General features: G+C 42.2%; 1 long non-coding RNA gene across 2 annotated transcripts; it reads right to left on the reverse strand.

Moving 5' to 3' along the window:
• Nucleotides 1-26,476: 26,476 nt before the first annotated feature.
• On the reverse strand, nt 26,477-60,725 carry LOC118366093 (uncharacterized). 2 transcript variants are annotated; one of them, XR_004821876.2, is made up of 5 exons: nt 60,035-60,725; nt 58,929-59,027; nt 34,918-35,045; nt 30,729-30,783; nt 26,477-27,595 (listed from the first exon to the last, which is right to left on the reverse strand). It is a non-coding gene; the product is annotated as an uncharacterized LOC118366093 (long non-coding RNA). The 2 variants fall into 2 exon arrangements; XR_008088952.1 differs by having other exon boundaries at nt 26,477-30,783; nt 60,035-60,723.
• Between the last annotated feature and the right edge of the window lie 6,014 nt (nt 60,726-66,739).

The raw sequence follows: 66,739 nt of genomic DNA on the forward strand, positions 1-66,739 counted from the left end.
GAGACGTGGGACTGGAGACGGGCCAAAGTCCGAGCGGGCAGAACTGTAGCGGAGAGGAAACAGCGTCAGGCAAGGGAAACCAGGATCTGGCAGCATGGAAGTGGCAGGACTGAGTATTTGTAGAGGTCTTGATTATGGAACAGGTTGCAGCTGGTGGGGATCAGCTCTGCCTCCAGCACACCTGTCTCCGCCCACACAATCACACACACAGAGAGGAAGAGGGAGAAAGCACTGAGGGAGTGGCGGCAGGTTAGGGAGATACAGGATGAGAAGTAGAGGGCGTGTCAGGAGCAGATGTAACAGACGGTCCACAAATTAACTTTTAACAAGGCACACCTGTTAATTGAAATGTATTCCAGGTGACTACCTCATGGTTGAGAGAATGCCAAGAGTGTGCAAAGCTGTCGTCAAGGCAAAGAGTTGCTACTTTGAGGAATCTGAAATATAAATTATATTTTGATTTGTTTAACACTTTTTTGGTTACTACGGGATTCTTCCATATGTGTTATTTCATAGTTTCGATGTCTTCACTATTATTCTACAAAGTAGAAAATGGTACAAATAAAGAAAAACCCTGGAATGAGTAGGTGTGTCCAAACTTTTGACTAGTACTGTACACATGCCATTGAGTTTGCCATTGTAGAAAAAGAAAGCAACTGCTGCACTTGTCTGTGACTGGTCTATAACAGCCCCACGTTGAGAAGTGGCTTTGACCTCATTGAATCCCCGACCCCTACAGAGCTATTGTAGATAACTCACTGTGTGTGTCTGTGTGTCAGATCAAATCAAATCAAATTTTATTTGTCACATACACATGGTTAGCAGATGTTAATGCGAGTGTAGCGAAATGCTTGTGCTTCTAGTTCTGACAATGCAGTAATAACCAACAAGTAATCTAGCTAACAATTCCAAAACCACTACCTTATAGACACAAGTGTAAGGGGATAAGAATATGTACATATATATGAGTGCAGTATATACATATGAGATGAGTATGTAAACAAAGTGGCATAGTTAAAGTGGCTAGTGATACATGTATTACATAAAGATGCAGTAGATGATATAGAGTACAGTATATACATATACATATGAGATTAATAATGTAGGGTATGTAAACATTATATTAGGTAGCATTTTTAAAGTGGCTAGTGATATATTTTACATAATTTCCCATCAATTCCCATTGTTAAAGTGGCTGGAGTTGAGTCAGTGTGTTGGCAGCAGCCACTCAATGTTAGTGGTGGCTGTTTAACAGTCTGATGGCCTTGAGATAGAAGCTGTTTTTCAGTCTCTCGGTCCCAGGTTTGATGCTGCTGTACTGACCTCGCCTTTTGGATGATAGCGTGGTGAACAGGCAGTGGCTCGGTGGTTGTTGTCCTTGATGATCTGTATGGCCTTCCTGTGACATCGGGTGGTGTAGGTGTCCTGGAGGGCAGGTAGTTTGCCCCCGGTGATGCGTTGTGCAGACCTCACTACCCTCTAGAGAGCCTTACGGTTGTGGGCGGAGCAGTTGCCGCACCAGGCGGTGATACAGCCCAACAGGATGCTCTCGATTGTGCAGAAGTTTGTGAGTGTTTTTGGTGACAAGCCAAATTTCTTCAGCCTCCTGAGGTTGAAGAGGCGCTGCTGCGCCTTCTTCACGATGCTGTCTGTGTGGGTGGACCAATTCAGTTTGTATGTGATGTGTACGCCGAGGAACTTAAAACTTACTACCCTCTCCACTACTGTCCCATCAATGTGGATAGGGGTGTTCCCTCTGCTGTTTCCTGAAGTCCACAATCATCTCCTTAGTTTTGTTGACGTTGAGTGTGATGTTATTTCCCTGACACCACACTCCGAGGGCCCTCACCTCCTCCCTGTAGGCCGTCTCGTCGTTGTTGGTAATCAAGCCTACCACTGTTGTGTCGTCCGCAAACTTGATGATTGAGTTGGAGGCGTGCGTGGCCACGCAGTCGTGGGTGAACAGGGAGTACAGAGCTTCTTGTTTTAGTTTCTGTCTGTAGGCAGGGATCAACAAAATGGAGTCGTGGTCAGCTTTTCCGACAGGAGGGCGGGGCAGTGTCACGGTCTGACCATCGTTCGTATGTGTTTTCCTTGTTTTAGTGTTGGTCAGGACGTGAGCTGGGTGGGCATTCTATGTTGTGTGTCTGGTTTGTCTATTTCTATGTTTGGCCTGATATGGTTCTCAATCAGAGGCATGTGTTAGTCATTGTCTCTGATTGGGAACCATATTTAGGTAGCCTGTTTTGTGTTGGGTTTTGTGGGTGATTGTCCTTAGTGTCTTTGTTCATGTCGCTGTGTTAGTTGACAAGTATTGGCTGTTTCGGTTTTCGTTACGTTTATTGTTTTGTAGTGTTTGTGTTAATTCGTGTTTACGTTTGTTGATTAAACATGGATCGCAATCTACACGCTGCGTTTTGGTCCGGCTCTCCTTCACACCTAGAAAACCGTTACAGAATCACCCACCCTAAATGGACCAAGCAGCGTGTCTACAGGCAGGAGCCACAGGAGAAGCAACAAAGGCAGCAACAGCGGCGCAATGAGGTTTGGACATGGGACGATATATTGGATAGCAAGGGTTGCTACACATGGGAGGAGATCCTGGCGGGAAGGGATCGCTTTCCATGGGAACAGGTGGAGGCACTTAGGAGAGCAGAGGCAGCCGGAGAGAGGAGCCGGCGATACGAGATTTCTTGGGGGGGGGGGCTCACAGGGAGTATGGCTACGCCAGGTAGGAGGCCTGCCTGTGCTTACCGGGGGGCTAGAGAGACCGGGCAGGCACCGTGTTATGCAGTGGTGCGCACGGTGTCCCCAGTGCGGGTGCATAGCCCGGTGCGGTATATTCCAGCTCCTCGTATCGGCCGGGCTAGAGTGGGCATCGAGCCAGGTAAGGTTGGGCAGGCTCGGTGCTCAAGAGCTCCAGTGCGCCTGCACGGTCCGGTCTATTCAGTACCACCTCCACACCCCAGCCCTCCGGTGGCAGCTCCCCGCACCAGGCTTCCTGTGCGTGTCCTCGGTCCAGTACCACCAGTACCAGCACCACGCATCAGGCCAACAGTGCGCCTCGCCTCTCCAGCGCTGTCGGAGCCTTTCTCCTCTCCTGCGCTGCCGGAGTCTCCCGCCTGTTCAGCGCAGCCAGAGCCTTCCTCCTCTACAATGCTGCCGGAGTCTCCCGCCTGTTCAGCGCAGCCAGAGCTGCCAGCCTGCATGGAGCAGCCAGAGCTGCCAGCCTGCATGGAGCAGCCAGAGCTGTCAGTCTGCATGAAGCTGCCAGTCTGCATGAAGCAGCCAGAGCTGTCAGTCTGCATGGAGCAGCCAGAGATGTCAGTCTGCAAGGAGCTGTCAGTCTGCAAGGACCTGTCAGTCTACATGGAGCAGCCAGAGCTGTCAGTCTGCAAGGAGCTGCCAGTCTGCAAGGAGCTGCCAGTCTGCAAGGAGCTGCCAGTCTGCAAGGAGCTGTCAGTCTGCAAGGAGCTGTCAGTCTGCAAGGAGCTGCCAGTCTGCACAGAGCCGCCAGAGCTGCCAGTCTGTAAGAAGCCGCCAGAGCTGTCAGCCTACATGGAGCAGCCAGAGCCGCCAGTCAGCGTGGAGCAGCCAGAGCCGCCAGTCAGCATGGAGCAGCCAGATCTTTCAGTCTGCCAGGATCCGCCAGTCAGCCAGACTCTTCTAGATCTGCCAGTCTGCCAGACTCTTCCAGATCCGCCAGTCAGCCAGACTCTTCCAGATCTGCCAGTCAACCAGACTCTTCCAGATCCGCCAGTCAGCCGGGATCTGCCAGAACTGCCAGTCGGCCAGGATCCGCCAGTCGGCCAGGATCCGCCAGTCGGCCAGGATCTGCCAGTCGGCCAGGATCCGCCAGATCCGCCAGTCAGCCAGGATCCGCCAGTCAGCCAGGATCTGCCGAAACCACCAGCCAGCCAGGATCTGGTAGATCCATAAACCTGTCTGAGCTTCCTCTCACTCCTGAGCTTCCTCTCACTCCTGAGCTTCCTCTAACTCCTGAGATTCCCCTCACTCCTGAGCTTCCCCTCAGTCCCGAGCTACCCCTGAGTCCCGAGCTACCCCTGAGTCCCGAGCAACCCCTCAGTCCCGAGCTACCCCTCAGTCCTGAGCTACCTCAGTCCGGAGCTGCCCCTCAGTCCAGTGGGGCCTGTTGTTAGGTTTCCTAGGCCAAGGTTAGCGGCGAGGGTCGCCACTCAAGGGATGCTAAGGAGGTGGACTAAGACAACTATGGAGTGGGGTCCACGTCCAGCGCCAGAGCCGCCACCGCGGCCAGATGCCCACCCAGACCCTCCCCTATAGGTTTAGGTTGTGCGTTCGGAGTCCGCACCTTGGGGGATTTGTTGATTAAACATGGATGGCAATCTACACGCTGCGTTTTGGTCCGACTCTCCTTCACACCTAGAAAACCGTTACAGGCAGGGCCTTATATGCGTCGCGGAAGTTAGAATAGCAGTGATCCAAGGTTTTTCCAGCCCTGGTTGCACAATCGATATGCTGATAAAATTTAGGGAGTCTTGTTTTCAGATTAGCCTTGTTAAAATTCCCAGTTTACAATGAATGCAGCCTCCGGATAAATGGATTCCAGTTTGCAAAGAGTCAAATAAAGTTTGTTCAGAGCCATCGATGTGTCCGCTTGGGGGGGGAATATATACGGCTGTGATTATAATCGATGAGAATTCCCTTGGAAGATAATGCGGTCGACATTTGATTGTGAGGAATTCTAAATCAGGTGAACAGAAGGACTTGAGTACCTGTAGGTTGTTATGATCACACCACGTCACGTTAACCATGAAGCATACGCCCCCGCCTCTCTTCTTACCAAAAATATGTTTGTTTCTGTTGGCGCGATGCGTGGAGAAACCCGCTGGCTGCACCGATTCCGATAGCGTCTCTCCAGTGAGGCATGTTTCCGTGAAGCAAAGAACGTTACAGTCTCTGATGTCCCTCTGGAATGCTACCCTTGCTCGGATTTCATCAACCTTGTTGTCAATAGACTGGACATTGGCGAGAAGAATGCTAGGGGGTGGTGCACAATGTGCCCGTCTCCGGAGTCTGACCAGAAGACCGCTCCCGCTTTTACGAAGTGGTTTTTTTGGGTCGCTGGCTGGGATCCATTCCGTGGTCCTGGGTGAAAGGCAGTACACAGGATCCGCTTCGCGAAAGTCATATTCTTGGTCGTACTGATGGTGAATTGACGCTGCTCTTATGTTCAGTAGTTCTTCTCGACTGTATGTAATGAAACCTAAGATGACCTGGGGTACTAATGTAAGAAATAACACGTAAAAAAAAACAAAAAACTGCATAGTTTCCTAGGAACGCGAAGCGAAGCGGCCATCTCTGTCGGCGCCGGAAGTAAATGTGTGTGTGTGTGTGCGTGCGTGCGTGTGTGTGTGCGAGCGCATGTGAGTGTGTGGTGGTCCTGTGCTATCTCCATGTCCACAAGGTCATACAGTACGTTTACAAAACAGTAGAAAAAAATGGTTGAGTAATTGTAAACCCATATATACGACCAGCTCTGGAGTCAATAACATCTCCCTCTCCCTGAGACAAAGATGTATTGACATCGAGATAGCTTTTATAGTTATATCATATATCATATATCATGCATTCTTGAGATAAGAAGAGGGGATATGAGACTGTTTTACAGTTGAACTAGTTCCCTTGTTATTGTCTGTGTCCCAAATGGCACCCTATTTCCTGTCTAGGGCATTACTTTTGAACAGGGTACAAAGGGAAAAGGGTGGTTTGTTTCCACTGTGTAGCGTTGACATATATTTTATCACAAGGACTGAAAATAATACATCCTATTTTCGAAATACTGTGGTGAAGCTGTGGGACAGCTAAGGGAGGATGTCACTAAAGTATGAAGTAATTGCTCGCAACTGTGCCTGCTTGCAAGACTCTGCGGGGCTTTGAGAAACTGAAATAAGGTGGAGCGGAGAGTGCACATTTTTCCATGATATCAAGCAAAGGGGCACTGAGTTTGAAGGTAGGCCTTGAAATACATCCACAGGTACACCTCAAATTGACTCAAATGATGTCAATTAGCCTATCAAAAGCTTCTAAAGCCATGACATAATTCTCTGGAATTTTCCAAGCTGTTTAAATGCACAGTCAACTGGGTGTATGTAAACTTCTGACCCACTGGAATTGTTATACAGTGAATTATAAGTGATATAATCTGTTTGTTAACAATTCGTTGTGTCATGCACAGTGTTAACTGACTTGCCAAAACTATAGTTTGTTAACAAGAAATTTGTGGAGTGGTTGAAAAATGAGATTTAATGACTCCAACCTAAGTGTATGTAAACTTCTGACTTTAACTGTATATGCCTGTTTACAAATGCTAGCTACCTTAGTATTCTTTGTTTTCTTTATTATTTTGGTTAGGTCAGGGTGTGACAAGGGGTGGTTTATGGTGTTGTTTACTAGTCTAGGTGTTTTGAATGTCTATGGTTGCCTAGATTGGTTCTCAATTAGAGGCAGCTGTTTATCGTTGTCTCTGATTGGGAACCATATTTAGGCAGCCATATTCCTTGGGTAATTTGTGGGTGATTGTCTATGTCTAGTTGCATGTGTCTGCACTTGTTTATACAGTGCCTTGCGAAAGTATTCGGCCCCCTTGAATTTTGCGACCTTTTGCCACATTTCAGGCTTCAAACATAAAGATATTAAACTGTATTTTTTTGTGAAGAATCAACAACAAGTGGGACACAATCATGAAGTGGAACGACATTTATTGGATATTTCAAACTTTTTTAACAAATCAAAAACTGAAAAAATGGGCGTGCAAAATTATTCAGCCCCTTTACTTTCAGTGCAGCAAACTCTCTCCAGAAGTTCAGTGAGGATCTCTGAATGATCCAATGTTGACCTAAATGACTAATGATGATAAATACAATCCACCTGTGTGTAATCAAGTCTCCGTATAAATGCACCTGCACTGTGATAGTCTCAGAGGTCCGTTAAAAGTGCAGAGAGCATCATGAAGAACAAGGAACACACCAGGCAGGTCCGAGATACTGTTGTGAAGAAGTTTAAAGCTGGATTTGGATACAAAAAGATTTCCCAAGCAAACATCCCAAGGAGCACTGTGCAAGCGATAATATTGAAATGGAAGGAGTATCAGACCACTGCAAATCTACCAAGACCTGGCCGTCCCTCTAAACGTTCAGCTCATACAAGGAGAAGACTGATCAGAGATGCAGCCAAGAGGCACATGATCACTCTGGATGAACTGCAGAGATCTACAGCTGAGGTGGGAGACTCTGTCCATAGGACAACAATCAGTCGTATATTGCACAAATCTGGCCTTTATGGAAGAGTGGCAAGAAGAAAGCCATTTCTTAAAGCTATCCATAAAAAGTGTTGTTTAAAGTTTGCCACAAGCCACCTGGGAGACACACCAAACATGTGAAAGAAGGTGCTCTGGTCAGATGAAACCAAAATTGAACTTTTTGTCAACAATGCAAAACGTTATGTTTGGCGTAAAAGCAACACAGCTCATCACCCTGAACACACCGTCCCCACTGTCAAACATGGTGGTGCCAGCATCATGGTTTGGGCCTGCTTTTCTTCAGCAGGGACAGGGAAGATGGTTAAAATTGATGGGAAGATGGATGGAGCCAAACACAGGACCATTCTGGAAGAAAACCTGATGGAGTCTGCAAAAGACCTGAGACTGGGACGGAGATTTGTCTTCCAACAAGACAATGATCCAAAACATAAAGCAAAATCCACAATGGAATGGTTCAAAAATAAACATATCCAGGTGTTAGAATGGCCAAGTCAAAGTCCAGACCTGAATCCAATCGAGTATCTGTGGAAAGAACTGAAAACTGCTGTTCACAAATGCTCTACATCCAACCTCACTGAGCTCGAGCTGTTTTGCAAGGAGGAATGGGAAAACATTTCAGTCTCTCGATGTGCAAAACTGATAGAGACATACCCCAAGCGTCTTACAGCTGTAATCGCAGCAAAATGTGGCGCTACAAAGTATTAACTTAAGGGGGCTGAATAATTTTGCACGCCCAATTTTTCAGTTTGTGATTTGTTAAAAAAGTTTGAAATATCCAATAAATGTCGTTCCACTTCATGATTGGGTCTCACTTGTTGTTGATTCTTCACAAAAAAATACAGTTTTATATCTTTATGTTTGAAGCCTGAAATGTGGCAAAAGGTTGCAAAGTTCAAGGGGGCCGAATACTTTCGCAAGGCACTGTATATAGTTGCACAGTCGTTTTTGTTGTTTTGTATAGTTTGTTTAGTGTTTCTTCATTAATAAATAGAATAATGTATTCACATCACACTGAGCCTTGGTCTCCTCCATTAAAAAAGAGGAAAGAGGAACAGCGATTAATGGGGAAATGGACCTGGGAGGAAATACTGGATGGAGCAGGACCCTGGACACAGCCGGGGGAGTATCACCGAGGAGAAGTACCGAGGGGAAAGGACTCTGCAATGGAAGCAGGTGGAGAAAGCACAGTAGGAACGGCGACGTTATGAGGGTACACGGCTAGCGCAGAAGCCCGAGAGGCAGCCCCAATATTTTTGGGGGGGGAGGCACACGAGGAGATTGGCTGAGTCAGGTAGGAGACCTAAGCCAACTCCTTGTGCTTACCGTGGGGAGCGTGTAACTGGTCAGGCACCATGTTATGCAGAGATGCGCAAGGTGTCTCCAGTGTGCTATTCTAGCCCGGTGCGCACTATTCCAGCTCCTCGGATCTGCGAGGTGCCGGCACCACGCACCAGGTCAGTGAAAATTGTCCAACCTATGTGAAGCGTTAACAAGGAGAGACATGTTCAATACTTTCGGATGTTGGATGCCAGATATGACGACTTGCTTCAGTGGCTTTCCCCTAACATCTCGCACGAGAGAACTCACAGCTTGCCCATAAGTGCTGCAGAAAGTCTGTGTGATCCTTTGGTTTTTGGCGAGTGGCTGTACACAGCCAAGTCTTGCTGCGAGTTATCATTTATATGCTAGGAATCTCAACAGTATGTGCAATCGTCAAGGAAGTGTGCCAAGCCACCTGGCGTGTCCTGAAGGAGGGTTTTGTTGCTTATCCCTCCGTGGCAAAATGGGCAGAAATCGCCAGAGATTCTGGGGATCGTTGGAATTATCCATTCGGATCAGAGATTTGGCAGACGAATACTACACCTACAAGGGCTTTTTCTCAAATGGTCCTGATGGCAGTCTGCGATGCAAGGTACCAACCCACCATACGCTATATACATATAATGTGAATATAATACCGCTACAGACGTTGTAATGACATGCCTCCCATAAAAGTGATTTGGCATCCCAATAACGGGATGGGGGCCTATGTCTAAAGCATTGGCTACACAGTTGTTGCAGTATACATTTGATAGCCTTCATGTTCCTGTTCAATATTAATGGAAACACTTGTTTTTTTGGCCATCTTGACACCATGAAGATCTACAACTGACGCCACTCAAGAGCCAGAAGAATTTTCAGACAACTGCTTTGGGATCCTTGCTGCAAGATGGAGGATCCTGGGACGAGCCCCTGAGGTTGACCCAGAGAAAGCTGAGACCATTGTGCATGCCTATGCGGCCTTCCACAACTACCTTTGCACCACAGACATTAACAATACAGATTCATCAACACGGTACATCCATGTACATGTATGTACCCACGTTTATTGACCACTCCACACCCACCTGCTTTCAGGAGAGTGGAGACAGGTGGTACAAGGGGACACGAGCATTCTGGACCCAAGAAACATGTAGTCAGAGTTGCCATAGACGTTGCAGAACAACCTCAAGGACTACTTCCTTACACCAGCAGGTCAAGTGGCTTTCCAGGATGCTGCTATCACGCGTGGCACCCTACTGTAAATGTTGGAGTGTGGTTTGGAAAATGTGTGCACAAATACGCTCTCTTCTCCTGGTGGATGACTGATTCTGTCATGTTGTGAGCTACACACTTGGTTTTGCTCTTTTTCTTATTCACATTTTACAAATTACAATAAAGAGTACTATAATGACAATTACAACATCCTTTGTTTTTCATATTTTTCGGGAGGCTGGACCCTCAAGACATTTAACTAACCTTGTGTTGTGTAGTGGCCTTTCAATGAGAACTTTCTTGCCTTGCTATAGCAAAAAGAAAAGTATCTGTCCAGCTGTAGACAATAAGGCTAGAACCTCAAGACATTAATCTCATCTACAATGAGGTAGAATGATCTACAATCATGTACAAAGCAGTAGAAGTTTACTGAGTGACTGATTTCAAAACAGTAATATTTTCTGCCACAAGTGCAATGTTAAACAATGTAGTACACAGGTGAAAAGTGTGATGAAAGGGGAAATACGAGAAATAACGAAGTAAACACCAGTAACATGACAATGAGGAAATAAGTATTAAAAAACATGCATAAAAACACCCAGTAATTTACCCACCACCCTAAAACGTTTTTAAAGCGCACAAGAGTTTTTGGGGGTGAGATAAACGGGAGACGTTGATCAGCAGGAATAGACACCATCCATGGTATCATGACATTGTAGATGGCCTTTGCTGGACACTGATGCTGTTTCTGTAACTCCTGCTGCCCTTTAAGTCATCCACCCGCTGTGTAATGTCAGTGTCCAAAGGATCCTCAGCTGTCTTCCTCTTCCAGCCATTGGAGCTGGGTCGGGGAGATGGGGTGGAGGTTGATGGAGATGCAGGGCAGAGAGACAGTGGGTTGGGTGTCGGTGAGAGTGGCCGGGGCAGCTCAATCTCTGGACTGTCCAACCCTTCCCCCCGACAAGCAGATGGCAAATACATTAGAATACAATGCAAGCAATCTATGAATATCTCCATGGGCTCCTTTGAGTTCAAATGTTTACCCAAAATAACTGATTTCATAAACTTCTCAATCTAATTAACACACACACACACAGCACACTGTCTGTTTTCTGATGTTTGAACTAGCCCTGCTATCATTATGTTAACCCAGGCACTGAATATTTCCCACTCACAAACTCTCCTATCCAGAAAACAGCTGACTTCAATTAATCTAACTAGGTCTGCTAAACATAAGGCCACAAACACACTAGCTGTACAAAAGGACTCCGCTGCATGTCGGTGTCTGCTGACAATGTTTTACATGAACACGAAGCCAATCGGTGAGACACACACCAGTGGCAGCTCCACACCTCTTCTGCTTCACCCTTTTCAGATTGTGAACATACCTGTCCCGAATCTTTCTCCATGTTTCTTTGATATCAGTATCGGTGTTCAAATTCTGTGATATCTCCCTCCAGCTGTTGACATTTGCTTGATTGTCCAAATACAACCGCATCGAAGGGTTGTAAAGGTTCTCGAATTGTCTCACCAGCTCGCACAGACACTCCTCCAAACTGGACATAGACATAATTGCGTTTAGCAAATCTCAAAATAAAAAGTGGAAGAAGGGTAGCTTACAAGTAGTTAGAGGGGAAGGATCTGAACGTCCATTCCTTCAGTGTTTATAACAGAAGGGATGCCGGAAAATATGTGATGTAGACACAGGTGCGGGACAGACGTTGCGAAACTCACTCAATACTGCTACTTCCCTGGAAAACACTGCGTCGCTTGATGGAGCATATTACAAGGAGCTGCCCCATTTGTGATGAAAAACGACATTGCAGCACTGCAATACTCTATTTATCTCTGTGTGGTTCCACTGCGTGGGACTAGATCTGACTAACTAAAACACACACAGCTGCCTCTCTTCTTACTCTGTGGTTGGAAACATCTGCCGGAGACATTCTAGCACTGTGGGTGAATATCCCCCCTCTGTAGCTAACACTTCGTCCTGCAATGACCCTTGAAGGTCTGGACATACAATAGACTGTCTAGGGTTCTTTGGTTCATCGTTATTGATCAGCTGTCAGATGTTGATCACAAGAGGCAGTTGTATCTAAGTTTTGTTATTATTTAGCTATAGACACTTTAGATAAAGCTACTGCTACGGCATCCACTTTTTTGCTACCACCAATTATTGTAGATCACAGTATGAATAATGATCTCTCCAAACACGGATTGATACAGACATACACAGAGGTTCCCAGCAACAGCACATATCTAAATAAATCTACCGAGACGCTCAATCCCAGACTCTTTACCGATTTCGTCTGAGCTCCGTCCAAAACTGAGACTGAAGTCAATTAACCAGCTGTTCACATCTGTCCTCTTAGAAAACATCTACCAGAGAATGGTTTTAAAGGTATTAGAAATACATCAAAACACAATAATGTTGAAGTTAAGACCCTTGCCAACTAATATAAACATTTATATTTCATTTCAATGAAATGACGTTGAACCAACTTGGAATAAACGTGGTATTGACGTCTGTGGCCAGTGGGCAGCGTCCTCAACATTTGAGCACTGACCGAAAACATGTGCTCCATGGACGTTAACAAGTAGTTGAAATTTGGTCAGTCCAAATCTGAACCAATCATAGCCGTTTATGTTTCAAAAGTCTGGACAGCACATTACAGAACAGTACAGTAGAGCACATTAGAGTACAGTATAATGTACGTTATTGTATTGTACTGTAATCTACTAAACTACACAGAGTGTACAAAACATTAGGAACACCTTCCTAATATTGAGCCGCACCCCTTTTTGCCCTCAGAACAGCCTCAATTCGTTGGGTGCATGGACTCTTCAAGGTCTTTAAAACGTTCCACAGGGATGCTGGCCCATGTTGACTCCAGTGCTTCCCACAGTTGTGTCAAGTTGGCTGGATGTCCTTTGGCTGGTGTAGCAATCATGATACACACAGGAAACTGTTGAGTGTGAAAACCGATTGAAGTGGATTTAACAAGTGAAATCAATAAGGGATCATAGCTTTCACCTGGTCGGTCTATGTCATGGAAAGAGCAGGTGTTCCTAATGTTTTGTACACTCAGTGTATACTGTACTGAATTAAAACTACTCTGCTGTGCTGTTCTGTATTGTACTTTGCATAATAATGCATTTCTGTATAGTACAGATCAGGGAGACATGATGTTATTCTGTTACCAGTTGTTAATCCATTTCACTTACTGTAGTTCAATTAACAAACTCAAGGTGTCATATCATAGCTGACACCCCATTCTTTCTGCAGACATTTTTTGAGTTTTTGAAAAACTTTGTCACATAAAAACTGAGGGAGATTTTTACATAATTCTCTTAGGAAAGTCTTTCTCTCCGCTGTTTTTGTCAAATGTTCTGTGGAAATGGTTAAAAGTAGTCCTTGTGCATAGAGTTGTATGGAATGTTTAACTTTGTAATCACTGGTTTTTATTTGGCATACATTTTAAGGGTGAAAAATCGGTTTCATTCTGTTACCATGGAATTGCCTCTGACGCAAATCCCTCATAGTCTTTGCCAGGTAAATGGCTCACTACTTCCAGGAAAGAGGCCAACAATCACCGCATTGTTGCAGAGACAGAAGCATGCAAGTTCCTGTTTACCTCAATTACAATTACACCCATCATCTCACTCAAGTCCTGACAGTAAACGATCTCTTCAGTTTAAATATGATGTTTGTTTTTCATCACATGCTACTAGATCAAGGTATCCGGCCCGCCGGGCTGGACACAGCCTGGGACCAAACCCGGGTCTGTAGTGACGCCTCAAGCACTGTAAAGCAGTGCCTTAGACCACTGCGCCACTCAGGAGGCCCCTGCAAAATTATTTGAACAAACAATTAGTCCCCCACAAAATGCGACCCTCCGTTGAATTTCAAAATCCCGATGTGGCCCTCGAGTTTCCCCACCCCTGTACTGAATCCATGTGTGAGTGTGTGTGTGCGCGTGTATGTGTGTGTTCGGCTACATATTTGGGAGTAATCACAGACAGACCTGATGCACTTCTCATTGTTTTCAGCAGTATAAGACAGCTGTAGCCAGCTACTCTGTTGAACCATCTTCCACCCAATCATATACCACCCTCCCACTCCCGATAACTGCCAGTCAGGCCTACGTGGTGCGGCCTGAGAGACACAGAGAGGATCAGACATGACATGAGACATGGGAGAACCTATAATCACCAGTCTATTGTATGCTTCACTGTGGGGATGGTATTCTCGGGGTGATGGGAAGTGTTAGGTTTGCGACAGACATAGCATTTTCCTTGATGGCCAAAAAGCAACATTTTAGTCTCATCTGACCAGAGTACCTCCTTCCATATGTTTGGGGAGTCTCCCACATGCCTTTTAGTGAACACCAAACGTGTTTGCTTATTCTTTTCATTTTTTTCTGGCCACTCTTCTGTAAAGCCCAGCTCTGTGGAGAGTGCAGCTTAACGTGGCCCTATGGACAGATACTCCAATCTCCGCTGTGGAGCTTTGCAGCTCCTTTAGGTTTATCTTTAGTCTCTTTGTTGCCTCTCTGATTAATGCCCTCCTTGCCTGGTCTATGAGTTTTGTTGGGTGGCCCTCTCTTGGCAAGTTTGTTGTGGAGCCATATTCTTTCCTTTTTTTAATAATGGATTTAATGGTGCTCTGTGGGATGTTTAATGTTTCTGATATTTTTTTATAACCCAACCCTGATCTGTACATCTCCACAACTTTGTCTCTGACCTGGGAGAGCTCCTTGATCTTCATGGTGCCACTTGCTTGGTGGTGCCCCTTGCCAATGGTGTTGCAGACTCTGGGGGTCTTTCGGAACAGGTGTATATATACTGAGATCATGTGACACTTAGATTGCACACAGATGGACTTTATTTAACTAATTATGTGACTTCTGAAGGTAATTGGTTACATCAGATCTTATTTAGGGGCTTCATAGCAAAGGGGCGAATACATACACAGGCACCACTTTTCCGTTTGTTCTTTTTTAGATTTTTCTGAAACAAATTCTTTTTTTTCACTTCACCAATTTGGACTATTTTGTGTATGTCCATTACATGAAATCCATATAAAAATCCAAGTAAATTACAGGTTGTAATGCAGCAGTGTGGGAAGAACGCCAAGAGGGATGAATACTTTAGCAAGGCACTGTATTGCACTTTGTGACATCGGATGATGTAAAAAGGGCTTTATAAATACATTTTATTATATATTATTTTATTATTTTATTATCTCCCAATCACTTCAGAGGTCATTGTGCCTTCAGTTAGGCTATTCCCTAGGGGTCCATAATCCAGACTCCCTGGAGGTATATTTTTGGATCGCAGTAGGTAAACAAACATCTCTGAGCCAAGCACAACAAGTCAAAGCAACAAATGCTAACCGATAATATACCTCTATAAACTAGACAATTTGGAACGACAACAACATTGATTACCAAAGTTGATTGAGATCATAAGGTGAAATCAATAAAACAGACCATGTCAAAGGATAGCTTAAAGTCCAACATGGCAAATAACAGCAAGCATGGCACGTAAAGTAGTATTGCTAACAAGCAGATATTGACAAGAAGTTGACTTGGTCTACTATATATCTCTAACAATCAATATTTATCACTTACAGCTACAGGCAAAAATAACTACAGTCAGGTCAAAAATGATAGACATCCTTGATAAAGTAGCAAAAAAGTTTAAGAAATAAATAAAACAAACACATTGTATGCTCCAAAAATGTTGGAAATTATTTTATATTACTTGTGTTAGGTTCTAATTTTTCAGAGTAAATAACTCACGGACACTAGAGAAGCTTAACCAAGTTTTATTCTTCCCAAAGGGTCGTTACAGCTGTAATTCAGACAGAGACATAGAGTATATAGCCAGGTCGCAATTATAAATGAGAATTTTTTCTCAACTTGCCTACCTGGTTAAATAAAGGTGAAATAAATAAATAAAAATATGTACGGCACCCCTCCTTCTCTCCAATCCTTACATCTTATGGTTTGACAGGAAGAGGGTAACAGGATAATAAACCATTATTTCTCCCTTCAGGTGATCTGACCTGACCTCCTGACCTTCTGACCTCAACTCCTCCTTCACCTAATCCACAGATGTCCTCTCATATCACCTATGGCACTCCCATGACTCCCTCCCATCCACCCAGCACATTCCACTGCCACTCTGTCTTTCTACAGAGAACCATTAACTTCTCACTCCTTTATATGGAATGACATCAATGATGTCGCTCTTGCTGCTGGTGATTCTCTGGTCCACCTCTAGGCAGACGACACCATTCTGTATACTTCTGGCCCTTCTTTGGACACTGTGTTAACTAACCTCCAGCTTCAATGCCATACAACTCTCATTCCCTGGCCTCCAACTGCTCTTAAATGCAAGTAAAACTAAATGCATGCTCTTCAACCAAGCTGCCCACACCTGTCCGCCCATCCTGTCCCTCTGTGCCAGTTCGTCTTGTATGTTTTCCAAGTCAACCAGTGTTTTTCCCGTTCTCCTACTTTTTGCTATTCTCCTTTTTCTAGTCCTCCCGGTTTTGACCCTTGTCTGTTTCTGGACTCTGTACCCGCTTGCCTGACCCTTCTCAGCAATGCTACTAAAGTAACCCCTGCTACTACTAACATGGCCCATGACCATAGTCTCACAATAGCCCACATTTGCTCAGTAATCCAATTCCATATAGCATAATTGCTCAGTAATCCAATTCCAATATAGCATACTTCGCTAGTAATACCGCTCCTTCAGTTACTGTCCCTACCGCGATTGCCGTGAGAATAACTCCTACATGTAATCTGTCAAATGTTAGAAATTGGCTGTTAGAAATTTGGAAAAAGATGAATGATTTGGGAAAAATTTCCAACCTAACAAAACTCTGAGTCACAGGTTTCCTGCAAGTCTACCATAGTGTCTGAAATGCCATCACTATCTCTTCTACTCTCACCATGATTTGGGTATGTGTAATGTTCAGTTAAATCCCCATATTGTATACAGTTAGCTTTTAGCTGTCCTCTCTCTCCTAAGAGCTATCTCCTATAACAATATACAGTCTCTGGGAATGATACTCCTCTATCATCACACCTAACCCATAACAAACTAGTCACTACTCCTAATGCTTTTCCACAGTTATAAACATACTAAAACATTCTCAAATCAATTAGTCAATATACATCAGTCCCTCCTCTGGAACAATGAACACTCTTATGTTCCACGAAACCTAAAAACATATTGACTTGAAAGAGAAAGAGTACATGTTTAATAACTTAGCATCACCCATTGATGCGATTTAACATACACATTCTGAGTACATGGTAAAACAAAAGAGAACGAACAACTTTAATGGTTGTCCCATGCTATCATCCAGTGATTACCCTAACAAACCACCTCCCTTTAGGATGACACTTAGAGATAAGGTTTCTGGAGACTCTCTCGGCCAAATAAATGTTAGCAGCACCCCCACCACTCACCATTCTGTAGCAACTCTCTCTCTCGCTATATCCAAATCATAACTAAAACATTTTTATAAATTATCCAACCCAAATTTAGAATGACAGTCCTTAGTGCTTACGTTGAGTCCAGGATTCGAATTCCAGTTCCTCAATTTAGCACACATCATCCCTGTTAGGCCATACACTTAGGGAGGGTTTTGAGATTCACACATACTGTCCGTGGTCAAATCATTCCTGCCATGCATTAAGACACGATCTGACGGCACCTTCCATGATAACCTCAAAAAAGCACAGATCACAACAACAGTTTGGCTCAATTCATTTCTGTTTCAGGAAATCCAGACAAGTATTGATTATATGATGAATTACTACATGAACCTTTTCTTAATATATGGCATTTAGCAGACGCTTTTATCCAAAGCGACTTACAGTCATGTGTGCATACATTCTACGTATGGGTGGTCCCGGGAATCGAACCCACTACCCTGGCGTTACAAGCGCCATGCTCTACCAACTGAGCTACAGAAGGACCACTTCTTAATAACATTATCTCTACGACAAATGTCAAAGAGCATACCAGCATACTGTTACCGTTGAAACCATTTTCAAAATGGATCCATACTCCATTATGTAACTGGCAACCTCTTGGAAGAGTTACCAGATCATGAAGTTAGCACCCTAACCCCTCGCAGAATCTCACACTCCAGTATCCCAATCTGGTGAATTTTGTATCGAAACTAAAACATCAAATCAAAAATACACATCACAATCCATTTGAAATAACTGTCATACCTTATTAACATATATTTTCCCTTCTATATGCAGACTAAACACAGTACTTCTGTATATTTACCCAAAGACCAGGAAGTCAGGAAACGGGTCATTTACCCCGTCGAACACGTGATTCAAAAACAACAATGTTAAATCAAAAATAAACAAATTCGAATAACTAATCAACTTAGAATTACAACTCTTTATAACTCCCTACGCAAATAATAATAATAAGCTCTTAAAGTAATGGCACAATTTGACTAGAGACTGGTGTTTCTCATTCATTTTATAATTAACCCCCCCTGTTCCGATAATTTCTAGGGAGATTGATCAGGCCTCACGAGAAAAAGTCAGTATACAGGGAATACGTCCCCATTAAAATGTTTCCTCTCCATTTTCTTTCCCTGTCCTTCAGGAACCGTTTAAATACCTTTTCAAAACATTTCCATCCTTCTGTATACTCAGTTTAACTGAAATGACCCCATATCCAACACCCCTTTTACCCCAAATTCAACACTTGTTATTTATTTGAGCAATTGTATTAGTATAAAATCATGTCATTTACATTTCTTTGGAGCCCAATAATGTTTGTACCAGGTTTTGTGCTGCTACCATGCTGAGTTGCCATGTGTTGCTGCCTTACTATGTTGTTGTCTTAGGCCTGTTCTTTTGTAATGTTGTGTTGTCTCTCTTGTCGTGATGTGTGTTTTGTCCTATATTTATATATTATTAACATTTAAAATAAATAATCATTCATCCCAGCCCCAGTCCCCGCAGGAGGTCTTTTGCCTTTTTGTAGGCCGTCATTGTAAATAAGAATTTGTTCGTAACTGACTTGCCTAGTTAAATAAAGGTTCGATAAAGATAAATAAATAAATACAATACGCAGTGCCTTCGGAAAGTATTTCTTCCCCATTTTGTTATGTTACAGCCTCCTCTAAAATGTATTCAATTCTATGTTTTCCTCATCAATCTACATTTACATTTACATTTAAGTCATTTAGCAGACGCTCTTATCCAGAGCGACTTCACACAATACCCTATAATGACAAACATTTTTGCAAATGTATAAAAAAAAAAAAAAATGGAAATACCTTGCTCACGTAAGTATTCAGATATTTTGCTATGAGACTTGTTTCCATTGGTCGTCCTTGAGATGTTTTTCCAACTTGATTGGAGTCCACCTGTGGTAAATACAATTGATTGGAAATGATTTGGAAAGGGACACACCTGTCTACATAAGGTCCCACAGTTGACAGTGCATTTCAGAGCAAAAACCAAGCCATGAGGTCAAAGGAATTGTCCATAGAGCTCCGAGACAGGATTATGTCGAGGCACAGATTTGGGGAAGGGTACCAAAACATTTCTGCAGCATTGAATGTCCCCAAGAATACTATGACCTCCATTACTCTTAAATGGAAGAAGTTTGGAACAACCAAGACTCTTCCTAGAGCTGTCCGCCAAGGCCAAACTGAGCAAACGGGGGAGAAGGGCCTTGGTCAGGAAGGTAACCAAGAACCCAATGCTCACTCTGACAGATCTCCAGAGTTCCTCTGTGGAGATGGGGGAACCATCCAGAAAGACAACCATCTCTGCAGCACTCCACCAATCAGGCATTTATGGTAGAGTGGCCCGACGGAAGCCACTCTTCAGTAAAAGGCACATGACAGCCCGCTTGGAGTTTGCCAAAAGACACCTGAAGGACTCTCAGACCATGAGAAACAAGATTATCTGGTCTGATGTAACCAGGGTTGAACTCTTTGGCCTGAATGCCAAGTGTCGGGATGAAACCTGGCACCAACCCTACGGTGAAGCATGGTGGTGGTAACATCATGCTGTGGGGATGTTTTTCAGTGGCAGGGACTGGGAGACTAGTCAGGATCGAGGGAAAGATGAACAGAGCAAAATACAGAGAGATCCTTGATAAAAGCCTGCTCCAAAGAGCTCAGACTGGGGCGAACGTACAGCCAAGACAATGCAGGAGTGGTTTCATGACAAGTCTCTAAAGGTCATTGAATGGAGAGACCTGAAAATACCTGTGCAGCGATGCTCCCCATCCAACCTGACAGAGCTTGAGAGGATCTGCAGAGAGGAATGGGAGATACTCCCCAAATACAGGTGTGCCGAGCTTGTAGAGTCATACCCAAGAAAACTCGAGGCTGCAATCACTGCCAAAGGTACTTCAACAAAGTACAGAGTAAAGGGTCTGAATACTTATGTAAATGTGATATTTCCGCTAATTTATAAAAACCTGTTTTTGCATTGTCATAATGGGGTTTGTGTGTCGATTGATGAGGGGAGAAACGATTTTAATCCATCTTAGAATTAGGCTGTAACGTAACAAAATGTTGGAAAATTCAAGGGATCTGAATTCTTTCCGAATGCACTGTAGCTCGGTATTTGTATTATTTACTTCATACAGTCGTTTTTGCACATCTTTATCAAGGGGGCCAATGTTGGACCTGACTTCTACATTCTACTGTTAGGTACAAAACACATCCTGTCAACAAACAAAATGCTCAGTTAAGTTTATTCTTCAATAACACAAACTCCAAAGCAAATCAGGGGGAGAAAAATAGGTTTATTCAGAGAGGACAAATCAAGATATTATGCTGGAAGTCAGATGTTCAGTCCCCATGTCCTTCAGCTTTTCCCCCAGAACTAAGGACAGGATGCCACTGATAACCCCCCACCCTAGCCTAGGATTGACCAATTAGAAGTCTTTGCAGTACGACTTGGACAATGGCCAGATAACAAGTATCCCACCCCGGACTCATTGTACAGGCCAATGAAAACGTGGCCCACGTAGAACTCATCGCTCTTGAGTTCAGGGGTGACATTCCACGGATTCTGAACAGATAATAATCTGAAAGCCAACTGCTATTTACAATTCACTATTGACCATTAGTACTCTAATTTTTAGTCCTCTCAAACTCTGCGTTGTGTATTTATCTTCAAAATATTCTTGCAGCTACATCATAGACTGATGATATCAAACAGATAACATCATGGTACTATACAGTATAGCTGGCTATCAGAGATATTGTCAAGATGTCCTACTTCAGGTCAACTGTATCTCTCTAATAATTGATATTTACTGTCTGAGAGTTACATCATCAACTTGGGCCTCAAGTGACAGTTAAGGAGCTGTTAGCATGCTGTGAGGCCCCCAAAACCTCTCCGACCTCTGACCTGTTACTGTGCTTATTCTTTGTTTTGCTATTCAAACTTGTCTACTCTTACCCCTAACTCCACCAGGGTATTTACACTGAACAAAAATATAAACACTCCATGTAAAGTGTTGGTCCCATGATTCATGAGCTGAAATAAAAGATCCCAGAAATGTTCCAGAGGCACAAAAAACTAATTTATCTCAAATGTTGTGCACAAATGTGTTTACATCCCTGTTAGTGACAATTTCTCCTTTGCCAAGATAATCCATCCATATGACAGGTGTGGTATATCAAGAAGCTGATTAAACAGCATGATTACACAGGTGCACCTGTGGACTATAAAAGGCCACACTGTGCAGTTTTGTCACACAACACAATGCCACAGATGTCTCAAGTTTTTGAGGGAGCATGCAATTGGCATGTTGACTGCAGGAATGTCCCCCAGAGCTGTTGCCAGAGAATAGAATGTTCATTTCTCTACCATAGGCTGCCTCCAATGTCATTTTAGGTCCAACTGGCCTCACAACTGCAGGCCATGTGTAACCACACCAGCCCAGGACCTCCATATCTTCACCGGCGGGATCGTCTGAGGCCAGCCACCCGGACAGCTGTGGGTTTGCACAACCGAATCATTTCTAAACTGTCAGAAACTGTCTAAGGGAAGCTCATTTCCATTCTTGTCATCCTTGCTCTTTTGGAATCACTTTTGTAGATAACTTTGACACCTTGAAACAGAGAATGCTCTACAGGGTTGATGGAGTTCATCCAACTCATCTTGGCGACCACACATTTCAAGGCTGTGTTGAGACAATTACTTATTATGACCCAAGCCCAGCTCAGATAATCCCTACAATTGTGTCGCTAAATTATGATAATCATTCAGGAAATGCACATTATCCCTGGGGCATTGGCAGACACAATGTAAGTAACCTAATTTGTGTCCATCTAACTGTTCTGAATGCCTCTGTTCATCCTACAGCTATTGTATGCAGTAATCATGTGCCTATGAACCAGAGATATTCGGTTAGCACTGAAGCGGTGTGTCCTAGTAGGAAGTCCACTGTGTGCAGCTGAAACTGCACTATCAGCTCAAACAAAAATTAGATGTGCATGTCTGCTTCCCAGTAAAAAAAAAATCTAATCAATCAAACATCCCAGGAAAGGGCTAAAATTAGCCCACCGTAACATATTTAGCCTAAGAAGCAAGGTTCATGAAGTCAATGACTTGCTAGTAACATATTACATTTATATTCTGATTATCTCTGAAACTCAATTAGATAATACCTTTATACAGTGAAAGCAATACATGGTTATAACGTCGATAGAAAAGACAGAAATGCCAATGGGGGAGGTGTTGTTTATATTCAGAACCACATTCTTGTAAAGATTAGAGAGGATCTCATGTTAAATACTGTTGAAGTAATATGGCTACAGGTTCATTTGCATCACCTAAAGCCCATTCTTGTGGGAAACTGCTATGGACCAAAAAGTGCTAACAGTCAGTATCTGGATAATATTAATATGTGTGAATTGCTTGATAATGTAGAGGTATATTTTCTGGGTGATTTAAATATTGACTGGCTTTCATCAAGCTGTCCACTCAAAAAAAAAGCTTCAAACCATAACCAGCAACTGTAACCTGTTTCAGGTTATCAGTCAACCTACCAGGGTCGTTACAAACAGCACAGGAATGAAATCATCAACATGGGATCGATACATCTTTACTAATACAGCAGAAATGTGCTTTAAAACAGTATTAAAATCCATCAGATGGAGTGATGACATTATAGTAGCCATATCTAGGAAACCAACATTCCAAAGGCTAGGCCTAATATAGTGTATAAGAGATCATACAATAGGTTTTCTGTTTTCAACTCTCTAGAGACAGCAGGAGCGGAAGAGATACTCTGAATGTGAACGGCTACGAAAAGCCAACTGACATTTACTCCTGACGCGCTGACCTGTTGCACCCTCGACAACCACTGGGATTATTATTATTTGACCCTCTTGGTCATCTATGAACATTTGAACATCTTGGCCATGTTCTGTTATGATCTCCACCTGGCACAGCCAGAAGAGGACTTGCTGCCCCTCATAGCCTGGTTCCTCTCTAGGTTTCTTCCTGGGTTCTGGCCTTTCTAGGGAGTTTTTCCACCGTGCTTCTACACCTGCATTGCTTGCTGTTTAGGGTTTTAGGCTGGGTTTCTGTACAGCACTTTGATATATCAGCTGATGTAAGAAGGGCTATATAAATACATTTGATTTGAGTGTGTCTATGTATGCGGATGACTTACCACTATACACGTCAGCTATCTCAGTGAGTTAAATCACTACAAAACTTAACAAATACTGTTCAATTGTGTGGTCAAGTGCTACAAATAGGGATTTAGAAACATTACAATTGGCTCAGAACAGGGCAGCGAGGCTGGCCCTTAAATGTACACAGATAGCTAAGATTAATAATATGCATGTCCATCTCTCATTGCTCAAAGTGGAGGAGAGATTGTTTGTGTAAGATGTGTTGGCATGCTTAATGCAACTAGCTGTCTGTTTAAAATACTAGCACACAGCAGAAGGTAAACATGTTCATGCGTAGCTCATTTGGTAGAGCATGGCACTTGCAATGCCAGGGTTGTGGGTTCAGATCCCATGGGGGACCAGTACTCCAAAAAATATGTTAATGTATGCACTCACTAATGTAAGTTGCTCTAGATAATGTAAACCAGACACCTGCGCATAGTCATCAGGATCTAGATGAACTGAATCAGGCTAAAACCAATGACCTTCCTTTTAGGTCAAGTCTTGTATACAGTAACCGTACACCTCCTTCATCTCTTAGCTCCACCTAAGAAAGAAGTCTGTGTAGCCTAGTACTCAAAACATAAACATGGAGCCTGCAAAGCTGCTTGCTAACAGACTATGATAAGAACAGGTGTACGAAAGGAAGTGGTTGGGAATGTTTCCTGTCACACCACTGTGGCATTCTGAGAACAATGTATGAATGCATGCGTTATACAGTGAATACCATTTGCATCAGGCCAACTTTGTATAGGAATATAGCTTAGCCTAGGCTACTGTACTGTATGTAGGTTATTGTAACCAGAAATCCACCCCATTGCCCAACTCTACGAGTGTGGCAGGTAGTTTAGTGGTTGGAGTGTTTGACCAGTAACCAAGAAGTCGCTGGCTCCTGTACTGTTATCCACTTAACCCTTATTTGCCCCAGTGGCGCCATCCTACTACGGCTGACCCTGTAAAACAACACATTTCACTGCACCTATCCGTTGTATGTGACAAAATACACATCTTAAGCAGAACTGATACTTTTTAGCCTATTAGATGGGGAATTATACAATGCAGAACACAGGAATACTTTTTAAAGGGAAAGTCAATTGTTTTTATTATGTTTCTCACTTTTGCCTTCTCTACTTTCCAATTTAACTCAACTGATGTTGAATTTTATCATTCAACATGATACTGAAGTCAAATATTGATCTAAATCGATCAAAATGAGGTTAAAAGCATGCCGTTTTTAATTCCTTCATCCAAACAGTACATCATGCGTAGGCTATTATCACAATATTACATAACAACATTGTTCAGTAAGAGAGAGGGTTTATACCTCAACAATGACTGTCCAATCCAAAGTCGCCATATGGTTGCAAAGCGTGCTGAATACGACTGTCAGAGGTGAAATCGGAGGGGGCAGGTGCATATAGTCCCTTTGATACAAACAAGCCTGCGCTGTTCACCACTGACTCTGTCAAAACTACTGCACCCTCTGTCAAAAACGTCACACTCCCTTTCGGAAATGATGTAGTAATACCACTCCGGAGAAGCACACCCCTCCTGACACACCTATGGTTTCAGCGAATAGGAAATCAGAGGTCTCAGTGAGAGATGCCTGTTCCACACAGGTGAGATTTCCATTTGATAAAAGCCTGTTGTTAAACCGAAACAATTGAGATTATGCCCACTGGCCAGCTCCACAGAGACATGCCAAAGCATTTCATTTATCCTACAGTTTCATCAACCCCAGATGACAGAAAGAATCCTTCACCCACTACTAAATGCATTGCAAAACACTGTCCAAAATGCAATTGAATAGAAATTAATACAATAGGGAATTTGTCTTGTTCAATTTAAAAGCACAAAGACAGATGAAGGCCAAGTAAAGCCATCAAGCCACATGCAACACATGATAGCAAATAAAAGAGGAGTCAGTGTATGTATGAATGTGTCTGTATGATGTTTCATGAATAGGCCAACATGTTTTTAGACTGTAAATCAATCACTGTCAACTCTGGCAGTCAATCTTAAAATATGTTTTAAAGAAAAAAATACAGAAAACCACTGAGATGTGGACATAAACTAAATATATCATCTGCACGATGGCAAGTCTACCCTACTATAAGTAGACAGTAGGCTAAAGTGACTGTCCACTTTTAAAAAAAACTTTCTCTCAACGATTGCTTGTTGGTATCTTCTGGTCATTCCAAAAATGTATCCAGTTTGCTTCCTGACTATATCTTTATGGTGGCTTTTTTTGGGGCTGCAATGGCTGAATTTACTTCTATATATCTCTACGAATGTATTCTCATTCGGTCTGTAAAATCATTACGGAAGGAAAACTTGCCTGGCTGCAGAAAATACAATGATCTATGGCGCCACCTGGTGTTGCTACCTAATTACCCAGTTACCTAATTGTCAATGAACAAATCGCCCAGTGAACTCGCTTCATTCACATGTAATAAATACACACAGTTAAAACAGTTATAAGGTGCTGTTTGAGATGTTGCGTCCTTGCATAGAAAACGCAGTCTTCAAACCCTCATTTCCCCCTGCGGCCGTGTTTCCTTCTGCCTGTGCCAGCCGACAGTCGTAAATTCTGGAGCAGTGACATAGGCATCTGTGACTGAGGGCCCGTCTGCCCTATACACTGGCTAATGGCTGTCCGGGCTGGCTGTGCTCATATTTTTATCTACCATCAAAGCTATAAATGACATGGGAATCTGGCTGGGAAGAGAGTGGGGACACAAACGTTGTAGATTTCAAACACAATGTTACAAAATGTCGGCCTTGTTTTATCCTGACATGTATTCGTTTATTTGTATCCTGATATATATCCTTCTTTATGTATTGATGGATCCAGTCCAGGATAAGAAATGGCCACATACAGTATTTCTAGGAACATTCATAACTATATACTTCCAATTCTTGACAAATAAAAGGAGTCGACACACATGTGACTAAGACTACTCACTTTTTATTATGACTTTTAGTACAGTATGGATTATTACAAAATTGAAGATATATAAACAATAGGTCTATTTCCAAATTGCAATACATAAAATACTCTGTTTAGCACATTTTGGTAGGTAGCCTCGGTGGTTAGAGCGTTCGTCTAGTAACCAAAATGTTGCAAGATCAAATCCCTGAGCTGACCAGGTGAAAATCGGGTGTCCTATCCCCGACCAAGGCAGTTAACCCACTGTTCCTAGGCTGTCATTGAAAACAAGAATTTGTTCTTAACTGACTTGCCTAGTTAAGTTAAATAAATAAAAAAGTACCAAGGCAATGATTTGAGACAGCTTACCTTCTTTACTTCTCGCTCCACTTAAAAGCAGCACAGTAGACAGTGAGCTCCATTGTGGCCATGCTCGTAGCGTTGTGTTGCTGCCCTTCAGGGAAGGCAGTAGGTTGTACAGTTAACTCCTGATGGGGCAAAATAACAACCCTGAAACCACACAACCTACTACCTCACTCTGTGCGAACACCATGAACCATCGACCCGGTCACAATCCGTTTGACCAGTTGGTTAGAGATGGAGTCCAACCAGAAAATGTGAAATCCCATTTCCTGTTCAAATATGAAATGAATAATAATACATTGATGTAATAATATTGTAATAATGGTAATAACGTAGGCACGAAAGGTACATTTTCATTGCAGCTTTTGACGAGGGTTCTTCATGTGAGGAGAGTCTGTGATGATATTACAGCCACTTCAGGAAAGACAGTATGTTGTATAGTCATCTGACAGCTTGGGTGTGACCCTAAAACTATACAACCTACTACCTCACACCAAAGGACAGTTGGTTTGTCTCTGAAGAACAGTCCGAGTGGTCCTTAAAGTGATCCTCATGTGAGAACTCAGACATGAAAAGGTGAATTGCATGCAATCAATCAATCACATTTATTTATAAAGCCCTTCTTCCATCAGGTGATGTCACAAAGTGCTGTACAGAAACCCAGCCTAAAACCCCAAACAGCAAGCAATGCAGGTGTAGAAGCTTGCAATGAGTCCATGTCCGATCTCATATTTTGCCTCCTGTTCCTCCTTGACTCATCTCAGGTTCACACCATCTGTGAGACTCAAAAGAGGAGAGTGTGTTAGCGAGAGCTACTTGAGTGGACAGCTCGGCTTAAACCTGCTGTGTTGTTGCCTTGCTACATTATTAAGTACCCTTGATTATAGTTTAGCCAGGCAGACCAGACCAGGGTCGGATATATCTGTTCCACACAACTAAGTTACTCAAGCCTCACAGTTAACATTAAATGTCGTTGATGTTTTCAATCATAGGATTACATATAATTACATATTAGAGCCATTAGGATCTCTGTTTTTTCTATGTTGTTGATTTCACTGTGAAGCCGAAAAGCAAGTGTGTTACAGCCAAGACTCAAATCAAGAGTTTGTCTATATTATAAAGGTTTATAAAGGTGACACTGACAAATACCTGCTGTTAACTTTTAAACGATTGGAATGAATTATCCAAAGAGAGTGTAAAGAGTTACTATTAGGAGACTATCAAGTGACTCAAGTAGGGAGGTTTTAAATCTGGTGATGGTTTAGTGTTGGGGTTGTGGAGGGGGTGAGACGAGAGGTGAAAGGTTGTGGTTAACGCTGGGAGTTTTCTCTGTGACATAGGCTGTGGGCAGCACTGTGGTTTACCTCAGAAAGGGGGAGACGGGGGAGTCACAACCACAAAGGTGAGTCACAGGCCTCAGGAGGAGTGAGATTGATGCACAGTCGCGAATTACACACACACACACACACACACACACACACACACACACACACACACACACACACACACACACACACACACACACACACACACACACACACACACACACACACACACACACACACACACACACACACACATTCTCTCACATCAGCTTTTGGCTGATAGGAGGATAGGGATCACATAAATGCCACAGAAATCCAGTACTCCCTGTCCATCAGTCACTGAGAATAGGTTATTTAAATCAAAACGGAATCACTTGAATAAGTGACTGATGTGTTGCTGAAACAATTCCCATTGCACGGATCCATGCCTCTTTGTCAAGTAAACCGTGGCCCATTTTACACAGGAGTGGGGTGAAACATTGTTGCGTGTAGTTGAATTATTTGGGTCAATGTATCTTAAAACAGTCTGTATCAATGTACACTGAGTATACAAAACATTAAGAACACCTTTAAATGACAGACTGAGAGGTGAATCCAGTTGAAAGCTACGATCCCTTATTGATGTCACCTGTTAAATCCACTTCAATCAGTGTAGATGAAGGGGAGGAGACAGTTTAAATAAAGATTTTTAAGCCTTGAGACAATTGAGACATGGATTGTGTATATGTGCCATTCAGAAGGTGAATGGGCAAGACAAAAGATTTAAGTGTCTTTGAACGGAGTATGGTAGTAGGTGCCATGTGCACCAGTTTGTGTCAAGAACTGCAACGCTGCTAGGTTTTTCACGCTCAACAGTTTCCCGTGTGTATCAAGAATGGTGCACCACTTAAAGGACATCCAGCACACTTGACAACTGTGGGAAGCATTGGAGTCAACATGGGCCAGCATCCCTGTGGAACGCTTCCGACACCTTGTAGAGTCCATGTCCGACAAATTGAGGCTGTTCGAAGGGCAAGAGGGGTCGGTGGGGGTGCAACTCAACTCAATATTAGGAAGGTGTTCTTATTGTTTTGTACACTCAGTGTATATGTTATCAATTTAACTGACAACAGTGCTTTGACTGAGAAGAGAAATCACATTGTCACATTCAGCCAGTGTCCAGAGATGCCCTCTTTAGCCAATCTAATGTTAGGACACACACAACCCCATGGCAATTGAAGTAAATAGACTCTACCACTGTTTCTAACATTTTTTGGCACAGTCACATTGTATCCCTCCGTAGCAATCCACTGTCAGTTCAGTGCTACTCCTTCTATTCCAACCTGGATGGATGAGACCATATTAAACGAATAGGATTGTACTATTATACTAATAGATTATAATATGTATTTTGTATTTGGTTATATTGGTTCGGTTTCCTGGACACATTCTCCCATTGAGAATGCTTTTTAGTTCAGTAGTAGGCTTGGTCTGTGTCCAGGAAAGTGAGTATTATATTATACTAACAGGGTTATAATAACATGTGGAAGTGAAACTATAGGTGTCACACTTCAATACCCTGGCTCTGCCTCGAGCTTTGTGAAACCTCCCGCACAGTCAGTGGCTTTCATTTAGCTTTATATGAATGGAGCAGATTCATTCTCCATTGTAGAGAAGAGGAGCTGAACCATGGCTGAACTTCACAACTCCACTGAGGGTAAGGACACACACAAAACTCGCGGACAAAATATTGCACTATTTCTAATGTCACATCATTAACTTCCCATTACGGACATCATTCTTCGGGGTGCTAAAGGGCAGGCCATTTTAGTGGAAATGTTTTGAACATGTGACACTAATGTTGAATTGCCGGGTTTGAACCTGGGTCTCCAGATTGCCAAAAGACTGTGTTATCCCCACTGAGCTAAAGGCTGGGCATTCACTAAGGGAGCATAACTCTACAGGTTTCAGGCAAGGTTACTCATCACACAAGCATGATTCTCGAACTTGCCTCGTCAATCTGCAGTATATTACCAAACGGCCAACAGGTGGTGCTTTTCCCCCAGGACTGGAGCCGTAGGCCTTATAGGTCTATTGAGTGCTGTTTGCAGTGCACCCACTGACAATAGGGACTTTGTGTAGTTCAGGGTGCCAACTCACTGTGGGTTGCACTTCTCAGGGAGCCAACTGTCTCTTCATCTTCATCTGACCTTTGAGGTACTGGATTTACTTTTCCTCTTTCACTGATTTCTTTGGCAGCTTCAGAGTATGAGCCGCTTCTACTGTACTGTACAGATCACTAACATTACCGTAACCACAGTCCACTAGCTGAGATTTCTTCTCTTACACTGGTGAGTGCGAGGGTTTATTCAAAGCAAACAACTGCACCATAAACATTTGACTAACTTTGTGTAACTGCAGGCTACAGAACAATGAGGCGAGATGCTTTTCATTTCAGGTTAAACCAAACAGCTACATAGTGCCATTGATTTTACTGAATGAATGAAAATCACACAATGAAAAGCAAACCAAATACCAAACCAATATAAACTGTACCTTAATAAGCTTAAGAAACAGGAATATTTCAATTAAACATAATTTCACCTTTTAATCCGGGGTCTGTTCCGTCTCTATACATTGCCCCCCAGATCCAATCAACCTACAAAAATAAAACGACACATTTAAACAACTGAAATTCTTCTAAAAGTCTGAAAGTACAATAACGCTCGTGAAGCAAACCCCAAACACAGAAACAAATGTATTACAGTTTGATTTAGGAAAAACTGGCATATAGTTTGTATAAAGTTTTATCTGCCCAGTACAAGTTCACTTCACGTTGACTGGTACAGGAGAACTCCCAGGCCTATGCTTTCCCCGAACCTCTGCTCAAATATATAATTAAGACTGAATTCCCATATGCTGAAGTGATCAGGACTGTACCAAAATGGACTACAGTATTGGACAGTTACTGGCCCGAGTGGCATCAAATGCATGCGGTTGCACAAAGTAAACGCTCGCTCTATCTAGTGTCTCTGTCCATAAAGTAACTTTCTGTATTGAGCATTGCTATTTTGGCCCACATACCGAAGTTCACAGATCGTATGGGTTATTAGTGTAAATGTCTATTTAAAACTTGAATAGAAGTATGTCTGTTATTCTATCTTTCCTTCGGGTGTATCCTGATTTATGTCCTCATTTGCTTATCTATGAGGTCACTGAGGTTATTTCTAATCATCAAGGGTCATGTATTATGACTGAAATTACAGGTCAAAACTTTTATTAGATCACTATAGCGGGAAAACTTAAGACAAATCTATATAGATGTATACAAGTCAACATAATGTCTGTAAACAAACCAGATACGCATGGTTTTAATTATATATAATGAGGTAACTCGGGCTCCCGAGTGGCGCAGCGGTCTAAGGCACTGCATCTCACTACAGACACCCTGGTTCAAATCCAGGGCTGTATCACAACCGGCTGTGATTTTTTCCCCATAGGGCGGCGCACAATTGGCCCAGCGCCATCTGGGTTTGGCTGGTGTCGGCCGTCATCGTAAATCAGAATATGTTCTTAACTGACTTGCCGAGTCCAATAAATTGTCTAACTGACGCACTGAAGTTGTTCTCATACTCCACCTCTTCAAATGACAACGTCTACATGTTGATAAATGAACAGTTCATTAGGATAGAACTGGAATGTGTATGGACACACACACACACACACACACACACACACACACACACACACACACACACACACACACACCTCACAGTTATATTGTAAAGTGTGAACAGTTTGTTTGATGACAAGTCAATCGTAAACTATGTGAGAGTAAGTCCACGTAAATGTGCAAAGGCTAACACTTCAAAATTATATTATTATATTATATTATAAAATATTATAAAATAATATTATACAGCTTTTTATTGTTCAATTTAAAACATATATTTACTTCCAGAATTTCATGCAAACGTAAATTTGTTTTAAAATACTGATTGACGTCTGGATATGTTTATACCAATGTAATGTAATGGCAAATACTGTAAGTACAATACTTTTTGTCATTTTGACCCAAACATTATAATTGATAAGACATTTTTATCATACAAACCCCCATAATTAAATAACTGTGAATAATGTACATTTTGAAAAAATTGACTTACATATTATCATTGACTCAGTCTCACACACACACACACACACACACACACACACACACACACACACACACACACACACACACACACACACACACACACACACACACACACACACACACACACACACACACACACACAGTCTTTGGACTTGAATAAGCTGTTAGATTTTCCCATAGACCCAAGCGCAGACAGATCTTTTGTTTCAATGCTTCATTTAGATTCCCTCCACCAAACCAGCTTTATTACCATTTATTTCTCCCTCTCCCCCTCTCTACCTCCCCCTGTCCCTCTCTACCTCCCTCTGGCTCTCCCTCCCTCCGTCTGTCCCTCTCTCTCTCTCACACACACACACAATGTGCGCGCAAACACTTACCCAGCCTCGCAATCACATCTTAAAAAATTGTCTGAATGCAATTTAGCCTGGCCTACATTTCTTTCTGTTCTGTTTCTCATCAATCAATTCTCTCACGAATGCAGTGGTGTTGCACTTCTCTCTGTCAATATGTTTTATTTTAGTTTGCTTATGAGTATTAACAAAACACGGGGTTCGAAGATCATAATATGGTCATTAAGTGTCTCTTCTTACACATTTTGTCACATTCTGAGTGTGTGGAGTGTGTTTGTGTTTGAGTGTGATCGCATGTAAGTGTATAAGTGTGTGAGTAAATAGTGTGTATGTTTGCGTGTAAATGTGTCATTTATTTTGCTTTTGTGTATGTGAATGCTAAAAAGGAGGGGTTTTGTGCCCTCCTCTCCTTTACAGTGTCGTGGGAACTCCATTCATCGTTAAACCCAGGGTCCATTGTGGAGCACATGGCATCGAGTGTGTCTGGGTGTTTGCTGCCTCTACGTGACAGTATATGTGTGTGTGTGTCTGCTTACACGAGCAGTCCCTTTGGCATACCCCAGGAATGGGCTCAGTATGTCTGAAATGTATCCTATGCTTACATGCGCTTCAATACAGCTATAAATACCCACCCATTACTGACATTGGAGGGCCGATCCACTGTGTCCTCTTTTACGATCTTTCCTTTCTGTACCCTGAAACTGTACAACCCGCTGATGAAATGAAGTAAGAAATGGTACAGTAGACACGTGCCTAAAATCATCTTTCTGTATTTAGGTGTTGGATGATATGTAATGGTGAAGGTACAATGACAACTATAACACCTTCTAGAATGCCTCACCAGTTTCTGGAACACCTCGCCAAATTCTAGAACATTCTGGAAACACATTGTGATCCTAGGTTTCGGCTCGTTCCTTCCCACCAGGCCTCTAAAAGCCTGAGACAGAGGGGGTACGCCCTGTGCCTACACGTGCATATCTTCATCACCCTTCTCTTGTCCAACACACTGTCTGTCCCTCATCTTGCCGTAGTTAACACCTATGATAAAGTTTTTAATACGGTATTCCGAGACAATGTATGATTGCTTTTAATGGCATTGAAACAACAATTTATTACGAGGGGCTACATTACAATAATAAAATAAGAGTTAGTATCTTACCGTATGAAGGATCATTTATATTTGTTAAAGCAAACTAAATGTAATAGGCCTAAACATAATCTATTTCGGTGTTCTGTAAGTCTTATACTGTTCCAGTGTTATGTGGTGAAGAATAGAGTATTGGACAACTAATATATGTTGGTTCTCGTGTGTTTTATCTGTGATGACTCACCTACCTCTAAGTCAACTGCTATTGGTTACATCAAAATACCCTCCTGCTATTGGTGAAGGTCTATCAGAATCTGCATCAACACTGGACATACCACAACTACTATCAATGGATTTTTGGGGCTTATTATTTTTTCAAGCCTATACTGATACAGCAGAATGTGTTCTTCCATTTAAGAGAAAACATTGAAAGGGACGTATTTCCTAAGAAATTATATAAACCTCATTTTACACATAGAAATGTTGCTATATTAAATGTGTCACGTGGCAGGACCACTTGAGAAAAATAATCTATTGTTTTTGTCGATTAAAGTTAAATGAAACATTTGTTGAAAAATGGAAACCGACTTGCACAGTATAAAAAGACATTGATGTAAAACAATTAAACCGTCATGTGACTGTTTGGATTATCTTCCGCATTTACAGATGAAAAACAAAATAAAATCGGCCAATATCTGTAAGCGTTTCAATTAAGAATAAGACCACAATCTTTTGGATTTACACGTTCTGATGGCTTTCTCTTAGCTGCAGTGGTTCACTGAAAAGCCACTCTGGGAGAGAGTCACAGACCTGCTACCATGCTTTGGCATGTCTCCCAAAACTACAGCAACCACACTCAGCTCTGGTCCCTCAAAAACTGTCCTCCTCTTTTGACCCCAAAACGATGACCATTGCAAACAAAGCCATGTGAGGGAAGCAGGAACTAGAACTACATCGGAAACTACATTGGCAGTTTCTTCAGCGAAGTACAAATTGGCAACATCAAAATGCTGGATTGTTTGGGGACGTGGTAGTGTATGTTATTGTTATTGATGTTTATCTGTAGAGCGTATTATTGAGAAGTCAATCTCAAAAATAAACTATATTAAAATAATGTGCACTTCCCATGTGTGGTTTAAACAGACTAGTTTACACACATTCACGCAATGAAGCACACTTAGAAATGTATCCACTTACCTCAAATCGGACATGGGTAGACAGTCAGCAGCACACAGCAACTATGGATGTGAAATCCAGGATGTTGAAATCCAGACAGGCCTTATTTTCCACCAGGGTAGTAGATCCAGAACCATAATGTAGTTATCCTGTAGAGAGGGACAGACAGAGGGCAGCCACAGTCAGTCAGCCAGTTAGTTAGTTAGATTCAGACTCCCGGTGAGAACCAGAGAAGGATGACAGGGAGCTGCCTTTTCCCCAGCTCAGTGAATCATATCTGGGCTGTCTTCCTGTCTGCCACCCCCTATTCTGTCTCGGTCTATCACCGGGCTGCGCCACAAGAGTCCATGTTCGTGCCTGGGAGGCGCGTGGTCATCCCCGTCTGGCAGTTAAAAAGTATTTGAATGAGGAATGTTAGCAAACAGACAAGCTGCATGTCGAATGATTGCTAAAGGCAGCAGCTACAGCCAGTCAGCCAGTCCCGTCTCTGCATTGGGTTGGTTGGCCCAGGAATGTGAATAATTCAACAGCAACCAAAAAGGAGGACCCCTTCCCTTTTCACCCACCACCCCTCCCTCCGAGTCCGAAACTCAAATGCCTCCACAAGACAGTGTGAGAGAGAGAGAGAATTCTAAATCTCCGCTTGCTCGCTCACTCAATCGGGCGCTCGGGAATCCTGCAAGAGTTTGTTTTTGCACACATACACACACATGCACATACACACACATGAACATACACACACATGCACATACACACACATGCACATACACACACATGCACATACACACACATGCACATACACACACATGCACATACACACACGCGCCCATACAGTACACGATCACTACAAATCACTTCTTGTGTTTCAACATGCAACATATTTTTTTTATTTTGTTGGAGGCCCCTCACTCATTGCCTTTTTGTGTCTTTTGTTTGAAATTGGCACCTGTCCCAAAAAACCCTCCGCCACTGCTGCACCGCCCTCCCACTCTCCTTTCACAGGAAGGAGAGAGGGAGAGAGAGAGAGAGAGTGGGAGAGCTAGAGAGAGAAAGTTAGAAAGGACGAAAGAAAGAGGAATTGGGAGAGAAAGGGAGAGGGGGAAATAAATGGTAAGGGGGATGAAAAAGTCTAGGAGTATGTGTGTGTTTTTTTCTTAGAGAGAAACAAAATAGGCAGAAAAAGCTAAATGCGCCGTGACAAGACACTAAACGAGCTAATGCCACCACAGATGCACAGCGGTCGCCAAAAACACAGCCATTGTCATCTTCAGCGAGAAGAAGCACATCCTGATCTTCCAAAAGAGGGACGACATGGCGAAAAGGCAATGCAACACACCGTGGAATATGTTAAAAGCAGTAGCTACCAAAAAAAAAACACATTATCCAAGCGCAATGCACAAAAACTCAAAATAATATACAAAAGTATGGAATCTGCTGCAAGAAAAAAAGTCCACAAACGTTTTCAAAAGGGCAACCAAACCTAAAGTCAAACGGCGGAGGCCCAAAAGCTACTTGTTGCAGGGTATTTAGTAGCTGGACTTGCTTGCAGAGCTGAGAGTTAGAGGCAGAGCTGAGAGATAGAGGCAGAGGGTTAAACTCCCCAGAGTAGTAAAAGCCCTCCTCCTCCTGGCACAGTCGCTCTGAAGGGGAGGATCTAGCTTTAGAAATAGCAGCAGACGCTTTTCCCTTTTTTCATATCGCTAGTCTCCCTCTTGCATGTGGCCGGGACTGGGAGAGTGAGGCGAATGAAGAGAGAGAGAGAGAGAGAGGGGGGATAAAGAGCTGTGAGTGGAGGAGATGGAGCTCAGCTGATGATGAAATAGGGACGCATCGAAGTAAGTGAGGAAGACTCATTTTTATCACAGGTTCGACACAACGTGTTTGTGTGAGAGCAAGAGAGACGATCAATAGGGTGGAAGAATGGCAAACTACTCCCATATCACACCCACACACACACACACACAGTTGCCAATCACCATTCCAGGGCCCTACACACATCTAGTGCATGATTAAAACAAACTTCATACTAAATCTGTTCCACAACCATGCAGCTACAGCTCTGACAAAAGGCACGTTTTGGAACCTTTTCAGAGACGGACGAATCCATTCTTATAAAAACGGAGGGTAGGTTTGAGGCACATCACAATGAAACATTTTTTTTATTAACACCTTTTACAGACAACTTAGAGTGTGACTGCAGCAGCGTCGACTCCCTATCCACCCCACCTCGGGAACTTTTTTTTTAGTTTAAAAAGGGCTCAGCCCCTGCAAGTATTTTGACAAGGAGTCGAAACCCAGATAAGCCTCTGGGGTGAGACTGCTTCACCGAGGCTGCAGGCCGGAGAAGCAGTAAAGCATTGGCTGTGATTTTATACACACACACACACACACAACGTACTCACGCACACACAAAGCTTAGTGCACCGTGAGATCCTCCTCACATTCACAGTGACGATGCAGATGGCTGCACTAGTAAATACGATCTGCAGGGAGGGTAAGAGGGGGACGGGTGTCTTCGATTTAGGGGTGCATGATAAAAATGGACTCTCCTGACGATCACATCCTATACACACTTGCGCATACCCACACATCTCATCTCACTGAACCACAAGTATCTATCATACAAACCATGTCTTAATCCCTCTGTAACGAGATAGTCCTTGTTGCCGCACACAAATATGTGGCCTATCATTCATGTAACAGATCATCTAAATATGAAACATTATTGCCAGTTTCCCCAAACCCTACTAGGACACACACTACTACAATTTCTCTGGACTGGCTGCTTGCAACCACAGCAAGGTTCTTTGGAAGTTTGTGACAGATAGGATATTTTATAACAACTTCCTGTCTCTTTAGGCTATCGTCCCCCTCCCGTTCCCTAAAAACCAAGAGCTCCCAGAAGCTCTCCCTTCTCCCTGAAGTAGCAGGAGCACAAATGAGAGAGAAAAAAGTGGAGCGCCAAGCAATTTAATTTCTCTCCTTTTTGGTACATTTGCTACTTGAGATTAAGAAGGACTGCATGCATTAAAATGAAGGTTAGGAATCTATTTTTTCCTGGTTTTCTCCTTGTGTATATATATATTTTAAAATGGTGATTATCACCACTGACATTTAGACTTAGTATTTTATAGCAATATCCCAGCAAATGATGTAGTGAGAACATTTGATTTTCTTGTTAATACCTAGCCTCCTGTTGATTTTGGAAGCACTATCTGTGAAATAGACATATTTTTGATTATACAACCCTTTTGAGGATATTTTACTAGTATGAATTATTATTAGTAAAAGTTATTATATTTTAAACCAGGAATACAAAGCTTAATCCACATCCGTAAATAGTTCCCTATGTGTTTTATGTGTGGCCACAGGAAGGCAGTGTGTGTGTGTGTGTGTGTGTGTGTGTGTGTGTGTGTGTGTGTGTGTGTGTGTGTGTGTGTGTGTGTGTGTGTGTGTGTGTGTGTGTGTGTGTGTGTGTGTGTGTGTGTGTGTGTGTGTGTGTGTGTGCGCGCGCGCCTGCCATGGAGGTGGGACGGAGACAGAACACACTCCAGTCCGGCACTAAAATCTGGGCTACCCTCAGCATTAACTCTGCCCATTCTGCAATGACCCAGTATATAATAAAATATAAATATTGCCATATTCAGAAACGCGTGTAATCCAGTTTACATGGGAGTTGTCGAGAAACATTAAAGATGGAGTCGGTACAGTTCAATATGCTAAATTAAACTATATTTCTCCCATGTTTTCCTATGAAAAAAAGCTGATGGGGCATCTACAGTACAAACATGAGGTTAAACCTACTACGTCACATCTCGCCACCTCTTTAGCCAATCGCTACTCCTCAAGACTAAAAACCGCATTGCACAAAGTACATAGATCAAATACTAAGATAAGCCCATTTCTGACTATCGGGCCCATTTCACTACTCTAGTCTGAAGAGAGTCTGTTGTAAAATTGTTGTTTACAATTTGACATGTAGCAAGAATTCAAAAAACTTGGCAGGGCTGTTGTGGAGAGTTCATTCGAGGATACAGTTCTGGTTTTGGGTAAGCTGCCAAGACCTGACACTGTGAGCCTCTCTAAGGCCTCACCCCTCTCAGAGAGCTCTGAGTTGCCTGCGTAAGTCTGCCATTGATCAAACTCCAATACTAACAATCTCTTTATGACACCTTCTTTAGGAGTCGTACAACCGTCAGCTGTAGCGCGGAACTTTATTGACACACTTCGTCGAGCTGTAGATTTCTAAATCAACGCTGTGTCGTGTGTTTCATCATGCACATACTCTCAAAGCAATTTAGTAAAACAATGAATATGTGTTGTCTTTAAACAGTGCATGTTTTTTTTGTTCAATTGTGACCAAACATGTAACTCCATCAGAATTCAGCATTCTGATGGAGTTCCATGTCATCGGATGAGCTTTACTATTTGACCAAAGCATGCCAAAATAAGTTCCTAATCACGTAAGGCTACATTATCCTTTCCCACACAACTACAAATCATATTGCTGCCCAACTCTCCGGAGAGGGTAACTTGGCAACTCGTAAGGGTCAAATATTTCATCACAACAACAACAACAAAATGGCTGCTTCTTCAATCTTCACCTCAATCACCACAGACACTCATAAGAGAACAAAACAAAAATGATTCACAGCATAATGATAACTTCATGTAAACGGAGCTTTAAAGCTTAAATGACATAATTTAAGGGGGGTCCCAGAGGTAATGTTGTCTTTTTATTAGCTGTAGTGTTGGTGGACAATTAGCCTGTAGTGTTGGTTAAACAATTCAATAAATACACTGAAGCAGAGTAATTACAAACAGTTGGAGAATGGGAGTTATGCTGCAGGGTATGTACGCTACCCAATACCTGTAATAATAACCGTGCAAATAAATAGTACACTGCTTTGTGTCACATATAATATATATCACATTCATTTATAGGGTAAAGAAGAACACATACCCTTTATTGTATACTTGTCCATGACAAATGTCATGTGTTCATCTCATTGACACCGCACGCCGAAGAAGACGGAGGCTGAATCGCCAACCCAATCTCCAAATAAAACGCCAACCTGTGGCGTAACTGCAGTAACAGGAAATACACCATGGCTTGACGTTTTAATTACGCCATTCGGTGCCGTGTCTTGACTGACATTCAAACGCCGAAAAAAGTGAAACTAAAACGTACGTTTAGGCATTCATTCCAAATGGCTATGGATAAGATTAAGCTTAAGTTTAGGCATTCATTCCGAACACACAACCCTCCATCCACCATCCCCATCCACAGCCCCCTAGCAAGCAGCAAGTCTACTAGATGTAATAGGCACTCACGTTGCACCTGGCGAATAGCTTCCAGAATTCGCCGGGTCCAAACGTAATCAGGTACCTGCAGAATCGGCATCTCCTGGCATATTCCATAAGAGAATGGGCTGTGACTCGCATATATGCAGTGCAATTAATGAATAAAGAAATGATTGAAGAGTATTTAATTGAAGAGTATTTATTGGAGTGCTGTCCCTTTCTATTTACCTCATACAATGAAGAGAGACTTTCTCTCTGCTACCCAGACAGAAGTACTGACCAGACAGAAGTACTGCACGCCAACCACCACCTCTACTTGGTGGTCTATGGTGGGGCCCCTCAAGCCCACGTGTCCATACAACTTCTCGATTACACCCCTGACCCCTGGGGTCACCCTCTGTTGCTACGGGGAACAAAGGGCGAGACCCCTGAGGTCAAAAGTGTTAAGTCGGGAGCCGGCCAGGCCCCATTGACAAGGTAGCATGGTGTTGGCTCAGAGAAGGTAAAGATCACTAACACAGGGGACTAATAGGGATTAAGGGGCCGTAAGGGGCCCATCTCCTCAGGGATGTCACTCAAGGGACTAGTAACATCAGTCTCTGTTAACCTCCCTGACCTCCGGCAGCCATTTAGGGGCGACAGGTCACTTACAAGAGGCTCGAGCGGGGCTTTGACGATGTGACTGCTGATCCTATATGGCTGACATTTTCAACTGTTTCTGTATAGCACTTTGTGACATCGGCTGATGTAAAAAGGGCTTTATAAACACATTTGATTGATTGAACTGTTTGCAAATTCAAGATTTGTAAAACATGAATTTAAGAACTGTATTGTTTTGTGTATTGACATGTTTCCCTAATCAATTGAATTGTATTTCTATAGAAAACCTCTGAAGTTCAAAAACAGATTGACAGTTTAAATGATTAGATGCCAAAATGTTATACCTCAGAGAACAGAAAGCCACCAGAGAATACAGCCTCGATATTGGCAGGTATACAACCAATTAAATGGTATTCTTATTGAAAATGTTATGTTATAAAGTAAATGCATTAGATGAAACAGAATTAAAAACCAAAATTTTATGATTATGAAGTGTTCAGGCATCGATATAAACAGTCTTGTTATCAACAGGTAGAACACAGAACTGAAAAATCAAAATGGAGGACAGAGACAACATGGATACTAGTGAAGTAGCAATACAGATTGCTGATTCACCTAAACAAATTCAGATAAGAGATCTAAAGAAGTATATCCTGATATCTTTTTTTATAAATATACCAAAGACATGGTATCAAAGTTAAGTATTTTCTGAGTTATCAGTTTTCTACAGTTTCCTCATGTTTGAATAGGGTTAAGGTTAACTCTGTCCATTCCAATTGAAAAGGCAAATGGTTCTAACTAACATATGAATAATGATATTATTTGCAATCAATGTAAAATATTTGTCTGGGGATAAATGCAAATATTTTACATCAATATCTGGAAGAAAATAATCTACAATATGACAATTTTAAAATATATATATATATTTGTTGCCTTTAGTATTGCTTTTTCAAGTGGCTAAGGATGAATGAAGACATGTATTGCTTTAAAGGTCAAATTATTAATTTTATTATGTCTCAAGAGTGATAAGAGGGAAGGCTTGAAAGAATTTTCACTCCTAATGTTGGTTAATTATATCAAACACGAATAATGATTAACATAAGAGTATTTCACGGATAAACATATTGTATAACTCATTCAGAATGGACAGGTAAATGGGCACTTATGGATTTAGAGAGGTAACTTAGAGAAACAAATATGATTAAATATAGCCTAAGAGGAGATGCTGTTCTCCAGAAATACATTACCAAATTAAATAACATTATTTGTTCAAGTTATTAGAAAAAAAAAAGAAAAAAAAAATATATTTATGAATTATATTTATATTCATTTGCCAAAGGCTTTTAGCAATAATGAATGTGTGTACTTAAAAATATCCCAAATGCTGTAGTATTTACTCACATTTTGGTTGATACAACCTTACATGTTTTGGTTTAATTTAGATAGAAAAATCTAAGATTAGAAAAATATGCATGAAATGTGAATGGTAAAAGATCTTCCTTAACACATTCTGTAATGTGAAGTGAAATTGATCTGATGTCTACCCTTGTTATACCAGGAGTGAAGTGCTAACTTTTAATTAACTACTGTAGTTTTTCCTAAGTGGGAAAACAAAGTCTTACATTTGTTGGTTTCAGAAAAAAAAACATCTAAGTCTGATCGTGATATTAGAAAGATACAAATATATTTGAGGCAAATATAACTATATTACCTTAAATGGCCTATTTTCAACACTATAGCTTACGTAAACTACCATTTAGGAACAAAAATGTAAACCATATTATACATCTTTATTATTTTAATGTATTTAATTATGCAAGGATGGACATGTATTTTATAACTTAAAAGGTATGTACAAACGTGATATACACACTGAATATGAAGAAGTTGTAAGTAGGTAAATGGGTTTAATAAAATGTATAATTCATAATAAGTGTTAGCACTATTTAAAGTGAAGAAGAATAAACAACATAAATAAATAAAAAATTTTTTTTACTAAATTAACTCCAATGAAAAATGATATAGCGTCTTACATAGATGCTAGAGATATTCAATTATATTCTTTTCAATTATTTGCTTTCAAAATCTTCTAAACTGTTGTTTTATTTTTTATGTCACTTTCAAAAACTTACGAGTCAACTTTTGCACTTCTTTTTTTACTGAACATTACTATAGTAGATTGAAAATCTGTGAACATTGACCAAGTTTTGGTGGTGTTGGAATACCATATATTCTCTAATAATTTGTACTATTTTATCACTTTTAAGCAACACAATTCTTATATCAAATAGTTGGATTATGTTTTGTTCACTACAAGTTAAAATAAATAATGTTGTGTCTGTTGTTTTATTTTTTTTTGTACTTTGAAGATCAAACAATGGACGATGGTGAAAAAAATAATCTATGGTGAATGACGTAAAAGGGGATTTTAGCAATAAGAAATACATTATCTTGAAAGAAAACAATAGCTTGAGACTAAAACCTCATACTGAAAAAGGTAAGTACAACAAGTGAAAGGTATAACTTATTTGTGATTCAGTCCTCTCTCTTTGATAATCATTAAACAACTCACCTTTAAAAGCTCACTCAGCTGTTAAGGTGGAGGCTGGGACAGAACTGAACTGCTCTGAGCTGGAAATACAGTAAGTGTCCAGGACAGGACTGCCACACTTTAACCAGACAGACTGATCCAAACAACATTATTATTGGCCTCCTCGCAGATCGTCTCTTAGATCTCGGCCCTATACTTTCAATTTAACCATGTGACTATCATTTTACATGATTTTCCAGTTAGTGTTTTATCAGTGCAAAACACTTACACTTGTATTAGTTTTATAACTTGGGAAAGCAAATTGTCTATCTCACGGACATAAACAAAAGAAAAACCTTATACCCATCACATCAAAGATGTGCAGCTCTGATTTTTAGTAATGCTTCATGGAGGATCTAAGATGAAATTGCTCATTATCATGAGTCCATATTTAATGTTTGACACAAGCATAATATTGTAAGATAGCAAAAATGACAAGAAATATAGATTTGAATAGAAATATATATATATATATGTTCATATATTGTTACTCATAGTATTTGGAATCTGTGATTAACCGAAAGTGATAGCTAATACATTATCAATTATAGCAGAAACAGTAACGAACTCCACACAAGGGAATTCTTTTAACCCACTTCCAACAAATGTAACTAATTTGAACTAATCAGTCTTGTACAATCAGAAAACATACCCCCACAACCCCATATCTTTGTTACCTGCAATTCTTACTAGGCTTATATCTTCTCTCGGTCAACCTCGAAAAAAGCACCAGAAAAACAGCATTGATTTCTTCCTCTTGTAGTATATTGTGTGCAAGCCAGGCTGGCGGGTCTAGGGGAGAAGTTCTCTTGGTTGTCCCTCTTAAAGACTCATGCCGGCCGTTGGTTCTGGCAGGTGCCACGTCATGGCTCTTCCGGCGAGGACAGGCCTGTGAGGAGAGGAATCGACCCAATCGAGCCCTCCACACCTTACGCCCCCGAACAGTACTACACACCAGAACTACCCAGGGGAGCTCAGAGAAAGAGACATGGGCCCTTATTGACTCATTTAAAAAATGCATCTTTCTTTCTTTCCCTCCCTCCCTCCCTTCCTTCCTTCCTTCCTTCCTTCCTTCCTTCCTTCCTTCATCTTTTCCTTGAAGTAATAACTGATCTAACATCATGACTAAGATTGGTGAAAGCTAGTAACTGTATCGTAACTTGAATTTATCCCACTTAATCCAACTTGTGATTACCTCAAAGAAGGAAGGAAGCATTTTTCAAATAGGCCAATAGATATAAACTCGACCCACACCCACGTTCTGGGGTAGCCAAATCCGAAGCGCAGGGCAGTAATTCATATTCATCTTCATATTTCAATGGAAACTTTTCTCTCCTTTGACTATATCATATAATATACAGTATGTACACAATCTATGTATATGTGGTTGCTAAAGTGGGGTTGAAGTAAGTATTCTTCAAGGGTATAGATTATAAATAAATGGGATTGTGGTAAACCATATTTAAACCATATTTGAGAGAGTAATATGTGGTAACAAAATTATATAGATTTGATGTACTCAAAGCGTACATTCAATGTCACTTTCTATATAATGGGTTGATGATATTTGTTTATCAAGACAAAGACAACTAAGCACAATGAATGTGTTGCTCATAATAGCTTCACCATTTCTTTCAAAGTGTGTAATGTTATCATGACTTTACTAGCTGGTCAAGGGCATATCCTAAAATTGAAAAAGGAAAGAGTGCTAATAGGTCAACGAGTCTGTAGACACCATCTAGTCTTTCTGTAGTATATTAGTTATTTGTCTATAATTGTGTTTTAGTGAGGGATCACCCTATGGGAATCAAGCATCTACTTTCTGCCAATAAGAAATTCAAATAGTTATACTTTTAGCTTGAAGCAAATTAACACTGTAATCAGAATGACTAAAACATTCAACCATAGGATTAACGTATGTTATTTTCTGCAGTATCTCACTTATTCCACCTGGTCCTCTCTATCTATTGTACAGTATATGTGTAATGTATACATACAATACACATGGATGAACGTACATATGCATGTAAAATATATAACAAATATTGAAATGTTTTTGTTTAATTTCTTCTGATTAAATGTAATTAAATACTGATCCAATTTAACCCCAAATTAAACAGTCAGTAGCCTACAATGAATAGTTTTTGGTTTTGTTGTTTACTTGCTAATATGTTTAAATGTAAATGTTTCTTATTGAAGTGGTGCATAATGATATAGCATTTTTTACATTTAATTGTTGTTGTTTTTTAGAACACTATACTGTTGGAGTCATGATTCTGATTGTAGCTCAGAACGTTTTTATAAACATAGTCTTAAAAATATTAAAAAAGGTCTTGGTTTTTGCTTTAAATTAGTATCCTAATGAACATAAATGATTTGTTTTGATGATGTAACTGTAGTCTATACCCACTAGCGGTGCGTTGGTAAAATCCAGGGGGAAAAAGACATATTACAACCTATGGGTTGTGATAATTGCACTGTTTGCTCTCTAACCTGTTAATGGCTTGACACCGTGATAGATAGGCCTGTGGCTGAGACAATAAGAAGACAGACACAGTGGCAGAATAAATTCAACAACACATTTGTTTCATTACAAAACCGGAGAGCAACATCTTTCCTGTGAACTTCACGAAACGTATTGCATGCAGCAAACTATTAAACAACTATTTATTTAGAACCACAGAGTGTTACCGCAAGTCACAATCAAAGCATGAGCTCGATCCACTATTCCAGCACCATTTCAACTTCAACATCATCAAATCACCTCTGCTTAGTCTAATACAGTGTCAACTAAAAGATACCAAAAACTATTGTCCAAACAAAGTAAGCTATATATGATGTAGCTGTCAATTGTACTGATGTGTGTGTGTGTGTGTGTGTGTGTGTGTGTGTGTGTGTGTGTGTGTGTGTGTGTGTGTGTGTGTGTGTGTGTGTGTGTGTGTGTGTGTGTGTGTGTGTGTGTGTACATGTGTGACTCACCCTACTTGCAGAGAAACACCAACGTCATCCTACTCTTTCATGCCTATGTTCTATAACTATGTCATACAGTATATGCATTTAGTTTTTGTTGTCCTGTACTACCTGGCTAAAATACTTGCTCGCTAGCCTAACTTCCTTTCATGGGCAACGATACGCCAGGCCAGCTAGTTAACCTTAGCATAACATTAGTTAACATTAGTATACTATTTCCATACTATTTCCTCAGGCCAGGGGCACAATGTATGAATTTATGGTTAGATTAGAACATACATAAAAATGATTGGCCAGTATGGAGAATTAGGTAAAACCACAAGTCCAAATCCCTATCTCCATTGATGGCTTTATTTAGGAAAGGGATGATTTTAGCTAGCTAGCTAGCCACCGGAAGACAACAACACCATGAGATGCAACAATTCAAGTTTGGCTTGTGATGTGATTGGTCTGAAGCCAAATCCAAACTGTCTTCCCTTGACACTTTTTTTGGTGCACCAGAACCATTCACAGCTGAGCTCACTCAGTTTAGCTGATTGGCTAATATTGTATACTTTTTTTTAATCAAGGGAGGCCAAATGCTTGCTGGCTTCCCTTGCATTCAATGCTATGGGCGGCAACAATGTCATACTTTTTCTGACCAGACAGCATCAGATAGATCCGCTACACATACTGAGACAGAGGGGCGCTGTTTCGATCGCTCCGATGCTTTCTCCGGTGTGACATGCAGCCTCTTGCAAATTGAAGATAATATATGAAACACAGAGAGACGAAAGATGAATTATTTAGTATGCTGTTTTCTCTTTCCTTCCCTTGTCATCCATGAATACACACCGGTCTACACCGTCTTTTCAATGAGGTGGGGCGGCTCAAAGGAGTTGAGACGCTAACAGTCATGTGCGCGCCACCAGCAACAAAAGGTCCCCTATGTTGGGTGCATACAGATAAAGGAGCCTCCTTTGTGTGCTGTGTTTCACATAACGCAGGTCGGCCATGGGATGCATGCCAGGTCTGCGTCTGTCTGTCTGCCCCTCACACACACACACACACACACACACACACACACACACACACACACACACACACACACACACACACACACACACACACACACACACACACACACACACACACACACACACACACACACACACACACACACAGCCTTCCTGTGGCCACACATAAAACACATAGGGAACTATTTACGAATGTGGATTAAGCTTTGTATTCCTGGTTTAAAATACAATAACTCTAACCCTAATTCATACTAGTAAAATATCCTCAAAAGGGTTGTATAATCAAAAAGATGTCTATTTCACAGATAGTGCTTCCAAAATCAACAGGAGGCTAGGTATTAACAAGAAAATCAAATGTTCTCACTACATCATTTGCTGGGATATTGCTATAAAATACTAAGTCTAAATGTCAGTGGTGATATTTGAGCTAATTGTTTTGCAATAAGTTCCTCCTAGTCTTTAATAAGCATAATAACATTCATCATGTTGTGGCAAATCCATCTTGGAGAAATGAGTTACCTCAAATTGCCCACCATTGTTTGCTGTTATTTTATAAATGGTAATAAAACAATAATCGCAGGATCAGGAAATGAGGTTCACAGCATCAATAGTTCCGCATATACCACAGAGGGTGTGGTGGTGGTAGATAAACGTATTAAGATGCTTATCTACACAACACATACATGTCCATGCACAGAGCCCCTCCCTCTGCTCATATGTCTCTTATACAATCAGAACACTGTAAAATGTATGTTCATTTAACTTTTGTAAATACTGCTTCAGGATTACCATGGGGCCCCCTTCCCATTCCCGTATTGCAAATGTCACTAAATATGTCCATTTTCTCTCACACACACAAAATAAGGGCAGAAGAGCCTTGGCCTGAACACACCACAGAGGGTAAAAAAAGAAAGAATATAAAGTGTTCCAACGAGTTCCTTGGCATGTTAGTTTTCTTCCAGGCAGTCCCTATTGACCTGTAAACCTTTGTGACTGGAACAAATGCAAATGGCGCTGACTTGCTCACACAGAAACACTAAAGGCCTATTCAAACGAGGGCCTGCCAACAATGCAGCAGCGCTGGTGCCCGGCCCGCAGTGCAGCTCCAGACTGGGGACTCAAAGGCCCAGGGTGTGTCCCTATTCCCTATAGCGCACTACTTTTGTCCAGGGCCCATAGTGCTCTGGTCAAAAGTAGTGCACTAAATAGGGAATATAGTGCTATTTGGGACGCAAACCTAGCCTCCCAGGAGCTGGTTCACAGTCACATGGTTCACTCCTCCAGCTCTAGCTCCAGCCGTCTGGCACAGAGCAGAGGGGCCATCCACTTTCATTAATTCTCCTCCATGACTTCATATATACACACGCCCATCTGACCAGCTAACTCTGTCTAAGGAACTCTCTCTTAGTTAGCAAACAGAGTTTACATTTGATATAATTCTTCTAAATGTAATTGATTTACTTCCACTGTTTTCAACTTCAAATAAAGGTTCGACATAATTGTAAAAAACTTGCAGACTGCAAGTTGCAAAAAACTAGCAATAGACTGAAAACTGAAAATGTATTTAAAACAAAAACTTGATGAAAATGTATATAAATGACAATACAACGTTAATACAATGATGTTCATTTCCAACACATTTGTGATGATGTGTACATTTCCAGCAGTAGGGATTTAATGATGGACAGGGATCTGTAGTGCTGAGTCAGCCACATCTGTAGAACACCTGCAACAAACAGCCACATGACCCTGAAAGAACCGTCCAGGGGGGAGAGAGGAAGGAGGAGAGGAAGAAAAGGAGGGGGGGGGGGCAAGAGACGGGAGAAAGGAGAAAAAGGATGATGAGGCGATAAGGACTGAGTCTCAGACAGAAAGAAGAGAGGGACAAGAAATAGGGGAGAGAGTGATACAGAGCAAGAGAGCGAGATGTAGAGACTCAGTGAGCATAGCCTTGTTACTGAGAGAGGCCGCCATAGGCAGACCTGGCTCTCGAGAGAAGAAAGGCTATGCGCCCATTGCCCACAAAAAGAGGTGGAAACTGAGCTGCACTTCCTTACCTCCTGCCAAAGGTATGCCCATATTAGGTATACCCATATTAGAGAGACATACAGTGCATTCGGAAAGTATTCAGAACGCTTGACTTTTTCCACATATTGTTACTTTACAGCCTTTACAGCCTCTAAAATGTATTAAATTGTCCCCCCGTCAATACCCCACAATGGTCTCCCGAGTGGTGCAGCGGTCTAAGGCACTGCATCTCAGTGATAGAGGTGTCACTACAGACCCTGGTTCTATTCCAGGCTGTATCACAACCGGCCTTGATTGGGAGTCCCGTAGGGCGGCGCACAATTGGCCCAGCGTCGTCCAGGTTAGGCCGGGGTAGGCCGTCATTGTAAATAAGAATTTGTTCTTAACTGACTTACCTAGTTACAAAAAGATGAAATTAAAATAAAATAATTACAAAGCAAAAACAGGTTTGTATAATGTTTTGCAAATGAAGAAAAAAGAAACTGAAACATCACATTTATATTAAGTATTCAAACCCTTTATTGGGTACTTTGTGGAAGCACCTTTGGCAGCGATTACAGCTTTGAGTTTTCTTGGGTATGACGCTACAAGCTTGGGTTTCTCCCATTCCTCTCTGCAGATCCTCTCAAGCTCTGTCAGGTTGGATGGGGAGTGTTGCTGCACAGCTATTTTCAGGTCTCTCCAGAGATGTTCAGGTTGAAATCCGGGCTCTGGCTGGTCCACTCAAGGACATGCAGAGACTTGTCCCGAAGACACTCCTGCGTTGTCTTGTTTGTGCTTAGGGTCATTGTCCTGTTAGGAGGTGAACCTTCGCCTCAGTCTGAGGTCCTGAGCACTCTGGAGCAGGTTTTCATCAAGGATCTCTCTGTACTTTTCTCCATTCATAGTAGTCTCCCAGTCCCTGCTGCTGAAAAACATCTCCACAGCATGATGCTGCCACCACCATGCTTCACCGTAGGGATGGTGCCAGGTTTCCTCCAGACGTGACGCTTGGTATTCAGGCCAAAGAGTTTAATCTTGGTTTCATCAGACCAGATAATCTTGTTTCTCATAATCTGAGAGTCTTTAGGTGCCTTTTGGCAAACTCCAAGCAGGCTGTAATGTGCCTTTTACTGAGGAGTGGCTTACGTCTGGCCACTCAACCATAAAGGCCTGATTGGTAGAGTGCTGCAGAGATGATTGTCCTTCTGGAAGGTTCTCCCATCTCCACAGAGGAACTCTAGAGCTCTGTCAGAATGACCATCGGGTTCTTGGTCAATGCCCTTCTCCCCCCTATTGCTCAGTTTGGCTGGGCGGCCAGCTCTCGGAAGTCTTGGTGGTTTCAAACTTCTTCCATTTAAGAATGATGGAGACCACTGTGTTCTTCGGGATCTTCAATGCTGCAGAAATGATTTGGTACCCTACCCCAGATTTGTACCTCGACACAATCCTGTCTCGGAGCTCTACGGACAATTCCTTCGACCTCGTGGCTTGATTTTGACATGCACTGTCAACTGTGGGACCTTATATAGACAGGTGTGTGCCTTTCCAAATCATGTCCAATCAATTGAATTGACCACAGATGGACTCCAATCTAGTTGTTGAAACATCTCAGGGATGATCAATGGAAACAGGATAAACCTGAGCTCAATTTTGAATCTGTGCAAAGGGTGCAAAGGGTCTGAATACTTATTCTGTAAATAAGGTATTTATGTATTTTATTTTATTTTTCTAAAAACCTGTTTTCGCTATGTCCTTATGGGGTAATGTGTGTAGATTGCTGAGGGGGGAGTATTTCATCCATTTTAGAATAAGGCTGTCACTGTATTTCTCACAGATCACACAGACCCCAAATAACATTGTAAATACATCCCATATTGAGCTGTTTACTTATCTTCCCCTACTTTTCATGCCACAACTATTAACACATTGTTCAAAACACTGTACAAAGCTGATAACATAACATTTGAAACTTCTTTATCCCTTTGAAACCTTAAATGAGTGCAAATTTTACTTTACATTTTTTTAGTTAATGTTGTTTTTTTGTTTCTTCTCACTTTTGTTTATTGTTTATTCTACTTGCTTTGGCAATGTAAACATATGTTTCCCATGCCAATAAAGCCCCTTTGAATTGAATTGAGAGAGAGCGAAGGGGAGGAGCATGATAAGGACTGATTCTCAGACAGAAAGAAGAGGGAGAATAGAGGGGAGAAAGAGAGAAAGAGAGAGAGAGATATAGAGATAAATGATGGGGACTCAAGGGGACTCAAAAATGGTTATATTAATCAGTCTTATTCCCCCAGTATACCTGGCCACCTTTGCCTGAAAAATGTCCTTCTCCTAAAATATGCCATAATTGACTTCCATCTGTCCTTCAAGAGGAGCATGCTCGCTTTCATTTATAAAAGTTATAATATACTGACTTGTCCTTGATGTCATTCAACTGGGTCCAACTGAAACCCCATTTTGTTCCCTCTAATATAATTCCAGTGTGCAGCTCATAACTGAAATCCCTAAAGCTTTGGTTCCCAAGTACAAAATGCCAATGATACATTCAGAGAAAGTCAAAAACCACTCTTGGCACAACTGTGGGAAGCATTGGCGTCAACATGGGCCAGCTTTCCCGTGGAATGCTTTCGACACCTTGCAGAGTCCATGCCCCGACGAAATGAGGCTGTTCTGAGGGCAAAAGGGGGTGCAACTCAATACTAGGCAGTTGTTCCTAATGTTTTGTACACTCTGTAGTAGTAAACGGGGGGTGAAAAGCTGAAGCCGAAGTTGATGTTGAAGTTATAAAGTTGCTTCAGTCCCGGGGAATGTACAGTCTGGCCACCTCCAATGCATACATGGTGGTATATTGGTATACCTGCAATGCACTGGAGTGTGTATGTCTTCCTTGTGGTCTGGTTTGTCTCGATAAAAGGCCTCTGGTTGTGCTGAGAAATACCATGTACGTAAGGAAAATATCAAAACATCTAAACCCTACTGCAATTGACTATACAAACTTCTAGCACTGTATCACTCATCTTAACTGTTTCCAAAAGCTCAGCCACCTCTGACTTGGAGAGAAGAACAAAAAATGTTCATGTACTCCTCCATGTACTATAGTGTTATCACATGCCAGATTTTCATCCATGTCAAATTCCTTATTTACAGGTCTTTGTATATGCACAAAGACATTCTCTAAACATTGACCACACAGTCTCGATATCACAAACATGTATAAAGTCATGCAGAGAGTGTGTTATTTTTTCCAGTGTGTAACTACAGGTCAAGGTTCTCTCTGGAATTTCGAACCAAGCCGGAAGAACCTGCGGAGCTCCCCACAGAGATTTGTTTAATTTGCTTTACAGGATTCATGAACTCTTCTTTTAACTCAGGAACTCAACTCGGCTCTCACTCACGACGTCCTATCCTATAAAAAAAATATTGGCACGAATAGGGCGAGAATAACTTAGCACACTCAGCCAAAATAGACAATAAAGCAATATAGGGGAGAGGAGAAAAACATGGCAGATTGCAGAGGGTTGATTCAGTGCAAGGCAGCAAGGCTTTGGGTTTTTGTTTTTTTCTTCTTCTTTTTCTTCCTCCTCTCTCTCCCAAATGACTCACAGTGGAAAGAAAAGCCCTTTTCCCTGTCCTCACATGACCTTGAACATGAGCTTCCTGTTATAGGCTGGGAGGAGGAAACACCCAGAGCAGAAAGAGAGGCAGAGAGCAGGGTCATATTCTCTAGGCACCAAACAGAAGAAAACGGACTCAAAATGAAACGCTTGTTTTTGTTTTCTGTTGCAAAACCTTTCGCTATGGTGTCCACTATAAACACGACCCAAAGCTGAACAGAGCGGAGAGAGAGCAGAGAGCTCGGTCACACTGGTTGACAGAGGTAGGCCTTCTGTGTCTCGCCCCCTCCCTGGAAGAAAACTAACATGCAAGGGATCTCTTTCACTCCCTACCCTCTCTCTCTCGCTACTGCCTGAACTCTTCACCGAACGCCTGAGAAATTAGGTCAAAGCTGGAATCCGTTTGCGATATTACAACAACAAAGAAGTCACTGCGTTGCACATGCGATAAAAGAGAATTGCACACTGCTCTATGTTTGCTACATACCTCAGACTGAGACTGCCATCGTTGAAGTTTGTTTGTTGTGACGTCAAAATGAGGGGGTGAACCCACAGGTGTTCTGGCCCAACCCATCGGTTTCTGGAACCAATCAGAACAGTTAGAATGTGATGCGTTCCACAAATCGCTCCAGACTCATTGCGGAGAAGAAACTAACGTGAGTGGCATGTTTTACGCCACCCAGAGGTGAGTGGCGTATTTTATCACGTCTGAGCGTAAAATGGCGCCAGAAGAAATGGCAGCCGTTTTACGGACGCCCAACCAATTGTGCTATTATGTGTTTTTTTCCCACGTTATTTATAACTTATTTTGTACATAATGTTTCTGCAACCGTATCTTACGGCAAAAAATAGCTTCTGGATATCAGGACAGCGATCCCTCACCTTGGATTAGACAAAGATTTTTTCTTCAACAAGCAGGACACACGGGACATTCTCCAAACACCCGACAAGGTCAACATCCCAGTTATTTGCAAGAGGAAGAGACGCAGGTACAGAGGACACAGAGCGGGGTGCCTCGTAAGGATTCGCAGAAGGCGAGTGGGAAAGATGCCGTTACCGTCAATTTTACTCGCCGACGTGCAATCATTTGGAAATGATATGTAAATGAAAATGATATGTAAATGACACTTGGTACAATCGCGAATATCCTACCAACGGGACATAAAATTGTAATATCTTATGTTTCATGGAATTGTGGCTGAATGATGACATGAATATTCAGCTAGCGGGAAATACGCTGCACCAGCAAGATAGAACAGCACACGAAGGGGGGCGGTCTGTGCATATTTGTAAACAAGAGCTGGTGCACGAAATCTAAGGAAGTATCTAGATTTTACTCGCCTGAAGTAGAGTATTTTGTGATAAAATGTAGACCACACTATTTGCCTAGAGAGTTTTCAGCTATACTTTCGTGGCTGTTTATTTAACACCACAGACGGATGCTGGCACTAAAGACCACACTCAGTCAGCTGTATAAGGAAATAAGCAAACAGGAAACCACTCACCCAGAGGCAACGCTCCTAGTGGCCGGAGACTTTAATGCAGGGATACTTAAATCAGTTCTACCTCATTTCTATCAACATGTTAAATGTGCAACCAGAGGAAAATAAATTCTAGATCACCTGTACTCCACACACAGAGACGCGTACAAATCTCTCCCTCGTCCTCCATTTGGTAAATCCGACCAAAATTCTATCCTCCTGATTCCTGCTTACAAGCAAAAATTAAAGCAGGAAGCACCAGTGACTTGGTCTATAAAAAAGTGGTCAGGTGAAGCAGATGCTAAACTACAGGAATGTTTTGCTAACACAGTCTGGAAAATGTTCCGGGATTCTTCCGATGGCATTGAGGAGTACACCACATCAGTCACTGGCTTTATCAATAAGTGCATCGAGGACGTGGTCCCCACATTGACTGTTTGTACATACCCCAACCAGAAGCCATGGATTACAGGCAACATTCGCACAGAGCTAAAGGGTATTGCTGCCGCTTTCTTGGTGCGGGACTCTAACCCGGAAGCTTATAAGAAATCCTGCTATGCCCTCCGATGAGCCATCAAACAGGCAAAGAGTCAATACAGGGCTAAGATTGAATTGTACTACACTGGCTCCAACGCTCGTCTTATGTGTCAGGGCTTGCAAACTATTACAGACTACAAAGGGAAGCACAGCCGCGAGCTGCCCAGTGACATGAGCCTACCATATGAGCTAAATCACTTCTGTGCTCGTTTCGAGGTAAGCAACACTGAGGCATGCATGAGATAATCAGCTGTTCAGGATGACTGTGTGATCACTCTCTCCCTAGCCAGACCTTTAAACAGGTCAACATTTACAAGGCTGCGGGGCCAGACAGATTACCAGGATGTGAGCTCCAAGCATGTGCTGACCAACTGGCAGGTGTCTTCATTGATATTTTCAACATTGGAGTGGGTCTAGGGTTTCTGGGATAATGGTGTTGATATGAGCTATTGCCAGCCTTTCAAAGCACGTCTGTAGCCATGAAGTGCTTTGAAAGGCTGGTAATAGCTCATATCAACACCATTATCCCAGAAACCCTAGATCCACTCCAATTTGCATAGTTCCCAAACAGATCCAAAGATGATGGAATCTCTATTGCACTCCACACTGCCCTTTCCTACCTGGACAAAAGGAACACCTACATAAGAATGCTATTCATTGACTACAGCTCAGCATTCAACACCATAGTACCCTCAAAGCTCATCACTAAGCTAAGGATCCTGGGACTAAACACCTCCCTCTGCAACTGGATCCTGGACTTCCTGACGGGCCACCCCCATGTGGTGCGGGTAGGTAGCAACACATCTGCCACACTGATCCTCAACACTGGAGCCCCTCAGAGGTGCGTGCTCAGTCCCCCCCTTTACTCCCTGTTCAACCACGACTGCATGGCCAGGCACGACTCCAACATCATCATTAAGTTTGCAGATGACACAACAGTGTAGGCCGGATCACCGACAACGACGAGACAGCCTATAGGGAGCAGGTCAGAGACCTGGCCGGGTGGTGCCAGAATAACAACCTCACCCTCAAAGTAACAAAGACTAAGGAGATGATTGTGGACTACAGGAAAAGGAGGACCAAGCACGCCCCCATTCTCATCGACGGGGCTGTAGTGGAGCAGGTTGAGAGCTTCAAGTTCCTTGGTGTCCACATCACCAACAAATTAGCATGGTCCAAACACACCAAGACAGTCGTGAAGAGGGCACGACAAAGCCTATTCCCCCTCAGGAATCTAAAAAGATTTGGCATGGGTCCTCAGATCCTCAAAAGGTTATACAGCTGCAACATCGAGAGCATCTTGACTGGTTGTATTACTGCCTGGAACAGCAATTGCTCAGCCTCCGACCACAAGGCACTACAGATGGTTGTGCGTACGGCCCAGTACATCACTGGGGCTAAACTGCCTGCCATCCAGGACCTCTACTCCAGGCGGTGTCAGAGGAAGGCCCTAAAGAATTGTCAAAGACCCCAGCCACCCCAGTCATAGACAGTTCTCTCTACTACCACATGGCAAGCAGTACCGGAGTGCCAAGTCTAGGACAAAAAGGATTCTCAACAGTTTTTACCCCCAAGCCACAAGACTATATGCATAGTCACTTTAACTATACATTCATGTACATACTACCTCAATTGGCCCGACCAACCAGCACCCCCGCTCGCACATTGGCTAACCGGGCTATCTGCATTGTGTCCCGCCACCCACCACCCACCAACCCCCCTTTTACGCTACTGCTACTCTCTGTTCATCATATATGCATAGTCACTTTAACCATATCTACATGTACATGCTACCTCAATCAGCCCAACTAACCGGTGCCTGTATAAAGCCTTGCTACTGTATATAGCCTCGCTACTGTATATAGCCTCGCTACTGTATATAGCCTCGCTACTGTTATTTCTTCTTTTTCACTGTTGTTTTTTATTTCTTTACTTACCAATTGTTCACTTAATACTTTTTTTGCAATGTTGATTGGAGCCTGTAAGTAAGCATTTCACTGTAAGGTTGTTGTATTCGGCGCACGTGACAAATACATGTAGATTTGATTATCCAAACTTTAGCTTCACACTGCTACAGAGGGCTTTGTAACATTTAAAACTCCTGTCACAAAGTGGAAACTAGCTGCAGCATCATCCCTCTTTGAAAAAACATGTTCTTCTTTCAAATTAAGAAATCATTATGATGCAGAACAGAATATCTCAGAACAGCACAGCCCTGTCCTTGACCTGAAATGCCCTTACAGGGACACCATCCAATGCATCATCATCATCATCATCATCATATCTAGTCAACTATTCATAGAGAAGAATATCAGGGCTCTGTGCCTTAGTTTAGGTTTCAATCAATTTCTGGGGGTGAAAACAACGGCATAGAGAATGGTCAGGACCGGAGAAGTGCGAGAGAGATAGCCTCGTGTCACTGGTCTCCTGTTCATTCCAATCAAGACATTTTTTTGTTATTCTGTTCGAGAGTAAACTGAGGGTAAATCATGCCACTGACAAAGTCATACCAATTCACAAGTCCACAGGCTCTTTCTCTCTTTCTTTACTGCTTAGGATCTGGGAAATCAGCCCTTGTCCATTGTCTCCAGCCACCTGCGTTTGCCTCGTTGCCTCGTTTCCCCAGAGCACAATGTCTTTCCTGTTTATAGCCACAAGTGTGTTTTATAAACGTACAATATACTGGTTATTAATATATCACATTAAAGATGCCTATCACCCTGAGCCATCAGGGGCCACAGGGTCATGATGATCCGTTACATACTTGGCCCCTGTCTGCTCCTCTTTCCAGAGAGCAGCAAGGAGAGGAGAGAATGTGGCTGACGACAAATGCCAAGTTTCTGTCATCCGTTGCTGCGGCTCCCAGAATTTTGGGAAACATCGCTTCAGTGCGATTGACAAGCTGGGTTCGGCATCACCAGAGTACCAGAGCACTAGGCCAGGCAACAAAATCAGCTTCCAGTTGCAGACGCAGCACTAAAATAGCCAGATGTGCAGAAAGAAAACCTACGACTGTCTTATTAGGCCCGTCTGGCCCAGGCCATGACACTTATAACTTTGATTGTGTAAAATAAAATAAAATCTTGCCAACCGAATGACAGGAGGAGCAAATTGAATGTTATCTTTGACAGAAGCAGGAGAGCAGTGAGAGACAACTATTAAACAAATGGAAATAAAATCTCCGGGCGACCGATTGATTTCCCAAGAGTTGTCAGAGAGTAAAACTTTCCCTTAATACTGTCAATTAGAAAATGTTTGATTCAAAGCTGTTAATGTAAATTAAGATAGTTCTAAATATTGATAATTATTTAAAGAATGTATATACAGTATATATAAATATATAGATAAATACATAATCTCTCTCTCAGTTGAATTGTGCAGGTGACAGCTTTGGCTGTGAGAGTAAACCTGTCGTGTAGGGCCTACTCTGAGTACCGACCCCAGTGCTGTGACTGACAAGGTTCAAGGCTCAAGGCTCAAATTAAGAAGTAATCCAAATTTTCTGCCACGTTTACAGGAGATATTTCAGATCAATGTCTCTAAACATTTTTTAGCCTTTTTAGATAGATGAAGGATGGTCAGGGCGGATCTTTTTCACATTAACAGGTTTTCCCACTGCCTATTTGATTTAGAAATGATAAGCTTATACATTCTCTATAGAACTAATTAACAATTACTTGACAATCATTATAAATAAGAAATACAAGTTTCACTCCATGTTTTTCATTTGTAGTGCAGATCTAAAATGTAATGCATTATGCACTGACTCAATCATATTACAAAATGTTTCACCCAGCAACTACAGCACATTTAAATAATATTTTGGAAGGCGTCTCATTACGATTTAAACTGTTATTTGTGTCACTGTATAGTTACATAATAAAAAATTATAAAAACCTACCTGTTATAACAACATCTATAACATGCATTCTTCAATTCTTTTACTTTCTGTTGATTTGAAATGTCCACTTCTTCAATGTCCGAGGTGGAACAGCCAGCACTGAAACACAGAGATCACCGCACATTTCAGCACGTTTAACAGGAACTCCCTTCTGTCTTTGCATCTGAAAATGACAATTGATCAACAGCAAAAAGGGCAAATAGTAAAAATATTCTGAGGATGATTTACAGCTAAATCATTTTAGGCTATAGTAGGCCATTTTCTTCCACATACACACAGGGTGCATTTCTGAGATTATTATCAACATCATACCAAAACTCCAACTCATTTCAACTCTTCAAAGAAGGCAATTGTCTCCCAACTTTCAATAGTTCCTTTTTTCATAAAAATAAATAAATAGGCTTAGACCTATAGAGGCTTGATGCCCAAATGTCACTTTTCAATGACAGTATAATAGGCTATAATCCATTAAAAAAATATATTTGAGGGAAAACCACATGGAAACAGATCGCAAAACCACACAATCAAATCATACCCCAGAGTCGGGTCATTTACGAGTAAACAGCTCAAATTGGCGAAATAACATTTGTTTTATTAAATGCACATTTGTTCAAATGCCACAAATACACATTTTAAAATGTGTCGTCTTTATGGTGGATTAGTAGAGATGGTAAGGCTATACGCATTGTATTTCAGCTCTCTGTTAAGAACAACCAATAGAAAAGGTATCATATAAAACCATGCACTAAAACTGACGTCTTTATTTATTTAACTGCAATTGTGAAATTAAGGCTATAGACTATCATCCCCCTTTAATCAAAATAGAAATACACTATACATTGATCTTGGTTTGTTTTGTTTTATGTCATTGTTAAAGGATCAACATAAACATTTTGGGGGCGATTTAGTTTGCGTTTGAAATAACTACCCGCGAAAACTTAATTCATACTTGCCTACGACTGTAGAACATCTCAGTCTTTGAATCGTGTCATCCACCCCACTGAAAATACATGCAATCCACCGGCAAGATAACACATGACTTGGAACGGCTATTCCCTTCAATAAATGCGGTTTATTTAGTATTTTCATGGAGCACATTAACTTACGTTTAGTTTATTGTCTTCAAAACATCTGTATTTTCCTCATTTCTCCTCGTAGTTTGTCACTGAATCACAGAATAATGAATATTGCTTATGGGAAAAAAAAAGAAGACTAACGTCGATCACACATGGACGCCGATTTCAAAATGAAGTTCAAGTTCAAGTCCTGAGCGACAGTCACGCTGTGTTTCGTCTGTCTCCCCCCGTAACTATCGTGTCCTCGCTGCACAGCGGCAACAATGATGCGAGTGTGAGAAAATAAGAAAGACGACTAAGCTACGTAGTGATCCATGCTCTAAGTCGATACATTGTAACAGTGTAGCAAAGTAGGCCTATATAAACTTCGGTCAAAGAAGCACCCATAGCAAACGGAGCTGTGTTGCGTTCGCCGGCTCTTTAAGAAATAATCATAAAGAATAGGCTACCAGCATGTCCTCGCTTGCCACATCCGCGGCGGGGCCGGACTATTAGTAGACCGGACAGACTCACTGTGTTCCCTCTGCCATAGCTCAAATAGATTTGAGAAGTTCAGCTAAAGTGAAATGTGATTCGCAGCTGCCTGCCTGTCGCTGCACTATCTCAGCCATGAAACACACTGGACCTAGCATAGGCCGACTACAATGACATATTTACAAAAGATAAGAGATGTCGATAGTGTGGGGCATTTGCCTACTGCGAACAAAAGGGCAATGCACACGCATCCGATTGAATATTGCTATGAAAAACTCGAGGCACCACGTTTAGGCTACTCCTGTTCATTTGTTTATTACACTAGTTTGTATTACACGTGTACCACACTGTAGTTTTTCCATAAGAAAACATGGAAAACATTGCCTTTCAATAACGCAATCGGAAATTCGTCCGGTCTATCCAAGTGTTAAATGGAGTCATGAACTGCCAATGTATACCTACGAGAATAGACTTGAGACTCATGTTCGTACAGGCTAGCCTTACCTACTGTCAGCATATTTGGTCATTTTACCGAGGCAGTTTCAATTAAATGCAAATGAGAGGCATAGGGCTAGGTCTCAAACAGGCCATCATAACAATTTCATAATAATTTCCAGGCATGTAGGCCTAGCCTATTTCCCCCAAATTCCTTAACCAAATAGGCACCCAATAAACGAGTAGGCTATAGGCCTAGGCCCAATGCACCTGTTTAGCCTACCTGTGTCAACTGGAATAAAGCACATGCTATAAGTTATTTTTCTTCCTCCATGCATGCAGTGTCAGGTGATATCATGCCTGGATTTGATTTGGCTATATTACTCCATGTCAACAGATATGATGTAGCTATTGTACTCTGTTATACTGTACTAGGGTTCAACATGTCTATAGGAATTATAGATGAGTGGTAGCTCATTTGTGGTATAATAAAGGTATTGTAAAGGATCATGGTGCAAGACAAGAAGACACTTTTCCCCATAATTAGCCAATGGCTATAACACACTCTGGTGACTTTACAGGCTATAGGGTACAGTGCTCCCGTTGTTTAATTTGGATAACAGGGCTCTCATAGGCCCACAGTTCAGGGAAAAAGTTTCTACAAATGTATTTGGTTTTAGAATGCTAAAAATATATGTTAGGGCCTACATAAAGTTTTACTCATACTTATTACAAATTCTATGGAAGCGAGTTCCAGCCACCCCCCAACAAAATCTGACGACAATTTATGAGACAGTGGGTCGTTATTATGAGATACACTGCCTTCGTAAAGTATTCATACCCCTTGACTTATTCCGCATTTTGTTGTGGTACAGACTGAATTTTTTCTCACCCATCTACACAAAGTACCCCATAATGACGAGGTGAAACATGTTTTTACATTTTTTTTTTTCAATTTTTTTGAAATTGAAATACAAAAATATCTAATTTACATAAGCATTCACACCGATGAGTCAATACTTTGCCTAAGCACAGTTGGCAGCGATTACAGTTGAGTCTTTCTAAGGTAAGTCTCTAAGAGCTTTCCGCACCTGGATAGTACAACATTTTCCCATTATCCTTTTGGTTGTTGATCATTGCTATACCACCACTTTCAGGTCTTGCCATATATTTTCAAGTAGATGTACAGTACCAGTCAAATGTTTGGACACACCTTTGTAGAATAATAGTGAAGACATCAAAACTATGAAATAACACATATGGAATCATGTAGTAACCAAAAAGTGTTAAACAAATCCAAATATGATGACAGCATTGAACACTCTTGAACACTCTTGGCATTCTCTGAAACAGCTTCACCTGGAATGCTTTTCCAACAGTCTTGAAGGAGTTCCCACATATGCTGACCAGTTGTTGGCTGCTTTTCCTTTACTCTGCGGTCCAACTCATCCCAAACTGTCACACCCTGATCTGTTTCACCTGTCTTTGTGCTTGTCTCCACCCCCCACCAGGTGTCTCCCATCTCCCCTCATTATCCCTGCGCCTTCTTCTCCCATTGCCTCAATGCCATAGAGAGGAATTATGATGTGGGGAGTCGGGAGCTTCTCGAGGCACTGGCTGGAGGGGATGGAACATCCGTTCATTGTGTGGACCGACCATAAGAACCTGGAATATCTCTGCACAGCCAAGCGTCTCAATTCCAGGCAAGCTAGGTGGGCCCTGCTCTTCACCCAGTTCAACTTCTCCCTCTCCTACGGACCGGGATCCAATAACATCAAGCCGGATGCGCTGTCACGGCGCAATAACCCCGCGGCTACACCCTCGGACTCAGAGACCATCCTTCCCACCCCATGTCTGGTGACGGGCACTCAGCTGGGGATAAGGGAATCAGGTCCATGAGGTGTAGCGGTCCCAGCCAAACCCAGATGGGGATGTTCCACCCCGTCTAACGGCCAGTCAGAGCAAGCTAACCAAGACTTGGAAAAACCTTTTTTCTGCCTGGTCTCCACCATTCCCACCACCTGGAGCCAGCAGCTTGGGTGGGTCGAATACGCCCGCAACACCCTTCCTTGCTCTGCCACGGGTCTCTCACCCTTTGAGTGTTCCCTGGGCTATCAGCCCCCGCTCTTCCCTCAGCAAGAGGAAGAGGTCGGCATACCTTTGGCCCAGATGTTTGTCCGCCGCTGTCGTCATAACTGGAAGAGAGCACGGTCGGCCCTTCTCAAGACCACCTCCAGGTATCGACGACAAAGGAATAGCTGTTCACCCAGGATCTGCCCCTCTGGGTGGAGTCCCACAAACTTTCCCCCTAGTTTAACTGCCCTTTCCCCATCTCCAAGGTCATTAGCCCCTCTGCTGTTCATATTCTGTGGCCCCGTACCCTCCATATACACAACCCCTTTTCATGTGTCTGAAATCAAACCCATGTCTAACAGCCCTTTGTCTCCTGTTTCCATTCGGCCTGCCCTGACCCTGAGCCTGCCTGCCGTCCTGTACCCTGCCCCACCACACTGGATTATTGACCCACCACACTGGATTACTGACCTCTGCCTGCCCTGACTCTGAAACAACCTGTTTTTCTGTACCTTTGGACTCAGATCAGGATTACTGACCTCTGCCTGCCCTTTATCTGTCGTTTTGCCTACTCCCTGTTATACTATAGTAATACATTTGTTTTACTTCGACACTGTCTGCATCTAGATCTTCCCTAAAACGTGATACAAAACCATCTAATTTGGGTTGAGGTCAGGTGATTGTGGAGACCAGGTCATCTGATGCAGCACTCCATCACTCTCCTAGGTCAAATAGCCCTTACACAGCCTGGAGGTGTGTTTTGGGTCATTGTCCTGTTGAAAAACAAATTATAGTCCCACTAAGTGCAAACCAGATGGAATGGCGTATCACTGCAGCCATGCTGGTTAAGTGCGCCTTGAATTTAAAAAAATCACAGACAGTGGCACCAGCAAAGCACCCCTACACCATCACACATCATCCTCCAGCCTTCACGCTGAGAACCACACATGCGGAGATCAGCCGTTCACCTACTCTGAGTCTCACAAAGACACAGCATTTGGAACCTCAAAAATTTGGACCAATCAGACCACAGGACAGATTTCCACTAGTCTAATGTCCATTGCTTGTGTTTCTTGGCCCAAGCAAGTCAATCTTATTATTGCTGTTCTTTGGTAGTGGTTTGCAGCAAGGCCTCCGCAATCTCCACTGAACAGTTGATGACTTTTTAATTGTAATTTTTTATTATTTCACCTTTATTTAACCAGATAGGCTAGTTGAGAACAAGTTCTCATTTACAACTGCGACCTGACCAAAATAAAACAAAGCAGTGTGACACAAACAACAACACAAAGTTACACATGGAATAAACAAGCATACAGCCAATAACACAATAGAAAAAAGAAAGTCCATATACAGTGTGTGCAAATGGCATGAGGAGGTAAGTCAATAAATAGGCCACTGTAGCAAGTAATTACAACTTAGCAAATTAACACAGGAGTGATAGATGTGCAGATGATGATGTGCAAGTAGAAATACTGGTGTGCAAAAGATCAGAAAAGTCCATAAAAACAATATGGGGATGAGGTAGGTAGATTGGATGGGCTATTTACAGATAGGCAAAGGTACAGCTGCAGCGATCAGTTAACTGCTCGGATAGCTGATGGTAAAGTTAGTGAGGGAAATATAAGTCTCCAGCTTCAGTGATTTTGGCAATTCGTTCCAGAAAATCTGCTATCTGGATTTGGGTAAAGGAGAAGCTGTGCGGAGCTGTTGGCCGGGGTTGGGATAGCCAGAAGGAAAGCATGGCCAGCCGTAGAGAAATGCCTATTGAAATTCTCAATTATCGTGGATTTATCAGTGGTGACAGTGTTACTTAGCCTCAATGCAGTGGGAAGCTGGGAGGATGTGCTCTTGTTCTCCATGGACTTTACAGTGTCCCAAAACTTTTTGGAGTTAGAGCTACAGGATGCAAATTTCTGTTTGAAAAAGCTCGCCTTTGCTTTCCTGACTGACTGCGTGTATTGGGTTCCTGACTTCCCTGACAAGTTGCAAATCGCAGGGACTATTCGATACCATTGCAGTCCTCCACAGGATGTTTTTGTACTGGTTGAGGGCAGTCAGGTCTGGAGTGAAACAAGGGCTATATCTGTACTTAGTTCTATATTTTTTGAAAGGGGCATGCTTATTTAAGATGGTGGGGAAATTACTTTTAAAGAACGACCAGGCATCCTCGACTGACGGGATGAGGTCAATATCCTTCCAGGATACCTGGGCCAGGTCGATTAGAAAGGACTGCTCGCAGAAGTGTTTTAGGGAGCTTTTGACAGTGATGAGGGATGGTCGTTTGACCGCAGACCCATAGCGGATGCAGGCAATGAGGCAATGATCGCTGAGATCCTGATTGAAAACAGCAGAGGTGTATTTGGAGGGCAAGTTGGTCAGGATAAAATCTATGAAGGTGCCCATGTTTACGGATTTAGGGTTGTACCTGGTGGGTTCCTTGATGATTTGTGTGAGATTGAGGGTATCTGTCTTAGATTGCAGGACTGTCGGGGTGTTTAGCATATCCCAGTTTAGGTCACCTAACAGAACAAACTCTGTTGCTAGATGGGGGGCAATCAATTGACATATGGTGTCCAGGGCACAGCTGGGAGCTGAGGGGGATCTATAACAGGTGGCAACAGTGAGGGACTTATTTCTGGAGAGATTAATTTTTAAAATTAGAAGCTCGAACTGTTTGGGCATAGATCTGGACAGTATGAAAGAACTTTGCAAGCTATCTCTGCAGTAGATTGCATCTCCTCCCCCTTTGGCAGTTCTATCTTGACGGAAAATGTTGTAGTTGGGGATGGAAATCTCAGAATTATTGATGACCTTCCTAAGCCAGGATTCAGACACGGTAAGAACATCAGGGTTGGCGGAGTGTGCTAAAGCAGTAAGTAAAACAAACTTAGGGAGGAGGCTTCTGATGTTAACATGCATGAAACCAAGGCTTTTTCGGTTACAGAAGTCAACCAATGAGAGTGCCTGGGGACACACAGGGCCTGGGTTAACCTTCACATCACCCGAGGAACAGAGGAGGAGTAGGATGAGGGTACGGCTAAAGGCTATCAAAACAGATTTCTGGGACAGATTTCTGGGCGTGGTAGAATAGATTCAGGGCATAATGTAGAGACAGGGGTATGGTGGGGTGCGGGTACCGTGGAGGAAAACCCAGGCATTTTGTGACGATAAGAGAGGTTGCATCTCTGGACGTACTAGTTATGCTGGGTGAGTTCAGCACATGTGTGGGAGGTGGGACAAAGGAGGTATCTGAGGCGTGTTGAGTGGGACTAGGGGCTCCGCAGTAAACTAAAACATTGATAACTATCCTATGTGAACTATGTGAAGCATTTATTTGGGCTGCAATCTGAGGTGCAGTTAACTGTAATGAACTTATCCTCGGCAGCAGAGATAACTCTGGGTCTACCTTTCCTGTTCTTGGGTTCTCAAAATTTTCCGGATTGACTGACCTTCATGTTTTAAAGTAATGATTGAGTGTCGTTTCTCTCTGCTTATTTGAGCTGTTCTTGCCGTAATATGGACTTGGTCTTTTACCAAAGAGGGCTATCTTCTGTATACCACCACTACCTTGTCACAACATAACTGATTGGCTCAAACGCATTAAGAAGGAAATCAATTTCACAAATTAACTTTTAACAAGGAACACCTGTTAATTGAAATGCATTCCAGGTGACTACCTCTTGAAGCAGGTTGAAAGAATGCCAGGATTGTGCAAAGATGTCATCAAGGCAAAGGGTGGTTATTTTGAAT

The sequence above is a fragment of the Oncorhynchus keta genome, chromosome 33 (genome assembly GCF_023373465.1).
Source record: "Oncorhynchus keta strain PuntledgeMale-10-30-2019 chromosome 33, Oket_V2, whole genome shotgun sequence".
NCBI lineage: Eukaryota > Metazoa > Chordata > Actinopteri > Salmoniformes > Salmonidae > Oncorhynchus > Oncorhynchus keta.